Source organism: Mustela erminea, chromosome 11 (genome assembly GCF_009829155.1).
Source record: "Mustela erminea isolate mMusErm1 chromosome 11, mMusErm1.Pri, whole genome shotgun sequence".
NCBI lineage: Eukaryota > Metazoa > Chordata > Mammalia > Carnivora > Mustelidae > Mustela > Mustela erminea.
Genome location: NC_045624.1, coordinates 32,363,684 through 32,435,237, shown reverse-complemented (window position 1 = coordinate 32,435,237; position 71,554 = coordinate 32,363,684). Strand labels below are relative to the sequence as shown.

The 71,554-nt window shown below is 43.6% G+C and overlaps 2 protein-coding genes and 1 non-coding gene across 3 annotated transcripts; all 3 read right to left on the bottom strand.

The window, feature by feature from the left end:
* Window positions 1–2,303: 2,303 nt before the first annotated feature.
* Window positions 2,304–2,410, bottom strand: LOC116569730. Its single transcript, XR_004277161.1, has one exon. It is a non-coding gene; the product is annotated as a U6 spliceosomal RNA (small nuclear RNA).
* Window positions 2,411–14,635: 12,225 nt separating this feature from the next.
* On the bottom strand, window positions 14,636–61,668 carry WNT2 (Wnt family member 2). Its single transcript, XM_032305252.1, has 5 exons — window positions 61,276–61,668; window positions 58,874–59,100; window positions 53,173–53,450; window positions 35,063–35,327; window positions 14,636–19,083 (listed from the first exon to the last, which is right to left on the bottom strand). The coding sequence occupies exons 1-5, from the start codon at window positions 61,356–61,358 to the stop codon at window positions 18,854–18,856; spliced, it is 1,083 nt and encodes a 360-aa protein (XP_032161143.1). The 5' UTR covers window positions 61,359–61,668; the 3' UTR covers window positions 14,636–18,853.
* LOC116569194 (CLK4-associating serine/arginine rich protein-like) lies at window positions 61,359–62,199 on the bottom strand. Its single transcript, XM_032305254.1, has 2 exons — window positions 61,830–62,199; window positions 61,359–61,793 (listed from the first exon to the last, which is right to left on the bottom strand). Exons 1-2 carry the CDS (start codon window positions 61,983–61,985, stop codon window positions 61,380–61,382), a joined length of 570 nt encoding a protein of 189 aa, XP_032161145.1. The 5' UTR covers window positions 61,986–62,199; the 3' UTR covers window positions 61,359–61,379.
* Window positions 62,200–71,554: the final 9,355 nt, after the last annotated feature.

Here is a 71,554-nt window from a genome sequence, read left to right as displayed (position 1 = left end):
TGTACTTTAAAATGCTTTGTCCTATCCAAGACTTATTTATAACTTTTAGGATTAGATTCCGTCAGTGAGGAAACATCACCTGATTAAACTGTGAACTTCTATCTAATTAGTAGGCTGTGCCTTCTCATCAAATCCCATTAGAGCGTCTGTTCTGCTGCAGAAAAGAAGCAAACCTTCCAGCGCCCGTGAAGGCTGCAAGGCTCTTCAGTGTTTGCTGGACTCAGGTGGTGATCGTTGCTAGCAATAATCTAGAACACATGAGAGTTATAGCCATCACTTACGTGCAAAGGTTGGCATTAAACAGTTCATTCACTGACCTTTTTGGAATCCTCCCTCCGCGCCCACGTGTCCATACAGTGTCTGACACAGCTAAGTACTCTGTGGAGCCCGGTGACTCACACAGGAGGGCTCCTTCTACAGCGGCCTAAAGCCAAGTTACAGCGTCTCAGTTAAATGATACGCCAGGGCGGTAGTTCGGAAGAGGCTGCGGGGTCTCCCGTGATGGAAGGCCCAGCGAATGGCACTTGCGGGCTCTTTGTCCTGGAGAGCAGGCGAGAGAACCAGGTGGAGGGCCAGCCTTTAGCCTTTGGACCTCAGCTTCTCGGTGGCCAGACAAGAAAGTCAGATCGGAAATTTACTTCCAAGGGCTTCCCATCTCTTCTCCGTGGTGAGTCTGGGGATCTTGGGAGTTCATGGCCTGGGGTGGCCCTGGAGGCCTTCTGGCAATGCGGTGTAGAGGCAGCTTGGAGCGGGGAAGTGTTGGGGAGGTACCAGCCAGGGGCCCAGCGGGAAACGCTCGCCATCCCAGTTACGTTAATAGAGACGATTTAATAGGAAGATTTAGTCACCAGGTTCGGGAGGTCATAAGGACACTCTGAGGGATTTCGGGGCAGGAGGAACAGGAATCAGCAACTGCCCATAGGGGTAGAGGAACAAAGAGAACAGGTTAGAGCCCAGAGTCCGTCCAGGGGGTCCTGTCCAGGTGACGCTCGTGCCTCTTCGAGCCACAGTGAGGCTGGTTCGGGGGTGCGGGGAGAACAGCAAACTGCCAAGCTGTGGCCGCTGAAGAATGGTCGCGGGAATTACCTCCCACAGGAACGTCCCGCGGGAGGAAAGGCCTTGCGGTCTCCCCGTAGCGCCTCCTGCTGGACGAGCTGCGGAGGAGCAGCGGGCCGAGCAGAATCGGTCTGCAGCCTCAGCCGCGGGCCCCCAGACAGACCCAGAGGGGTGGGTCTGCGACCCCGAGACCACAGTCTGGTAACCGGTCCCGGAAGGAGTGGGAACAGGGTCGACTACAAGGCGGGACATAGTTTAAGCAAAGCGGTAACAATAGCTACCAGGTCCACCGTCCTCTTTGCATCGTTTTACTCATTCCCTCGTTAGTCCTCACAGTGACCTGAGGAAAGCAGTGTTGTCACTCGCCTGTGGGGAAGGTGAAGCCGAGTAGCGTGGGGTGAACAACCTCCCCACACTTACCCGGCACGTGAGGGCGGAACAGGGATCTGCCGGCTCGACCGCCCGATTGCAGAACGCGGCCCTTCTCAGGAGGCGCGGTGGTTGCTGAAAACGGGCTGCGCGCAGCCAAGCAGCCCTGAGTAGTTTGACTAGAAAGGTGGAGATAGATTTGGAAAAGTAATTTTTGGCTAACTTGTGGAGGGGCAAGGGATTTGGGCCTTTTAGGCAACAGGAACCAGGAAAAATTTGGGCATACAGCAGTGAAATGGTGGAAACTTATTTTAGAGAGATTTATTTGGAGTGAGCAAGATGATTGGAAGAGAGAGGAATCTGGGCCAGCGAGGCTCGTTATGAATTCTAGTAATTTAGAAAGGAGGTGATAAGGGCCTTGGTTTAGGTGGTGGCACTGAGAAAGACAAGGGATAGGTGTGTGAAAGAACGAGTGAACAAGAATGGAGAGACACAGATATTGCATGAAAATTAGAACTTTTCGTCAGAAAAGAAAAAGGTTTCTTTTTATCAGAAAGATAATTCTAAAGTTTTTGGGTGTAGATAATAGCAGAATAATGACACTGCCTTTTGAAACAAAATCTGGGGATTCGGAATGCCTTTCCTTTAAGAATGCGGCCTCTGCCTCGGAGCACCGCCCCATCCCCCAACAACCGTGATAGCAGAGGGGCCCCCAGTGCTCTGCTGTCTCCTCCCGGATTATCATCAGCAAAGTTGATAATTTAGAATTGAGAGGTAACTACTTATTGCATAGTCAGGGAAAATATTTGACTGGAGATGAGGAACTGGATTTTGTCAACCTGTTATTGCTGTGTATTTTACTTTTTTTTTTTTTTTTTTGTAATATGGAACGCTTCACGAATTTGCATGTGATCCTTGTGCAGGGACTATGCTAATCTTCTCTGTATGGTTCCAGTTTTAGTATATGTGCTGCCAAAGCGAGCATGATATGTATTTTACATTGTCCAAATTAGTTAACAGTGTGGCTAAGAGGGTTTATTGGGGTAATGGATATCAGTGGTTCTCTAACTTGTTTTCATCATAATCGCTGGTGGAAATTTTAAATAATACATCTAGACCCATCTTCAAAGTATCTGATTTCAATTCATCCAGGTAGGACAGCACCGAATTTTATTTTTTTGCCACGGTTGGGCCCTGTGGCGTGGACCCAGCAGGGGGGTGTGGTCCTGAAGGCGCGGTGGGGAGTGGTGGAGGGTGTGGTTAGGACCTCTTTTTGTTTGTTTGTTTGTTTGTTTTTTTGTTTTGGTTTTTGTTTGTTTGTTTTAGCATCTCTGGTTATCTGTTTGAATGCCCCCTGACACATTCTCTACTGACCTCACAGTTTCACTAATGCAAGTCCTAGGCCCAAGGGTTTTCAGTGCAAGAGAACTCACCCCAAAGGTTTTCCCCATTAAGGTGAGGATCTTATAAAGTGGCTGGAGAAGAAAAGATCTTTGTTTACAAGTAAAGGCACAGCCTGGCAGGCATTTTAGATTTGCATAGCCTCAACCGGTAACACACTGAATATTTCACTTGGACTTATATAAGAAGAGTAAGAATCTGCTGCTCTCTTTTTAATTTCATGGGGGGTACTATCGGGCTCTCTGAGAGCGAGAGACTCTGCAAATGACTGCAGTTCTTACAAGAGCGGGGCGTTATATTCCAGAGGTTCCCAATTCTCCCTGAGGGTAGGTACTAAAGTCAGCACTTAAGGCAAAGGATAACCAAAACTACCCTTGCAATTCCCTTATAAAGATAACAAAGGTAGTGGAGCTCTGCTCCCAGTTCAACACAGTTTTTCTTCTAATGCTAAAACAGATTGCTTCTTCTCTGGGCCCTTAAGGGATAGTTTGTGTTTAAAAAGGACCATTTGTACCAATGGTCCTTTTTAGAAGACCATTAGAGAAACCAATATCTCTAATACAAATTTCTCACACAGAGAGCTGAGAAGCTCAAGTTGAGAGAGGCTCTGGCTAAGGAGCAAGGAGGACATGGGAAAGAAATGTTGAGTTGTCACAGTAGGAGGGTTTGGCCTGCTCCAGGCTACTGTATCTTACCTGCGAGCAGCGGGTGCAGGAGCTGGTCAGGTTGCTGTATCTGGGGACCATGACTATGAGGTACAAGAATGAAGACCAAAGTTCGTCTGGAGCAAACTCCCTCCATTACGAGAGCAATCATTTTTGTGGTTAGTCTTACTCTCCTTGCCTAGGAAATAGATGTAACAGAACTTTTTAAAACTTAAAACTTAAAAAGGCTTCCGTAAATGAATTCAAGACCTTCTGCTCTTCCTCCTGACTGAAATGAGAGAAACCTGCTTTTATGAGTGTGGCACTAACAAATGATCTGCTGGCATGAGAGGACCCCGAAAGCCCCGGGGGAGGGGTGGTTCTCATGAGAGAATCTGCTGGTGATGGACAAAAGCAAGAGTTCTTGAAAAACACATAAGTGAGACTGAAGCCCCTCTGGACCTAGCTGCTAAGATGTGCTGTCATTCTTCGAGAGCAATAGCTGAGTATGTGAGAGAAAACGAAGAGCTCTAAACTTGGAGCCCAAGCACGAGCCTTGGGTTGGGCAGGGATCTGGCCTGGCAAGGGTATCCACCTGATACTTGATCCCGGCTTGATCGGTGATGACATGATGCTTGTAAAAGTCACAGAAGCAGGACTGCCTATAGACCAAGGGGACTCTCCCATTACCCCATTTGGAAGTACTGACACACCCTGACTCAGTGAATCCCTGGGATTCTTGTATAGTTTGAAGTAGGAATCCCAAGAGAGCCCCTGGATTTGTGCTAATTAGGAATGACTAAGCAATAAACAGGGAAAATGTATAAAGCTGATAAAGATGTGGGGAAATATAATTCTTAGTAACATGTTAATATTTATGTGTTTCAAGACAACCAGCTGTCAGGGACCTTTAGACATTTGAGATCTTTTTGGTCATTTATAGGAAATTGATCAGAATGTTAATTTCTGGGGCGCCTGGGTGGCTCAGTGAGCTAAAGCCTCTGCCTTCGGCTCAGGTCATGATCTCGGGGTCCTGGGATTGAACCCCGCATCGGGCTCTCTGCTCAGCAGGGAGACTACTTCCTCCTCTCTCTCTCTACCTGCCTCTCTGCCTACTTGTGATCTCTGTCAAATAAATAAATAAAATCTTTAAAAAAAAAAAAGAATGTGAATTTCAGATGCTTTCATGAGTGAGTCATTTTATGTATATATATAAATTGAATGTATTGTATATATAAATTGAAGATACTTCTTGAGCCACATGATATTTAAGGAACTATAGAAATTATTATAGAAAGTCAGAGTTTTGTTAACTTTAAGAAGTATTTAGAAAGTAATGAGTAACAGTCTTCTATTCTTACATTTTAATTAATGTGAGTTATTTTCATTAGATTAACACTAAGAGTCAATATTGTCATCTATTTGTGTCTCTCAGGAACACTTCTACAGTAATTTTCCAATTGTAATCAACTCACAAAGAGTCCTTGGCAAAGGATTAGCTTGCATACTTATAAAGAGATTCAAAGTTAGTTATTATCTTGATATGTATTGTGTTTCATCCTTGATGGGACTTTTTTTTTGAGAATGTAAATCAGAAATTGCTTGCAGAACAGTTGAATAATTCACTTATTTTATTTTAAAAGAATACTAATTTATTGAATATTTGCAAATGCCTGGTGCTCTATAGTTGAATTAAGAAGTGAGAAGTAAAAGGGTAATTGGTGCAGGGAAAAGGAGAAAAGGAGGGAAAGGAAAACCATCATAATCGTCCTTGGCTGGTCTTGTATTAGAATTGTAAATTTATAGATTAATTTTAGTAAAAATTGACAAATTACAATATTAGGTCTATCATAATCTATCCATTCAAATTTGTATTACTAAAGTTTTTTAGATATTTTTTCTTATAATTCTGAACAAGCATTATTGTTTATATCTAGATATTTATATTGCTAGTATGAGCAATAGAATCCTATCCAGTTTCCCTACTTTTAGCCTAAGTTGTTCTGCATCCACACCTACAAATCTATCCTCCTTTTAGATTGGTTGACGAATTTTTTAAAAAAGTTCATGTCCTTACTAAATAATAAATTGTACATTTTTTCCTTAATAGTTATCCTTAAAATTGTGGCATGCTTACCTAACAATGCCTAAAGTTTATAATATTTCTTCCCACCTTCCTAACAATATCGGCAAATTTAAAATGCTTAGTTTTGGTCCATTCCTTTCCATCTTGATGTTGTTACCAACACTTTGTTTAACCTTGTTCTGTTACCAGAAATGAGTAATTCCTAATTATTTTTATATGTCCATTATTGTAAATTTCACTGCATGTATACAAATTTATTTACTCAACTTTTCCTCTTGCATTTCTTTTGGAAAGCATGTGTTCTGAAGTTCCTATAGATAAGATCTGTTCTTGGTAGATTGTGTCTGAAATGTCTTTATTTTACTCTTGTTCTTTAATGGTTCAGCCAGCTATAAAGTTATAGATTGATTTTTTTCCCCAGGGTTTTGAAAATATGATTCCAGTGCCACCTTGTTTTCCATCACTGCTCTGGAAAAGTCTACTTGTGGTCTGATTTTCTTTTCTAGGTAGCTTGTCTTTCTCTTTGGTAGCTTTTGAAATTTCTTTTTCTTCTACTCTCTGCACTTTTGCAGCAATATATTTTTGTGTAGATGTATTTTGTTTTAGAACTACTTGGAGCTTTGCTTCTTCACACTAAAGATTTATATCTTTCACCCATTCTGGAAATTGCTCATCTTTCTCACTTTCTGTCGTCGTCATCTTCTTCTTCTTCATCGTCATCTTCTTCTTCCTCCTCTTTTTTTTTTTTTTAAGATTTTATCTATTTATTAAAGAGAGAGAGAATGCACAAGCAGGTTGAGGGACAGAGGGAGAGGGAAAATCAGACTTCCAGCTGAGCAAGGACCCCACCTTGGGGCTTGATCCCAAGACCCTGAGATCACAAGCTGAAACAAAAGCAGATGCTTAACTGACTAAACTACACCACTGGCCTATCTCTCTTCTTTCTTTCTGGAATTCCTGTCTTAAAACATATGATGCACCTATAAATTCTACTTTCTCTGTCCCTCAAATCCTTTCATATCCCACCCCCCTGCTTTTTTTAATATCTTGGGCAGAATTCTAGGTAATATCCTTAGACATATCTTCCACTTCACTAATTCTCTCTTTAGCTGTATCTACTTTTCTGTTTACCACATCCAATGAATTTTTTAATAGACACATTTAATCAGCATTATGATTAGACTATTATAGTTATCAATTAACAACATATGAACAAAAACAAAAAACTACATTAAAACCTTTCATTGGAATGCTTTTATTTTTCAGAAAACAGAAACTAAAATACCTATTATATGATTAGTCACAAATACCATCCTTATTTTTTTTTTTTCTTGAAGCAGTTAGGCTCTGCCACTGTGATTGGCTGAGTTCACAAACCTATCATAACCCATAGCTCTTCTGTCACTTCTCTGGCTCTCCTCGTCTGTTAACTTTTTTTCTTGGCAGTAATTAAAATCTCTCCTGCTGCCATAACTACTGGTTTTGCTTAGACATCCGTAACCACCTTGGTTTTGTGGTTTAGCAAAGTACCGGCCTTTACCACCACAAGAGCCAGAGAAGTTTCCTGTCTTCATGGATCCAGACTCTGAAGATTGATTGTTATAATTCCCAAAGTTATTGCAATTTCTACCACCACCAAAACTGCTTTCATTCCCCTACAATAACCTCCACAACCACTGCCAACATTTTAAGAACTACTTTGACCTAGATGAGACACTGGCTATTTCTTGCTTAAGCAGGGCTCATACTGCTTCACAGTTCTAGCTGGCATAGTATGGTATATCTGAATGACAGTCTTATCCATGGGGTTATGGTCAGCAAAGTTTACAAAAGCAAATCCTTCCTTCTTGTCACTATCCTATTTGGCAATGATTTCAGTCACCTCAGTCTTCCCATATTGCTCAAAATAATCTCTTAAATGATGTTCTTCAGTGTCTTCTTTAATGCCACTAACAGAAGGTCTTTTTCATAGGTAACTGTGTACCTAGTCTTGAAAAACCTTCTCTTGGGACACCTTCTATAGTTCTATGACACTTCCATCCATCTTGTGTAACCTTGCATTCATGACTGCATACGCTTGCACCACAATGGCTTAAGTCACAAGCCCAAAGCTTCTAGAGTGCTTGGCATTTATATTTTTCATTGTCATAAAAATCTGTGAGCATTACTCATATTTTTCAGTCTACCACTGGTTATTTTGAAGTTCAAACCTTTAATGAAGAGCTTCTATAGTTCTTTGGTCTCTTTGAGAGATTCTGAATTATATATGGTTGTGGCCAGAGGAAAGAGTTTAACAATGCTTCCTCAGCAGAGGTCTTAGGCAGAAAATCTCTGTTTTCATATCAGTGGTTATATTTTTAATTACTGGATGTTCTTTTTAGTTATTTTTCAAATATCTTTTAGGTTACTCTTTTTTCCTTTAAGTATTATATATTTGTATTTATTGTTCATTATCCTTTTTAAAATCATTTCCAAACAGATATGTTTTTATTGTCTGTGTATAGTAATTTTATTATCTGATATTCTTGGAAGTCTAAGTGTATTTTTTTTCTTCTGTGATTCTCAGTCATGGTGGCTGATTTTGTAGTATGATTTGTAATTTTAATTTATTAATTCAGATTTGGTGAAGTATTATATGTGAGAATCTTCTGCAGCCTGGCTGAAAATGTGACCCCCGTAGAGGTTTTGTTCTTGTATCTACTAGGCATCTCAATCTAGAATTATTTTGTTTTTGGGGGGGCACCTGGGTGGCTCAGGTCATGATCTCAGGTCAGAAGGCTCACCTCTGCCTTCTGCTCAGGTCATGATCTCAGGATCCTGGGTTTGAGCCCTGCCTCGGGCTCTCTGCTCACCAGGGAGCCTGCTTCCCCCTCTGTCTCTGCCTGCTGCTGTGCCTACATGTGATCTCTCTCTGTCAAATAAATAAATTTTTTTTTAAATTTATTTGACAGGGAGAGAAATCACAAGTAGGCGGAGAGTCAGGCAGAGAGAGAGAGAGAGAGAAGCAGGCTCCCGCTGAGCAAAGAGCCCGATGCGGGGCTCGATCCCAGGACACTGAGATCATGACCTGAGCCGAAGGCAGCGGCTTAATCCACTGAGCCACCCAGGCGCCCCAAATAAATAAATTTTTTTAAAAAACTTAGAACTATTTGTTTTGTTTTGTTTTAGGCTAATTCATTGGCTAGGCAATTTTTGAAGTGTACAGGTTACATTCATTCTAACATCAAACTTAACAAAGAGAGGCTGTAAATGGTCAGGACTATATATTTATATTAATTTTTTCCTCCCCTAATGCCATTTCAGAAAAAAACTTGTTCCTGGTTGATTCCCTGTGCTGGTGGTCAGATTTTTCTTTAATTGACTGTATTGCCCTCTGACGATTCTGACTTCATGTGGGAAGAGATGGAATGCTGTATCTTAATATCAACTCCTCACCTCAAGAAGACCCAAGACCCTGTTTCCTGTCCTGCCTTGGCCTTTAATTTAAAACCCAATCTTCTAGGGGCACCTGGGTGGCTCAGTCAGTTATTAAGTGTCTGACTCTTCATTTTGGCTCAGGTCATGATCTCCAGGTCATGAGATCAAGCCCCTTATAGGACTCTGTGCTCACTGTAGAGTTTGCTTGAGATTCTTCTCTTCCTCTGTCCCTTCCCCACTGCTCACAGGCTCTTGTACTCTCTCTCCTTTCTCTCATAAATAAATACCCAATCTTCTAGAGAAGCAGGTTAATAAACCTCCATGGGGGGCACTAAGTCTTGAGTTTTTAGCATCCTCTTCATTTTTAATATTTGGAGATTTCCTGTATTTGAAGGTGGGAATGGGAGAATTTACTTATATATTTTAAAGGATATTTATTTTACCTATGTTAAATTTCTAAGCATTTTTCTTCAGAAGGCTTCTTTTGGGAATAGTCTTCCATATTACCAGAAAGAGAAGTTGCATTTATTTCATTTACTTTATTCAGTGCTGTTTCCCCAACACTGGGGGTATTTGGTAGATGGTTAATTGTGCCAGGTATTTGTTGAATAAATAATTGTTAAATTAGGGAAGGGAGCTGAATAACATTTATACATTTTAAAAGAAGAGTTTTGAAAGATAAGTTCTTAACTCCCAGGCAGCATTGGTAAGGGTGAGAATTTTAGGCCCAATTTTTGGTCGATGAAAGGAAAATGGCATTTGGGGATGAGTTGTTTCTTCTCATGATTGTCAATATAATCTACATAGGGAACTGTTTCTGCTATAGTTGTTATAACGAAAAATGCTTACATGTCCAAGAAATAGGGAAATTGCTTTTGGACATCATCTCACTCTATTTATTGGTCCAAAAGAATGAATCACATTCTAGGCGGGATTACACTCCCTGGATTTTATTTATTTATTTATTTTAAGGACCACCTTCTCCATGATCTCACATTTCTTAGCAGCCTTCTCACAAATTAAAATGCATATCTGGGGACTTTTTTTTTTTTGCCATGAATAAACATGCGTATAAATCTATTCCATACACTTCTAGAATAATTGTGATAAATGCTCCACCCTCTCCCCTGACCCATCATTTAAGATTCCATTTAGATAAAGATTCTTTCTTGATCTCCTACATACCTCAGATATTCATATAAGATCTTGTCCTTGGTTCCCTTATACTCTGAAGAGAACTTTCTTCTGCTAATTTAGCCACCACCAGAAAAAAATCCCAACTGCGAGGTTGGATAATTCAAGATCAATTAGAGGTCAGTGCCAGCAACATGTTTTACTCCAGCCCTACTGGATTGTTTCCACATTAGAAGGCAGAGGAAAGATCACCTGTTGTTTCTAGAGACATTATCTAATAATCTAGGATTATACAAACCTCCACAACTTGTTTTATAGAAAGACCACCTATACTTTACGTTAAACAAAGTGAAAATACTATTAATCCTAATAGATGCTTATATCATATTTATATGCACTTTGTACCTTTAAAACTATTTTAAAATACATTATTATGTTTAATAAAATTCTGAATGTTTGTTCTTGGGCATTGTTGCTAAGGAACTTTTGACTTTCTTCCTCAGTGTAAGAGGCCAAGACTATTATGAAAACTATCTTTAAAAATTATTGACATGTTAATTCAACCTGAGTAATCAAGCATTAGGTAGGGGTTTGAGGAAAACTTAAATAAATCATGATTTATACCAGGTTTGGGTTGGTCCTTGGTATTTTTAACCATCTTCAACTGTGGGTTGAATCTCCATATAACCAGGAAAAGTAGATTTCTTCTGACCAGAAATTCCAGATTTGCTAGGAGGATTTAGAAGCCATTTTATTTTAAATAAAAGTGTTTTGTTAATTGTATAACTATAAGTCACTTATATTCTGATAGAGTTTTTTAGATATATATCTGCATATGATTTGTTCTCTGGATTGTGTATAAATTTATTCAGAAATCATAGACAGATTTTGACAGTCTACTCATCCTAATTTTTGTTTGGAAAATGTGGTCATTGAACCAAATGAATCATTTTCAATAGCTCGTTGGGCAGAATACTTGTGACTGAGTTTTAATCAGAGGGTGCTCTGATATACTGGAAAGGACATGGAATCAGAGTTAAAGTACAAATATTTGAGTCCAGACCCTGCCTCTTCTGTGTCTTTTTATGATCTTGGGCCAATTACCAAATCCCTCTGAAATTCTTCTCATCTTAAAAAAGAGGAAAACCATATCTATATCTAAGGGTAGTTGTGAGGCCTAAATCCAAGCATGTACGTAAAAGTGTTTATAAGGTAAGAAGGGAAGAACACGTGTTCTGTGTTAGCCCTTCCCAAAGGCTCCGAGCAAGGGCACGTCTTTCTTAGTCACTGCTCTGTTTCCAGGACTGTATGTAGCAGAGCAGTTGACTCAGTAGATGCTCAGTACAGACTGATTGAATGAATAATAATTGTTCTTCCCTGAAGATGATTCAGTGTCTTGCTTATATCACAGTCTGAACCATGAAATCTCTTTTGTTTTCCCATGAATAAGATGTGGAGGTTAGAATAAATTATGTGCATTGTTCCTTCCAAATGTGACATTCCAGGATTCCATGAATCCTTATTCTCAGACTCTTGGAAGTGTCATGTAACCTCACTGCTCTGTTGAAGTCTCGTATCCATATGACAGAACAACATAATTCTCAAACACCCTTTAATTGTATGTCTACAATATACAAACCAGAGGGATCATCCTGACCCGTTCAGTCAGTTCAGAAAAAAAATGAAAGAAAATCATCAGTGAATGAATGGTTACTAGCCAGAAGCATTCAAATTCATTTGTCTGTACAGTGTACTGAGTAATTCTTACTCCAGTTACTAAGCCCTGTAGAAGAGGGAAATTTCTCATCTGTGAATCATGATTCAAATAAAATCTCCAAGGGCTGGTGTAAATACCCACAAAACACTGGTGCTTATTATTTCCTGAGAATTGCTGAGAAGATAAGGCATTGTTTATAGTTACAGCAATATATAAGAAAATTAAACCCATACTCCCTTCTTCTCGTTGTACTCTTGGGCTGGGAATATTTGTCTTGATTAAGCATGATTCCACAATGACGACTCAGAGTTCAAGGCCTTTCATGAAGTCTTGATTACTATTGGAGAATAATAATTGAGGGGCAGATGCCAAAGTTCCGTTTGGGCAGGTAGACTTTGGAGACTCCAATTCGGATTTTGTTTTCTGTATTTCCTGCTATTTGTTCAGTGTGTCACCTCCACCTGTAACATGAGGCCCCAAAGCATTCACAGATGGGTTACCAAGCTCCCCAGCCTCTGCTGAAGTAACCAGTGTGAGCAATCTGGCTGCCTGGACACTGGAGGGATCTTCGTCATTTAATTATTCAAATTGGGTTTGTGGGCAGTAATATGATTCCTCTCATCCATGGAACTTAGGAAGGCCTGCAGGGCTTAAAATAGGATTGGGTGGACTGTCTGGGGAAATCCAGAACCTATGATTCAATTACAGGGGCTTTCACAGGGTCAGTCGCTACTTGGAAATTACAAAATCAAGTTAAGAGTCCAAAAATAGTCTAAATGGTAAGCTGATCATGTTGATCAGATTTTAATTATGCTCTATTATCTAGAACTAGATTATAGCATGAGGGAACAGATGAAAAGATATTTGTTCATCCAAGTGGTTTTGTCTGGTCTTTATTTTCATGGGCAACCTAAAATATAAATTCAGTTGGGCCCATGAAAAATTGTCAAGTAGAAGAAGTCTGGCTTTCCACTTCCTTCTCTCAGCCAGTTGTCATTGGTCCCAAGTCCTCTGTCCAGCTGAGGTTATCCTTTATCTGCCATCCAGGCTTGTTTTTTTCTCTACTCTACCCCATGTTGTATCTGGCATGTGTTCTCCCCTTCCCGTGCTTCGCTGACACACACTGGAGAACACTTGGATTGCTTCAGTCTCCTAAAACTCTGCCCGTACAAGGCTAGCGTTACCTGCAGTAGCGACAACTGGCAGTGTGTATGTGTGTGTGGAGGGGGTCGGTGTTCAATGATTAACCTGCAAATGATATCCGTCCTAGCCTTAAACTGGAGATTCTATTTTTATTTTATTTTATTTATTTATTTTTTGCCTGGAACTCAGTCTTTCTCCATGTTTTGGTGCCTCCTCTCTGTTCTGAGAAGCTCAGAATTACCCAACTATTTTATGCAGAGCTGTAACAGTTTCACTCTTTTCACCTTCCAGGCCATATCTGGGGGCTTTTCTTTCCCACTGAGTGTTGTAAAAATGGAGTTTGTAAGAAGAATTTTGTCTCCAGCTTCTGAAACCACGCTGTTGTTTTTCCTTGCTAAGCTTCCATCCTTCCTTTGATTCCCTACAGTTAATGGCCATCTGGAGAAACCCAGGAGCCTGGTGCTTCCCACCCTCCCAGGACATACAGTGACCTTCGAGTTTCAGCCTGTCTTGTTCTGCCCCATGCTCCTGAGGGGTTCTCTGATACACCCATTCCAAAAGATTCCTTCCCAGCTAGTCTGATGCATTAATACAGAGATTTAATCCCATTAAACTATCACTCCCAGTGAAGTGTTCCTAACTGAAAATGGCAGAAATGTGTACGGATTGCGTTTCGATGGAGGACTGGATGCAAAGTATTTTATCAGTGGTTCTCAACTGGGAACGGTTTTGTCTTACACCTTGCTTCCTCCTGCCCTCACCAGGAACATCTGGCAATGTCTGGGGACACTTTTGGTTGTCACATCTCAGAAACAGCAGAGTACCTCTGGCATCTAGTGTGTAGACAGAGGATTGCTTTTGAAGATCGTACAATGTCTAAGATAGTCTTCTCACCCAAAGGGCTAGTGAATAGGGAAGTTTCATTGATAATGTTTGGGCAAAAATATTTGGGTAAAATGGTCTTCAAAGAATCCATGTAGACACAAGTATCATTACCTCATTACCTCTTCTGCAGCTCATCCTAGAGGGACCACAAGCAGCCTCACAATCAGGCCACCTTGGGGTACCTGATGGGCATAGTCAGCACCTTGCTTGGTCACGTCACCCCAAAATAGTTCATCAGGGAAAAGCAAATGTTGGGTGGATTTCCTTTGCTGGAGGAGAGCTTATTTCCATTTTCCAAGCTTTCCCTACTTGCATGTGAGTAGCACCCACAGTCAGGATACACAGATTTCAATTCAGGGGCAAGGGACCTTGTATGTTTCTAATCAAGGTGAAAAAAATACCATTTTAACCAAAAGCAAGCACTCTACATGGAAAGCAATAATTTGGAGAGGTCAGCAGCGTGGGTCTAGCTGCTGTGGAGAGACACTGAATTTATGAACACAGCCAAAGCATGCTGGCACCTAGAGGGGGTAAGCACTTAAATGGCAACACCAGGTGAAAATGTGGAATAATCCCTCAGTCAGGAATATAAGCCTTACCCATGAGTTCACACGAGTATTTATCAGTAAGGTAAGCCAACAGTCCTCCCCAAAATCTTTACAAACTTGAAAGCCACCTCTTAATAATGTTGTATAGGAAGTGTATTCCTGAGAGAAGACAAGGGAATAACTCCCATAACCCTCAGGGATTTCTTTCCACCAGGGGGTTTAGCAAGACTATCACAAGTTTAAAATAACAAAGTCAACACTGAAAATTCTCTTTATTATGTTTTGATTTCACAGAAAATGTAGACTTGTAAATAACAATAGTTCTTTGTAACAATCTGCGTGACACTTTTATTAGCTCATGGAAGTGGGAGGTTTGGTTAAACAGGAATCATGTGAATATCAGGGAAAAAAAAAAAACTAGAGTTGGAACAACTATGATTTAGAAAAATAATAATCATGTTGGGCTTTGCAGACCACCTGTCACCTTGCTGATCCCCTGAAAAATGTAAAGAACATTCTCATGCATGAGTGAGAATTTTCTCTGCCTAGCTAAGGAGAACGGCAAAATAAGCATGCCTTTGTGAGCTTATACCAGCGGGCTGCTTTGCAGAAAGTCAGCGTAGACCTGACAAAAGCAATTCACCAGCTTTAGAACTGGCGAGGTTTATTTGTTAAGAGTATGTTTCTTGCTCTTAAGAGAAGGAAACCCAGGTTGAAGTACAGTAAACAGACACAAAAGGATGGTTCTGGTCGATTGGACGCCTCTCTGAGCCTTTATTTGAAGAGCAGGCAAGAGGGGAGATGAATGTTCTTCAGCTGAGCGAGACAACACCAGCCCCAGGCTAACCTTTAATAAATGAGATGTAATAACAATATCTTGGCCTGAAACTGCCATCGAGGACAAGTGCATGCTCAGTCATGTTGGCTGCTTCAGAGGGAGCCCTGCTTGAGGTTTTGTAGAGCTGATGGAAGATTCCTTAATAAATTAATCGGGCTGAGAAATGTCAATGTGAAGTTCGATTTTCTGACTCAAAAGCTACTTTCTTTGAAAAAGAAATGTGATACCTGATGTTATTGAGCTCCGTGGTAACTCCAACAGAAAGGAATATGGTTCTGACGATCGAGAACGTCTCTTGAAATGAACCTGTGCAGCCTCGCACGGAACTACACCATGGGCAGGGAGAATGCGGGTAGTGGCCCGAGGCTCTGCACCTCTGGGCCTCCCGATGCCCCCTCGGGGAGTAGATGCTGGGAGGGGACAGGGAATTGACCACAGGAGGAAGGGCGGCGGTTACCCACGGGAGCTGAGAAAGCCACTCTGCTCTGTCACCAAGTTCAGCCAGTCACTTGGCGACAGCCACCTGGCTCTTTCCCTCTCAAGTCTTTTCCCCACCATCCAGCCCCATACAGAATATGTTGCCATTTGATAGATCCTTCGGGAATGTTCCTTTCAGTCCGGTGATATCCGTATTGTGCCGGGGCCTCCTTCCTGGAGGGGCACAGAGCCACGGCTGAGTGTGGTCCTGGCCCTTGGGGCTCTTGTGCTAGAGCTTGAATGTGAGAGGCTATCCTAAGTTAACCAGGATGCACCCTGACAAGGCGTGCTCACAGAATACACGGATCAGTCCTGTCCAGTCTTGCAAAGTGCAGACCAACGTAGGAAGGCACAATGACCGAAGAAGACAACTCATTTGCTAAGATCAGAGACCTGTGCGGATGATATCTTTATTGTAGAAGACCCCACCGAGTTAGTTGAGATCTCCTCTCGTGTTAGAACTTTTCTGGGTACTGCAGAACATTAGTGAGCATCCTCTTGGGTCTAGAAATCTTTGTATTATAGTAAGATTTTCATTGAGAGGGAATTTGTAAGGGATCTGAACTGAGCAGATTTTTTCATTTTGTTTTGGGTAATTTGTGCCACACATTCCCTTAAAAGCCTCGGGTAATCAAGAGCTCAGTATGACTTAGAATCATGCTGTCTCCATCCTCCACCAAACCCTAAAGAAAATGAGTTTGAATTTATCTTCAACGGTTTTTAAATGTTTTCCCTTAGTAGTGGAGATTTCCTCTTTCAGAAGTAAAAGCAGATAAAAATACTTCACTCTCTTATTGTGCCCTCAGTGATGGCCACACCCACCGCCACTTGCGATGGCTGCCATAGCCTCCCTTACAGATTAGGAAAATTTGTGCCCCTGCTCATTACCAAGAAGGCTGCATCTCAGCATGAAATCAAAGTCAGATCAAAACATCCCAGCAATGAAAAGAAATCATGACCATCCCCTTTGGATACTAAATGACTTAGAATCCACTTGGGTTAATTCTGAGACAAATCAGATAAAGTGCTTGACTTTCCTACTCCTCTGTTTGCCATGGAGATGGGGGGCAATGGCAGATAAGTGCACAGAGGCCTTCACCTCTCTTGGTCTCAGCTTCCCCAGATACAGAGTGGAGGGAGCTGAGATGTCCTCTTAGATCCTCTCCATTTCTATATGCACCCATGGAGTTATGATTTCATAGTTCACCCAGCAGGCAGAAGGGCTGACAGCTGTGGGATCATTGTGCAAGTCCCCTCACCACCCCCAGAAAGGCGTCCACAGGCAGCTGCAGTGTAACTAAGACCGTCCACCTGCCTGGACTTCCCACGCACCCCTGAAGGCCCACGCTGAGCTCAGAGCAGCTCTGTCCTGCTCCAGTCTTCCCACCCTCTGACTCCACAGAATAAGAAGAGGATAGAGCTACTCTGGAAAAATCAGATGATAAATTTTGGGGTTTGGAAGTGAAGGAAAGGAGATGAATTCTGTTCGTTTTGACAAGGGCTAGGAGGCAAGCCTGAATTCTGGCCAAGGATCCCAGCAGGTTTTTGTCCGTGAGCCTCCATCTAGACATCCTGCAAGGACTGAGAAACTGAAGACAAGGCTTCCAATGAACGAGTGAGCCTCAGTCACCGGGCACGGGGTACAGAGATCGGAACATCTTCTTAGTAAATGCGAAAAAGACCACACTGAGAACCAGAACCTCACTGTACCAAGGGAATGAGAACTATCTTCAGATATTTCACCTTTCTTTCACTTACTTTGCAAAATGGGGTGGCAGCTTCTCTATTTTCCCTGAATGTCATCTTTTGTCTCACGGCCGAAGCCAGCCACAATTTGCACATTGATGTTGCCATAATTATAGCTGGTCCCTTAAATATAGTCTCCAAATGACGATTTGTTTGCAATATAATATACTAGGGTTGCCAACTATATAAGCAAAGCTGTGTGTCATTTGCTCTGGGCTCTGGTGTCTTGTCATCTTGTCAGCCTCAGATGAACACAATTCAACGTGACAGCTCTTTTGAACATGCTTCAAGGGGGATGGGTAGAAGCTGGTGCTCCTCGGCGCATGTGACCAACTTGTTCTGGGCATCTGTTTATGGTGCAGGCGTGACTTAGCTCTGGAAACCTCTGTGTCAGTGTGCTGGTTCCCTGGTCTTGTCATCCCTGAAGTTTTCTTTCTCAAAGCCATTTTGTCTACAAAATTCCACAGGTCACATGCACCATACCAGACAGAAATATCATTCCCCCTTTTTTCCTTATCTGTACAGACACATTTTCTGATATTCCACTTACTAATTTATTTTCCTCCATCTTCCCTCAATAGGTAGAGAACACTGCCAGATCATCAATCTTCTTTTAAATTCCTTTCAGATCCTAAGGAAGAAGTCTCATTCCTTAAAGCTTCTTTATATCAAGGGGACAGTAATGCAGAGCAATTCCTTTCTGAGGCTCTTGCAATTGTAAAGATTCCAAACTGTACCAAAGGACAATGGTCCCACCTTGTCACATCAGACTTTAATAAGGCAATAAACGCCTTGAAAAATAAGCATTTGAAACCTAAAGTTCATTGAAAGCCATTCTTCTCCAAGCAATTACCAATTAACCCTGGAGGGGTTGGCTGTGAAAATCAATTGATCGGGCAGAAGCCTTACTTGTTCTTTTCAAGATTTAAAGTTAATTCAGTGGCAATTGGTCCTGCTGTCTTTATCCTCCAGAGCGAAGTACAGAATTTCTCAAACTATGAGCATTTATTGTGAGACACAGAAAAAGCTCCTTTGGGACATTCTTTCCCTCTGGCCAAGTGCTCCAGAAAGAGGAAAGGTCTAGGTGGGTGGAGACTGGGATCAGCTAGACAACCCCCATCCCACCGCCGCCCCCTTCCCCTCTTAGCTGTCAGTCCCGACCAGGAAGAGATGTGCCCCCAGAATGCTGGAAGTCAGGGAGGATAAGGCATGCTTTATGTGCAGCATGTGGCCCCTGTCCTGGGGCCCTCAGGGAGGGAGAAGGGGCTTCTGTTGAGACAAAGGTCACATGCCTTAGGAAGTATCTCCCCGAGAAAGCCCAGAGGCCCAGGGTCCTTGCAGATCCCACGGAGTCTTTGCAGGAGGGCAGGTGGGCGGGGCCTTCCGCCGGCATCATGTGGGAGCCGCCCAGTCAGCGCTCTTGGGGGCCTTGCACGTGTGCACGTCCAGGGCCTCCAGACAGTCCTGACAGCGCACGGCACAGCACCAGTGGAACTTACACTCGCACTTGGTCATCCGGGTGACCCGGGAGGTGTCGTAGCCTCTCCCGCAGCACATGACCTCGCAGCTGTCCATGCCGCGGGAAGTCAGGTTGCACACTCGGCCTGCTGTCCCTGGGGAGCCTGGAAGACAAGCCGGGGAGGGGTCACTGAGAAGGTGTGGGCCGAATACAACAGGCCTCAGGAGTGGGAGAATCCCTCCTCTGGGATGGTGCCCGGCCCCTCGTCACCACAGCCTGGGGCTGAGCCCCTGTGCTGAGGCCCGGACAGGGTCTGTCATGCCCAGGCACCAGGCTGCTGTGAGTGAAGCCCTGCCCACAGGGCCAAGTCCAAGAAAGACTGATGCGAGACTTTGGAGCTGCCTGGGGCAACTTACCTCTAGGGCTCCCACTTCTGAGCTGGATAAACTTTTTGAGTTTAGCCCTACCCAGCCTTGCACAGGTGGATCACTGAGTGTGCAAGGCCAGCTCAGAATGAAAGAAGGATCTATCCTAGCTCCCTCCCACCTGCCCTCAAACCACGTCAAGGAAGCCATGACCCAGGTTCAGAAGTTGTCAGAACTCCCTCAAAGGGAGGGGATTCTCTCTCCCCAGACCTGACTACCCTGCCTTATGTGAAAGAGGAGAGAACTCTGGCTGCTGAGGGGGAGGCGTGGGCATCGTTGGTGTAAGACCTTGAGGAGGGAGCAACGCCCGTCTGCTTTACCACAAGCGCTATGGGCCAGTGGACCATCTACAGGTGTGTGAGGCTCCTGGGCGAAGCCAGGATGCTAAGCCTGCAATGAACAGAAGTGGCTTAAAAACCTACTGGCAACTACCACTGGAACATTGTCTTAGTTATTTAAGGTGAGGTTTCCTAAATGGCAATTCATTTTTATGTATTTGTGTCTGAAAAAGACTCTCAAAGACAGGGTGCCTCTTCTATTCCTGGGGAAGCACCGGAATTCTTCCATAAGAGTTTTATTAGACAACAGAACAAAATGTAGTGGGCCTTTGTGGGGAGTTTGCTCAGCTCAGAAGGATCCTTTCTGCTTCTTCTCTGGAACAGAAATGGACACTTGGCAGCCATGTTGAACACCATCACTGGCTCTGCTGGTGGCAGGTGACTGGACAGGGCATGGGGACCTGGCTTGTGCTAGCCAATCAGGTAGACTTCTCTGGGGACTGGCAGTTTTGTGGGAGCTAGGCGGTCGTGCCAAATACATATTCAATAGCCCCTCGCAGCCATCCACCATGATGAAGTGTGTGGGCAAGTAGAAGTCTACAGAGAAGTAAGAATGAGACGGATGTACATAGACAGTGAAGACAAGACATGGAAAGAGGTTGCCGCCCAGATTCTGGACTATCTTCCTGGAGCTGCTTCCATATATCCCTGAGGCCTGGCTGCATTCCAACCTTTGGGTTCCTAGAGATTCTGTATCCTTATGATAAATTTCCCCTCAGCTTAAACCACTCCGGTTTCTATTACTTGCAATCAACAATCCTAAATAATTGACAAACTGAGAGAAGCTAAGCTCCTTATTTAAAAAAAAAAAAAAGTGTGTCAGGATGAAAAAGACAGGGTCTTCATTCACTTCCAGTTCCTCTATCATTTAACAAGGAATTTCTCCTGCTTCATAACTCCTGCCCTGCCTCGTGACTCTCTTTGTTTACCGCAATCCAAAGTGTGTTCCAATTATCTACATAAATGTCATGCTGCCCTGCCTGTCAAGAATGACCCAGGAAGCAGCCAGGTTCCAGCAGGCCATGAGGTCAAGAAGAGGAGAGGCTGGGCAGAACTTGTTCTGCGTGATCAGGCCACTGACAGCAGGAAGACAGGCAGGGGATTTCATGATGACCGGAAGGATGGCAAAGGGCTGGGGTCAGGGGGGAGAAGGGGGTCAGCCAGGGATGGCCAGGAGCCTCTATCGTGCTGAAGAAGCACACAGAAGAGGCAGCACGCGGTTGGGGGCAATCATCAGGACAGTGCTCAGAATTACTGACTGGACAAGAAGGACTGCTTCCTAACAGCACGCCTGTTATTTCATTCAACAAACATCTAATGAACACAAACATGTAAGACACTGTGCCGACTCTTTAGAGTTTTGGGTAGTGGTGGTGGAGAGGTAAAATAATTAGAATTCACTTCCTGTTCTCTGAGCACTCATACTATAATGAAGAGATTACTCCGTAAAGAGGTACCCGCACTACTTTAAGATAACTCTTCTGTTTGCTGAAGACCTTCTGTAACCTCCAGGAGAGTTTTGGGCAAAGCAGCACTGGAGACAAACTCACGATGGTAGAATCAGGTTATTTAGAGCTAGGACACATCAGGATCCAAGTCCTAGCTTTTGCCATCCATCAGCTGGGTGACCTTGGGCAAGCTGTTTCATTGCAGTAGATGTCAGTTTCTTCCCTTGTGAATCTGGGATAAAAATGGAGTTCCTTCCTCACAGGACTGTGGTGAGGAGGGAATGAGATCCTGCAGGAAAAACACCTGGCAAATAAGGGCTCAGTGAATGTTACCCTTCTACTCATTAGCCAGTTTATTGAGTGCCTACTATGTGCTAGGCACAGTTATGGGAGCTTGGGATATATCAGAACAAAACAGAGATCCTGTTCCAAGGAGCTTATGTTCCAGAGAGAGTGAGTCAAATATATAGTAATGATAATGAGTGTTATTAATACCAATAGCAGCAAACAGGGTCAGAAAAGGAGCTGTTACCAGCACAGTTTTACAGAGGTGGCTTTGGAGGTAGGATGGAAAGGATAAGTAGGTCTGGAGGGAGAAGGGAGCAAAGGGCATCTTGGGTAAGACAGAACCTCCCAGCAGATGCCCCGGGGTGCGTTCGTGGGACGCAGAGCCAGTGTGGCTGCGGCACAGGCGTGGGGAGGCAGGGGTTCAGGGCCTTCCTGCCTTGCTACAGTTTGGGTTTCATCCCATGGTGAGCAGCAAGCCTGTCCAGATTTGTCATCAGCGGAAAGCCCGTCGGCATGGGGCATCCTTGAGGCAGCTGGTTAGTCCAGGCAGGAGACGATGAGCGTAGGACAAATACGTGATGGGTGAAAGGGGGGACAATCACTAGGACTTGGGGACTCACGGAATTGAGGGCAGAGGGTTAGGAGGAAAAGACTGAAAACGGAGCACTTGGCTCAACACGAAGGAGGTAACAGGCACCCTCTGAGGAGAGCTGCTGTAGCAGAACCAGAGGACACAGCAGCGATCTTGTGGGGTGAATGGGGTGAGGGCAGATGGGTATGGAGTGTGGCCAATTTTCACTTGGTGGCAAAGCGGACAAAAGAGCACGGCAGCAAGGACTGATGAGTCTGAGATGGGACTTTAAGGTTGTTTTAGACTGTGAAATTTATGGGTGGTTTTTTTATGCAGCAGTAGACATCAGACACAATTCGGTAGGTTCTAATTACATAAAGTACGAAAGTGGGAACAATCCGTCTATGCTATTAGAACTCAGGGTAGTGATTTCCCTTGGGAAATGGTGAAAAGGGGCATGAGGGAGGTTTCTGGAATATCAGTCCTCTTCAGGTCTTGGTCTGGGCATGGATTATATGGGTGTGTTCGTTGGAGACCATTCCCTGAGCTATACAGGTGGTGTGCACTTTTCTGTATGTGTTCCATGTTCTAGTAATGAAAAGAAGAGGGAGGAGGCCACAGAGGCAAAACCAGGAAACCAGCAAAACTCTGATATGTGAGGAGCGGAAAGGTGTTTAACCTGGCTAGAGGGCAGCATTCAAAGGAGAGTGTGGCGAGAGCAGAGGCAGGAAAGGTGGGCAGAAGCCAGGATGTGGAAGGCCTTGTGGGACAGGTGAGGGCGTAGAAACTTTAACCCAAGGACAAAAGAGGGCTACCGAGAGCTTTTACCCAAAGGGGGACATGGTGGATTTACATTCAGAAGGCTCACGGTGGGTGCTGGGGTCAGATGGATTGCAGAGGGCCAGGGTAAAGGCAAGGAACCAAGTTAGCAGTGAAGTGCCTTGGGGAGGACACAGGGTGACCGGACAAGGACAGTGCTAGTGGGGGTGGGAGAGGTTAAAGGGTTCAGGGGACTGTGGGGGAGGCAGGATGGGCAGGACACAGAGGGTGAGGGTCAGGAAATACTCCCAGCCTTCTGGCCTGAGTGACTGGGTTTATGCTGGTGACCTTCCTTGGGGTGGGACACCTGGAGAGGGGCAGGCTTTGAGCCGAGATACTGAGTTTTGTTTTCAACGCATTGACTTTGTTGTTGACGGTGGGTCCTCCAGGCAGGAACATTCACTGAAAATACTCTTTGGGACTCAGGAGAGAGATCAGCGTGGAGATGCAGAGTGGGAAATCTTTACCTCAGAGGTAACTGCTGAGCCATGGTGCAAGGGAGACCCCCCCCAATGGGTCCTTCACCTGCCTCCCCAGAGGCTGCTGAATTTTCACCTTTTTGTGTTTTTTTCCCATAAACCTGCACACCCATAAGCATTCTTCACTTCCACCAATATGCATTCATTAAAATGAGAATGCACGCAATTGGAATTTTCTCTCCCCCTTGGTTCTGTGAGGTGTGTATGTGTGTGTTGGGGTGCGGGGTTGCGGCTCGAAGAGGGAGATGAGGAGTCTTATTCCCGAATCAGGCTATGGGCTTTTTACTGATAGCAAACTTGGTGACCTTTCCCCGGTGGCCTGAAGCCTAAGAAGGTCCTGAGCCAGTGGTCTGACCAGTCGTAGCGATAGTTGGGGTGTTTTTGTCCTTCAGATGCAAAAAGTTGAACCAGACTCTGAACAGGGGGGCTCAGGGAAGTGACCTCAGTGCCATCAAATCTCTGAGGTGGTCAAAGTGATGGCCACTGACAAGAGCTTAACTTAGAAGTGGTTTCAGTCAAGGAAACAAAGCCTCTGGCACTGAGATCTCAGTAGCTCAGCGTTCGGTTACAGAACGCCAGAGAACACCATTCATCTGGACACACCACTCTCCACTGGCCGCCCAAACCAGGCACAAGGAGAGCCCAGAAGGAGGAAGAGGAGAAGGGTTTTTGAAGGTTGAGAGCCACTGATGTGAGAACAGGGGTCACAGCCTGGAGGAGGAATGGCCTCCTTTGCGAGGACCCCAGGCTCCCAGGAATGTGCCAGCCAAGAGGTGCAGGGTGGCTCTGTTGTCTGGGGAGACCACGAGGCTACAGGACAATGGACTACAAATTAGCTCTTCTTTTGGGGTTTGCATCTAAGTAGATTTAATGACAGACTGTAGGGAAGGAAAGCAGTTTTGACACTTGCTATCATTCAAGCAGAATATAGAGCAGTTTCACGAAAACCCTGAAAAGAACATTTCTAGGGTGCAGAATTTATACAAAATTTGCTGGCACTGCTTTCCTTTACCGGACTGAAAATAAAGCCCCATTATCAATGATAGAGAAAGGCTCCACGGTCTTAGGGACCTCCCACTGTCCTTTCCAAAACAGAAGACATCACCATTATTCTTAAAATAGGAGGTAAGAATAAAGACTATAAATTGTGTGTGTGTGTGTGTGTTGTGTGTGTGTGTGTGTGTGTGTGTGTGTACCTTGTGAAAGGGACCCTCCGAGTTCTATGATCTTCCTGCTTGTTTTAGTTCTAAATATTGAGACATACACTTCTAGATCTCCCCCGCCCAATGCTATACCATTCATTAATGAGTCAATCCTCATTAGTTAATTGGTGGTCCTGCCTGGACCCCAGCAGGAACCCCCAGATTAATAAAACCAGCTCCAACGTCAGCCTGAAGTCCAAAGCCCGTGCCTCCTTGCCTTTTTCCTCTCTTCCCCTCATTCCTCTTGCCCTTGCTTCCTTGCCCTCTGCCTTCTTTTCCATCCTCTTTCTCTTCTTTTTGTTCATAACTGGAGCCAACAATTATGGGGCACCAACACGGGCTAGGGCCTATGAGAAGCATTTTGCCTGTATTATCTAATTTAATTCCTGTAAGCTTAGAAAGTAGGGTCTGTGATTACCAGTTTGGAAATGGGGGAGTGGAGGAGGGGGAGGATCACACAGCGGGCAGCAGGCAGGTCAGGAAGGGAAACCAGGAGGCTTGTGTAAGTCCAGAGCTCAAGTTCTTGACCGTGGCAGCATCTGGCAGAGAGCACCAGCCCACAGCCCTGCCAGATCCCAGGAGGATGAACTTTAAAACCCTTCCTGCTCTCTCCCCTCACCCTTTTAGCAAACAAAGAACTTGCAAAGGTCCTGATGCGTAATCTTTCTGGAAGGGACTTTTTCGCCAGCATATGCCATGCCACAGACAGTGAAGACACCTACAGTTACATGAGAATGAGAAAGGCTAGTTAGCCTGCAGTTAGTGGCCTCCATGCATTGTCCCTGTACTCGGAGCCCCGCTGAACTCCTGTCACCTTTTTGAGGGACAAGACCATTTTCTCTGTTATACCAACATGCACGCCTCCCAAAACCTCAAGGTGGTTTTAACTTCCGTCACTGATGGGGCCATGGTTGAAAACATTGGGAAGAACTCTCGCTAAGCACAACTTTCTGATTCAGGAAAGCCAATAGCACCAATTTTCCTCTCACCCAAAATAGCATGTCTTAGCCTGTTCCCTCACCTAACTCTCCCCTGGACTTGACTTTAAGATTTGTTGAGACATGTCCTAACCCCAAATGGACCTTTATAGGTAACATATCTGCATCTTACAGCATCCGCAAAAGCTCATGTGGTGGGCTTTACAAATACTTCAACGGAAGTTTTAAAAATATTTTGAGTAATGGCCCTATCATTAGTTTCCCAAAGTGGTATATGGTAAGAAGATAAACACATAAGAGATGTGTTTCTTTAAAAATCATTCTTAAAATCATTCAAAAATCACATATCTTTAAAAATCATTCATAGTGATTTATAATGTTATTTCCTACTGCCCATTGATTTACTCCGTTTACCTAAGATAAGTTGCCAGTCCGAGATCTTTTCCCTGACTTCCCTTAGGTTTAGGTTTGTGAAATGTGACCTGATGTGTGGCCTGCCTGGGTTCGGATCCCAGTTTCCAGACGGAGTGTGGCAGACTTGGCCTCGGGAACCCACCCTTCCTCTGTCGCCTTCACACCACACTGCTAGGAGATTATCTGCCCAGACGCAGTGTCCATAAGATCCAGGCAGTCAGGAATGTCTATGCCCTGGGAAGGTGCGAGTTCCGGCCAGATCTTCCTTTCTCCTCCCCGCAAGTGTGGTCTTTACCCTTCACAGAGTTCCCATGTGCATGGGGGGAAAAGGAGGGTGAAGAACCAGAGTTTCTAAATCCCGCAAGCTGGGACCATCGGACTCACTTTTGGTGGGGCAGTGCTGCGGGAACTTTACAGAATCAAGCATCCCTTCCCTAGAGCTATAAAATTAATAATGGAGTCAGGGCTCCCAGTGCAAAAACATTTCTGTCTCCACCGACATGCATCTTCCTGACAGCAGAGGAGGACGGAGAGCTTTTGCTAATAGTTCCCAGATCCACACCTCTGGGACCTTGGAGGAAGGGCGCTCTCTCGAACGGTCTTTCTCTGTGGATGGGCCTGCGTCTTTGGAAATTCCTGCCACTCCAGGCTGACAGAAGCCCATATGTTGACCATTAGGACATAAAGCAAGATTCACTTAAGCCCGTCATCCAATCGGCTGTTTCTCCTCTGGTTGACTTACATGTTGTCATTAACGACACAGATTTATCGAGGGAAGAAAAGAATGTTAGAGCAAATGTTAGAGACCGCACATTCATCTACGCACATGGCTTCCCTCTCACGTAGTAAGAATTGTAAACCTAAAACTAGGACAGACAGTATCTCCCCTTCTCTCAGAGGATTTTATTCAACATTTTTCTAATAACCAGGAAAAGCTTGACTGGCACAAGAAAGCATGTCCCATTAAATTAACAAATCCTATCATGGAATTAGAGTTAAGTTCAGACTCTTCAAGGCTTTCCATGTCTGGCACACCTAGTCTATCCAAGTTTATTTCCCATTGCTCCCCCACCTATTCCTTTTAAAATTGGGCCAAATCCTCACTGTCCCATTGACTTGACTAGCTATGTAGGCTGTTTCCTCATGAGAGCTACTCTCATCTGCTGTCCTGGACCTTCCTCCCTTCCCTGGATCAGAAGTCTTCGCATTCTTCTAGATTCGGGCCTATTTGAGCACCTTCCATAGAGCAATCTCTCTTTTTGCTCCTGGCCCACCTGACCCCCCTCCCAAGTCCTATAATGTGTGTCATGCAATAGAGCTCATATACTGTTACGAAATGTTTGATGATTTCTCATGCATCTTGTCTCCCCAAGGACAGAGGTTGGATCTTATATTTCTTCTATACACTGCATAGTGCTCAGCTGTCAACATATAAAGTCCCAATTCATTAAATATTAAATTAAAAACAATTTCTTAAAAATGAAGATCAGCTTTTCCTTGACAAAGGAGGGCATGCTTCCCCAGGGAGCGGCCACTGAGTCCTCAGACACTAAGGTCAGAGTGAGCTAGCTAACAGCCTGGTTTCTACTCAGATGATCTCACTGGTTATACAGAGAACACATGCAAAAAAATGCAGCACATTTTTTAAAAGATAGAAATTGAAAATAGCAACCTAAGGGAGTCTGTGACATCAAGTTCAGGTTCTGTGATGGCAAACTTAGAGTGAAATTTATTAACAATTCACTCAGTCATTTATGTGAATTTCTGAATAAAACACATATGTGAAGAGACCCAGAGAAGTTAAGTTGTCCATGGCTACCCAGTCAGTAATCACTAAAAACAGTAATAGGTAGTGATGGGTTGCACCAAAGTCTACTAAGCCATAATGCCAGGAATGGTTAGGATTTGCAGAGATTTAAAGAAGAGATCAACCACACCAGCACAAAATCGGTTCCATGAGGAAAGCTCACATGAAGTAAGCAAATACATTGTTTTAAAATATGTTAAGTTCATTCTTTTGTTTGTGACATATTGGTTTTTTTCTGTTACAAAAAAGAAGGATCTCAATTTGGTAAATTTTTGTTGGTGCCAATTATGTCAAAGACTTCAAAAACAGGAAAATGAGAATTTTGTTTCCTTTTTTCTGAAATTTTCTTTTTTTCTTTTTCTTTTTATTTTTTTTCCCAATTTACACAATTCAATCTGATTGCCACTGTCAGTTCAAATTAGGGCCCTTTTCAGTGTATCCTAAAATTTTAATAAATTTAGTACACCTACATTCTGAAAGGAAAGGCAGACTTACAGATCACGCCTATAACATAAAGTAGTATTAGAAGTATTTTGCTTGCATTAACAACAAAATCAGATGAACTAAGAAGAAGTCCCACACAGAGTAAAAGAACTGAGTATTTGGTGGAAACTAAAAGCCATCAATATAGTCTACTGTTGGCTATGAGAGTTTTATCTCTTCCAGGGAAATGGGCAGCCACCAACAGCTTCAGCTCTTTCCATGGTCCACTAATGCACTTGAACATGAGGGAAAATTCCCTTTAACATTTCAGTTTAAATGGGAATTTTCACAGGCCGTGTATTATCATCAGCAATGAGTGAAGACATGCTTAATAATCACCTGTCAAAGAAACCAAGTTATCTTTAAGTTATGACACTGCACCAACATAACTAAGAATTCAGCTCCTACGATGAGCATATTTTATGTTGTTTATAACTTGCCATTCCACTCGGTTCAGCATGTCTACATGCTAGGTGCTGGCGACCCGGTGGTGATCAGACATACCACGCCATCATGGAATCAGAATCCAGTGGGACAAACAGAGACCAAACAAATACATAAATAAACTTACTAAAGCTCGTGGTATGTGCTGTGAGTCAAGGAACAAGGAAGGCTTTCTGAACTAGATCCCTGATGCATTTTAGGAGGACCTGGTGATGGGCCAAGATGTAAGAAAGAATGTAGCAAAGGACCTGCAGGTTTATGTGCCCGATGGAGCAGATGGCTTTGCTGTTTTCTGCAAAGAGAACGCTTGGGGAAAGCAGGTTTCGGGAGTGGGACGAATCAAGAGCTCAGTTTTAACAGGATCAGACTGATCATGATGTGAGCAATTGAGAGGAGCCGTTGAGCATGGGTAGGACCCAGAAGAGACCCCAGAAGCAGTTAGCCATCGAGAAAGAGGAGGCCACCCAGGGAGAAGGTGCCGATGCAGAAGGGGTGTACATCTTCAAGACGGACAAGGAGAATCTAGCAACTGGAACTGTGGAAGACCAGCTAGCAGGGCAGGAGGAAAATCAGAACACTATGTTGCAGGAAGGAGGAACAGGTTAATTAATTGTATTACCTGCCACTGATAGTTTGAAAAGAGGGTCCTCTGGTTAGTAATTTATGTTAATTATACAACATAATCAACAATTGCCTGCGAAAATGGTGACTTACAGGACACACCAATACATCTTTCATTTCATTCTCTCCTGGTCTAGCTGTCGGGGCACTTCTCAGATATCAATTCATGAATTTCTAAAATAAATTTCAACATAGAAAGGGATGAGTAACCTAGTCTTTAGTTTTTCAAATGACACACGTGCAGTGAGACCCTGGAATAGAGCGGCAGAGGGAGGCCAGAGACCCAGAAAGCGCCCCCTTCCTGTCCAGGCCTGAGGACCCCGAGCACCTGGCCTACCTGCCTTTGCCTGCCCCCCCCCCCCCCAGCTCAGCTACAGAGACTGGCGGCCTCGTGAAGGCTGAGGGCAAGGACCGAGTCTGGCTTCCACATCTTTGCATTCCAGAGGCTTATCAAATGGTCCGACATAGAGAAGGGGCTCAAAAAAATATTTGACCCACGAAGCCATGAGGAAACTTGGGATATTGTGGGAATTGTGCATTTAATATCAAAATAAGGTCCATCCATTCCATTCCTATTGGCTGTTCCCTTGCTCTCAATTGGGTCACAATGACAGAGCCGCCGCAGACCCGGCCACGCCGTGGGCATGTCTAGATTGGTGAATCGCTGTAAACAGTGGTTGGAATTGCGTTCCCAGGGTTTCCAAGCTGTTTGCAAGTGTGATTTGTGTAGAGAAAAGAGGCCTTCGCGCTTCCCCCACTCACAGCCTGCAAACAACAGGTTAAACAATTGCAGAACTCTCTTTTTTGAACTTGACTAGAGAGGAGGTGGAGGGTCGCCTGTTTCCTCCAGTTGGAGAGGAGACCTCAGGGTGACCCCCGGCCCAGGTCAGGGTTTTACCTCATAACAGGGGAAAGTGGCCTGTGATGAGGGGCATCCGCGTCTCTGGACAGGACAGCGGCATTCCTCGGAGATGGACTATCTCTAACTTGAGGGCTTCTTTGATTTACAGACGCCTGGGGCAATAACCAGAGTAGATAACCTCACAGTCACTAGAGTATGTGCCTCAGAAAGCCCGGCTGCCCAGATGGAGCCTCCAGTGTGGCCTGCTTCATGTCACACGCGCGGCGTGACACCGCCCTACGGACTTCTGAGATCTGAGGGGAGTCTTTATCGTTGAACATCAGAGCGCTCACTTTGCTCAGCTAAAGGCTGGTGGAGAAAGTCTCTTGTGGTTGTTGCTGTAAGATTATCTTCCTTAATCGTTTTTGAGTTTGTGATATTTTTTAGGAACTGTGAAGGACATGACCACTCTTGCAGACTTGAAGGGCTTGTGGTTAGAGGGGCTCCGAGGTGGCCGGAGCCAAACAGGAGGAAGCTGGGGTCTGACCACTTTCCACCTCCCCACTCTGCAGGCCCCTCCGCCTGCTCTGCTCCCGTGTCCTCACCCTGCCTCTTTAGGACACAGGTCTCCCTTCCCCGGATTTCCAGAAGTTATATAGCCAGGAAAGTAGGGACTTTTGATTTGACTTGTGTTTATTTTGTTTCATTTACCACTTATGGGCCACACAGTCTCAGGCAAGTTAAGAAGCTTTTCTGAGCCTCCATTCCCTTCTCTATAAATGGAGGTGACTGATGTGCAGATTCAGAGAATATGTCCAGAATGTGTGTAGTAGGGCCAGACTCTCAGAGGAACTCACCCCATGTTCCCACCCTCCTCCTGTCCCTGGCGTCTGGGTCTGTCCTCACCCATGAGCAGTCCAGGGTCTTGACTCAGCCTTCTGCCTTTCTCATCGAAATTTGCCTGCTAATGCTTTCTGTCATTCTCTCAGGACTTCACTCAAGGGCTGGCTTGGTCTTCTCTGTCAAGCTTGGATGTGAATGCTTGGATGGCTGAGATCACTTTCATGCACTCACAGTGCAAGAAAGTTCCTGAAAGTGCAGGGCTTCCATGTGGAAGAACATCCCTCTCATACTGGGCAAGCCAGGGTGGGGAATATATTTGGGTGTCATTTGTCTAGAACTCCTTAAATAAAGATTTTTTTTTTCCTTCATAAGAGATCAGGTATTCCAAAGAATATAATGTCCTCAGGATTTCTTCTTACTCAATACTTATAAAAAATACTTACGAAAAACAGCGTTGTAGGCCGGGGATTGCCTAAAACATTGATTTTCCATTTTAATGTACTCAAGTTTGAAATGCAGATGGAATCCCAGCAACAATCCCCTGAGACTATGATCTAACCGTTTCCCCAAGAGGCCCTCGCTTTGGGAAATAGCAGACTAGACCCATAGCCTTCATCCGTCCTACACACCAGACTGACAAAATGCACAGGCTTGCTTCAGTCACGTGATGAGTTCGTCCGAGCAGGGAGCAGGCACCAGCCAGCAAGACTGAAGTCAGTCCACTACAGGAGCCTATGACTTGGCAAGATTCAATCTGCTCACCACCATTGCTTTTCCAGTGTTGCACAAGCAGAAGGTTCCCAATCAGTTCAACAGGAAATGGTATGAAATTTTTAAAAAAGAGAAATAGAACGATATAGGGAACAGTGCCAAACTTAATAGAGAAAAGGAAAGACACATTATTTGCTTTAAATTTTACTGCTACCTTTGGACCTGTTTTAGAGCCCTGGATACTGTTGAAGGTAACCCATGTCAAACATGTGGGAGTTCCAGTTAGCAGAAAACAGACCTTTCCTAAGGTTCGACACAATGCTCGTGAAGGGAAGAGCGTACCCTCGTGACGTGCTTTCTCAGCGATGCACACATGTTGGGGGCTGCTTTAGTACAGACGGACAGGACGCTAGCCCTGCAACATCCAGCACCTTCCTTCCAGGACAAGGGGGCAGAGCTCAGAGGAGGAATGCCACTGTGAATTACAGGCAGGAGTCTCCCCACTTGTCGATCGTCTCAGATTCTGTCACCTCCCCCTGCCTCTGCAAATAGAGGTTAGAGGCACCTCCAGAAGGATTCAGACGCACCCACTTCTACAACTGTTTTGACCAACTTTCTAGAGTGCATGCTTCAGGAGTTTCTAGTAGAAAATGGCCAGGATACACCTTCAACTTTAGAAGGCCATAGGTTACACAGGCAGGCACAAGGCTCTCGGTCGCTGTGTGAGTTGAAGCAGGCTTTCTCAGGGAAAATCTGCATCTCATATATGTGGTTAGGTACATGTGAATTCAAGTACGAACAATGAAAACTCTACTCTTTCAGTAACGGGAACTTTCGCCTACATGATAGCAAACACCCTGAATCATATTTTCACTGAAATAGTCACCCAATAGTCAATAGAATTAAAAAGAAAAGTTTGTATGGATGATTTTGGTATTTCCTCAGGCTCAGCTGTAAAAGGACATGAAGGCTAGCTCAAACAAGGTATGAATACTCTAGGAATCTTAATGGAAATCTGATCTAATACTTTGGAACCAGCTACTTTAAAAAAAAAAAAAAGGGTAGCTCCTGGTTAATCAACAGCAAAAGAACTAAGTTCACATCCTTTTTAAGCTAAAAATGAGATAAGTTAAAATGAACCTAAAATAGAACAGAAATAAATGGAGAGTGAAGAAATTCTAAAACTTCCCTCAGAACATCAGCCTCTGCCACAGGGTGCCTTGTAGCTGGCATGTCTGGAGACAAGAGTAGAATGCTTAAAACAATGGACGGCTCGAATCCCTGCTCTGCCTCTAAACCGACTGGGGTTTTTTTAGCAAATTCCATACCCTGTTTGTCAGAGCCGCATTCTTCCCTCCCATAAAATGGAAAATACCATACCCATTTATATTCTTGGTGCGAGTCATTGGCAGAATGCAGACCAAGTGCTAACGAATGGCAGGTACTGTGGACGTGTTTGCTATTTTAGGATCAGGAAACAGAATCCTGGTCTAATAACGGGAGGAGCCAAAGCAAAGTGTGGAAAGATAACTTAGTATCCTGAAGAGGCGTCAGGGGGTAGATTCAGAATCTCCTCTTTCGAGAACACAGTCAGGGCTTTATTTCATCGGATGCCCATGAGGAGGCTCAGTGGCCATCGAGCATCGCACCTGTTTTTTTCACTGTGTAAACTGCTTTAATCCAAGAGCCTAGGACAGATGTCCTGGGGAAGCAGGCCCTCTTACATCTGGAATGAGGGGTTGGCTTCACCGTGCCTTTTCAGAGCTAGCTCGTGACAAGTTGCGGTGTCAGGTGTGCAGGCCACCCGGTCTGATAGCCAGACACCCATCCCCTCCAAGACCAGGGAGATCTTGAGCTAGTCATTCACTTTCCTCATCCAGGCAGTTGGGATGATGTTATCCAGGGCTGTTTATCTGATCTCAACAGCTAAGATGGGAATTTGGTTCATGTTGGTGTTGATCAACAAGGAGCCACCCTCTCCCACCCCTCCCCCCACCCCCGCCCCGCCCAGGAACTGGTTCCATTGCGCTGATGTCATTGGGTGGTTCTAAGGATTAAATAAAACCATGTGTGCAGTGATCTGAGCCCAGTACCTGACACACAGGAGTCAATCCATTGTAATTCCTAAAGTGATCATGATATCATCATCCCCATGTCCTGGAGGAGCCTGAGGTTAGATGGCTAGTTAATGGCAGAGGGGAGCCAGACCTCTGGGACAATCTTTTATCAAAGTATAGGTTTCATGGTGATCTGGCTGAAACTGTGGGCTGACAGGTAGGATGACTTGTTAGAGGTCCCAAAGCATGTCAGGAATGCAACAGCATTCTGGTCCCTGTGCTCGGTCCTAGCTAATCCGTAGGTTGCAGGTATAGACCCGTCCGATACTGTAACGAACGTGCTTATCGAACCAGGAGGGAAATTCAGCCGCTCAGGGACAAAGGAGAGGCTCTGGACTTCTTGTGACGTTCCCTGGTAAGGATCCCTCGTGGTTAATCTAGTGTTAGGAGCCAGCTGTTTTACTGGTTTCTTTGCAATTACTTTAGAACCTAAAACTATTTAGAATTTAAATTCAAGGATGTTTTTCCTGATTAACAAATTCCCTTGCTTTCTACTAAGTCTGGGAAGTTGGCTTGAGCCAGAGTTGGCTGAGGGCTCTCCATCTCCTCCTATCCACTGAGACTTATTTTGTATGAGTCTTTGCAAAGACGCCTGGAGCTCAGGGCTGCCTGGGAGGGGTCAGAGGTAAAGAGCAGGTGCCTAAAATCACGCTGGTGGAAACAGCTATGTTGAGGCTGATGGAGCTGCCCTTCGAGTGAGTCCAAGACAGACAAAGCACTGCCTGCAAGGCAGTGGTGTGGCTCTAACAAACAAAATGCCCCTTACACAGCTCTCATCCACTGCCCACCAACGGCCACACCAGTGGGGATGCATTTTTGCCTTCTAGTATTTAACAACTTCTCAGAATATTGGAAAGAACGAGGGACTGAGAAGCATGGCAGATCTCAAAACTGGCAAGGCCTGGGTTCCCCTTCATAGTCACATAGATGGATTTGTAACAGAGAAGGTCCATTGCATAGATCTCTCTACTCCTCTTGGCTTCAGGATCACAGGGAAGATGCCAGGTTGCTGTACAGAGTGTATATGAGCTCACCAGAGTTTCATCCGAGCTGAAGAATTTGGTTAATCTGCATATTGTGACCCTGCCATGTACTTTCTTGGGGTCACCTTTCTCTAGAACCTGCACATTCTCAATCCATTTCTCTAGTTGCCTAGGAAAGCTCTCTGAAATATGAATTATAAATATTAATTCATACTTCACACTTGAAATATGAATTACAAGACCATGAACGTTGAACCTGAAGGCATCTGGCTGCACTTACAGAATTGTCAGGCTGAGAACAGGACCAGACTGAGACTGGGGAGGACCGATCGGTGAATGAGGTACTGTGAGTAAAGGGTTTTGAACTTACCTGCATCTCGGTCCCTGATGCAATAGTCTGGAGAATTCTCAAAGTACACGAGGTCATTTTTTGTTGGCTTCTTAAACCTCTTGTTAGCCACAGTGAAACCAGTGCCATCCTGGTTCATGACGACCTGAATGGCCCCATTGTACTTCCTCCAGAGGTAATCGCCTGTCCTTCTGAAGTCGGCCATGGCCAGCCAGCATGTCCGCAGAGTACACGAGCCACTCACGCCGTGACACTTGCATTCCTGCTTCAAGAACCGCTTTACCGCCTGCCGGGAGAGACGGGCAAGGTCAAGGGCAGACGGACGCAAGACCCCGACAAGTGCTACAACTCCCCTTCCCAGTGAGCAAGCGACAAGTGAGTCTGATGACAAAGAATCCCAGGACTTAGGACTGACTGGGAGATATTGAGGGTCACTTCCGCCATGCCACACTGACCGCTGTAGGTGGGGTCCCCGGGAGAATCAGTGTGGGGGCGGGGCCTGGCCATGGGCACTACTTGGCTATTGGAGTAACAAAAACCTCACCAATTTGAATGGAACAGGGCACAGGGCTATTTGGAAGAGTGAGAGAATGAGTTAGAGGTCTTTTCCTAAATAAATGTGTCTTTATTATCTTAAAACTGTACAGCACTACTCAGGAATTCCTAAGCCTGCTTCTTTTGATAAGCCAATCATAGTGACCGTGACTATTTTCATGTTCTAGGTATTGCGCTCACGTTTCCTATGCTCTATCTCAAAGACCTTAATCTTTACAACAGTCCTGTGCTACCATATTTATTTTGCAAATGATGAGGAAGCCAGTCTGAGGGAAATTAAAGCACTTGCCGCGAGGGACATGGCTGGTATAGGACAGAGCCAGGGTACACTGGAAATCAGTTGATGACCCTGAGAATACCATTGGATTTGGGAGATTATCACTCTACTCTGGCCAAATTATTCAGCTTGGATGACAGGGCTTAGCTTGCTCTTTCTGCAGAGGGGAAACCAAGGCACATGGGACCAACCCATCTCAGCTGGCTCCCTGCACTAGCACTCCCTTTGCAGTAGGCTGTGAGGCTAGGGACAAGGAAGGACTCCGGTGGGCCCTGGAACTAGAACTGCTCTGGTCTTGGGATTAGCCAGAATCCCAAGGCTACTGTTCTTCCCGTTAGATGAGCGAGGGAGCTAGGGATCAGGGAACTGAACTCCTAGGCCAGGATGTGGAATGCCAGATGCAAACCCAGACTCTAGAGTCTTTCCAACTCATAGGACAGACATATAAATGGATTTCCTCAAAATATTTTCTAAGAGCATCTTTTTTTTTTTTTTTTTAAAGATTTTATTTATTTATTTGACAGAGAGAAATCACAAGTAGTAGGAGAGGCAGGCAGAGAGAGAGAGAGGGAAGCAGGCTCCCCACTGAACAGAGAGCCCAATGCGGGACTCGATCCCAGGACCCCGAGATCATGACCCGAGCCGAAGGCAGTGGCTTAACCCACTGAGCCACCCAGGCGCCCCTAAGAGCATCTTTTTTGATTACAGACCTTCCTGGGTTCCCTTTCTTATGTGATTTACTACTTTAACAATTGTCATTCCCTATCCCAACAGTTAGAACTAAGGTCTTATTTAATCAATCAGTTTTCCAAATTATTATAATATTGAAAGAACTTTTTTGTTGCTCATGGGAGATCCTGACTGATGATTAGGGGCTTTCTCCATTTGTGACACCCAAAGTGACACACAGAAGGGCCGTGGGGGTGACCATGGCCTCACCAAAACCATGCCTTTGGAACCTTGGCTCAGTCGTGGAGCAGAAGAGGAGAAACCTGCCTGCCGAGGGCTCCCACCCTCACTGCTTCTATCCCCAAGACAGCACCTGTCTGGGGCGGAAGGCATAGGCAGAGGGGACAACAAACCTCCTTGATGACATTATCCAAGGTGGGACTACACATGGTGAGAACTCTTTCTAAGAACTTAGATGGTGGATTCAACCCTGCACTTCCCACTTTCTGAGGTTCTGGTATAATTGGTCTAGCTGAGGGAGGTGGGTGGGTGGCTCCAGGATGCATCCCAGGAGGAGCTCCCTGCCATACACTTGCTTCACCCTCCCCCATGCACCCCCAAACACGCATGCACGCAGATACCAGTCTTCCAGGCCACCTCGCCAGGGTCCCACCAAGGTAACTTCGCCCAAACCTGGTTTTGCCTCTTCTACAGATTATTTCTTCTCTTTCTTTCTTTCTTTTTTTCTTTTTAAAGATTTTATTTATTTGTCCGAGAGAGAGAGGGAGAGAGAGAGAAAGCACAAACAGGTAGAGTAGCAGGCACAGGCAGAGAAAGAAGCAGACTCCCCGCCAAGCAAGGAGCTCAATGCAGGACTCCATCCCAGGACTCTGGGATTATGACCTGAGCCGAAGGCAGCTGCTTAACTGACTGAGCCACCCAGGCGTCCCCCTTCCTTCCTTCCTCCCTCCCCTCCCCCCTCCCCTCCCTTTCTTTCTCTCTTTCTCTTTCTTTCTTTTCCTTTTTTCGATTCTATCTATCCACTTGATAAAGAAAAGAGAGAGAGCACACAAGCAGGGGGAGCAGCAGGCAGAGGGAGAAGCAGGCTCCCCATCAAACAGGGAGTCCGACGCGGGCCTGAGCTGAAGGCAGACACCCAACTGACTGAGCCACCCAGGTGCCCTGATTGTTTCTTTTCTAACCAAGTGTGCAGAAAGGTTCTTCATTTCAGAAAGTTAGTCCCAAACAAGTATTCTAGAGCCGAAGGATCCAAGACATCGTGGTGGCTCTCCAGTCATGAATTCACTCACAGCCTTCCCAGGTTGGACCTCGGCACCCTGTTTCCCATTTTACCCCCCATGGTGGATTACGCCCTGTTAGCATGTGAAACCTGCCCTCTTCAGCATGAGCCAGCCTTGAAGGGCAAGGACAGAGACATGCTGAGCAGGAGGAATGTCATGAATTTGCTCCTCCAGGTCAAAGGGATCTGGTGATATTTAAGGGCTATCTTAGAATAAAACTGTTTGAAAATACACTCCCCCCACCTTTATATTTCAGGTGTTTGGGATGAGGTCCCTGGGTGACCTGGACAGCAGGCCTCCGCCACAGACACAGTCCTAGAAGGGCCACCTTGGCCCCCTGACTGCCCCATTTGGGTCCCACCTGTCCAGGAGTTTTCTATCCTAAGATTTCAGTAGAGCCACATCGAACTCATTCCATGCCAAGTGCTTGGGAAGTGAATGCTCATTCTTCAAGGCTTATTCCCTTTAAAGCTGGGTTATTTACTCATAAACAACACTCTCAGCTTTACAAATGACAGGAAAAATTACTGCTCTCTCTTTGTAAGGCTAAGTTTCCAGGTTGCAAACTTCAAATGGATCAATATTTAAGATGACTAACTGAAGCATTTGCATATTAAAATTGGATCTTGAACATATCTCTTATGAATCCTTATAAATACACGTGGCAGTGGGCCACACTGCTAACCATCACCATCACTGCCAACAGCCATTCCCCTCTCCCTTCCTAAGTTCTGTCCCAGTGCTGGGCAGCCACGTACTTCAGAACTGGCCTGTCCTCTCTCTGACCCAGAGCAGCCCAAATCAGTAATAGTAATTTCACTGCCCTGCTCCTGATTCAGCCGAGGACAATACGATGTTAGGAGCAATCTGCAGGGGGACTTGTGAGAAAGATTTCCTCACGCTTTAAAAGAGACACGAGGACAGCTTCTTTTCTCTGTCTCTGGATGCGGGTTTCTGCAGCAGCTCCCCTAGGATACGAGGCAGCCAACTCAAGACCAGCAGCAAGCTGCTGATGGCGGGACGGAGAGATGGGAAGGGCTGGGTTCTGGAGGATGCTGCTGAACTGCTTGAAGGAATCCACCTTGGCCTGGCCCTGCCTCTGTACTTCTTGTGATCCAAGATATTAAGTTTATGCCCCCAGGGTCTATTACTTATAACTGCAACTATTTCAACTGGAATCATGGTCGATTCTTGACTGTGGATTAATCACAGGCTCCATCTGACAGTTCACCTTGGGGCACAGGGAGACCTTGTCTGATGCTGGGTTTGCTCACAGCTCCAGACCCTTCTCCTAACACACAGCCTGTTCAGGGTTCCATCACAGCTTGGGGCCTCCTCTGCCTCTGGATTTGCAGACTTGGAATTCAAACTCTTAACCTTGAACGGGACAACACCCTGCTCAATCAGAGAGGTGGAGGGAAGGGGTCCTAAGCCAAAGTGGTGTGATTGGGAGAGTAGCTAACGTTAATGTAACAATAAGGAAGGGAGAAACTCCAGGGGAGTTTAGGAACTTCCTAGCTGAGAAGAATTCCCATGATCAAATGTTATAATAACAATGTAACAATAACAACCACTTATCCAGTACCCTGCTGCCTGACAGGCTGCATGACAGGTGGTTTACACACATTCTCTTGTCTAATTACTACAATTAGGCAAAAATAGATTATTATTCTTATTCTGTAATTAAGAAAACCAGGACTCAGTGAGGAAAGTAAAATCCCCAGAGTTACCCAGATACACTGGGGCTGAACTAGGGTGTGAATCCACCTCTCACTCCCAGATCTGTGCTCTTTCTAAAAATATTTAAAATCCTATATAAATTACAGAAATTTTGAATAATGCATACTGTTTCCCTCCCTTCTTTTGAATGAGTCAAAAATTGACTAAATACAATTGCCTGCATCATGGAGAAAAAAAGAGGCAGAGAGATTAATCAGGGGGTACTATATTCCATCTTCCATACCAATAGCCATAAAAAATCTGCTCAACAGGCAATTTACAGAAAAAAATATAAAGTCCTAACAAAAGTACAGAAAGATGTTCAACTTCACTAGTATCAGGAAATGCAAACTAAAAGAATGCAACACTTGTTTTTTGTCATTAGCAGATTAACAAATAGTAGAAAGTCTGATAATATTTGGTATTGGTAAGAGTATGGAGGAAGGAATCCTTTAAGAAACTGTTGATGGAAGAGTAAATTGATACACCATTTAAACATGGAGAGCATTTCTGCAACACCTGTCAAAATTTTAAATATATGTATCCTTTGACCTCAGCTATTCCACTCTGGAAATATTTGCACAAGCTTTGAGGGATACACACCCACAGGGTTGTTCACTGCAGCATATTCAGCAATAGCAAAATATTAGGAAAAAAGCCCAAATGACATCAACAGAAAAATGGTTAAGCAAATTATGGTATATGCTTAATAATGGAATATCATGTGAGCTTTGAATAATGAGGTAGATCAGGAGGACAGAATGAAAGGAAGCCAAGAGACGAAAATGAATTGCAGAACAATGTATGTGTTATGGTCCACCTTTTAAAGGCCTGCATATGGGTGTAGACACAGAGAAAGAAGGGAAAATATGCTCTTCTACAATCTGGCTGCAGTCTGAGGGGTTGCATGGTTTGGAAAGAGAGGGAAAAAAAGAGTCAAACCCTTTGACAGGTAAAGGGGATTAAGAGGAACACACTTCCAGTTAGAAGTCAGAAGCAGGAGACAAAAGCCAGGTGTAGGGAATATAGTCGGTAGCCCCGTAATAACGTTGTAGGCGGACTACACGTCCTGTTGTGAGCACTGAGTAATATATACCATTGTCTCGGCATATGTGACACACCTGAAGCTAATAGAACGTTGCATGTTAATTCCGCTTCCACTCGGGGGCGGAAGAAAAAGGGTGAGGCTCTGCGTGGAACCGAGTAAAAGGACAGGAATCCGGGGTTTGTTCCCTGGCATCTGGAGAGAGGAGAGCAGTGATTCTCATTCGAGCTACACAGTAAAATCACCTGGGGAGGCTTCCAGCACCTGGAGGGGCCTCTTCCTCGGCAGAGGAAATCAGAACCTAGGCAGGGGTGGGGGGCAAGGGTGATGGCCTTGAGACTCCTGCCGGTCTCAGGTGCCTCTAACAGGCAGCGGGAGCTGAGGATCCCAAGTCCAGCACAGCGGCCACCGCCGGAATGCCCCGGAGGAAGAGGGGAAGCGGCTGCACCCCCGGGGGTCCCAGCCCACCCAGGGCCCAGCAGGTGAGACGCTCTCGTGGCAGGGAGCGGCATTCCATTTCTAGGAATGGGGATAGCTGATTGTTGTCTGCAGCTTGCGTCCTACCCCATGTCTCCGAAACATACTCCAGATCCCGTTCCTGATGTTCTGGAGGGAATCAGAGAGGCGGGGGGAGTAAAGCCAAGTGCTTTTAGAGGACCCGGCTGCACTGGAGGGGCCTGTCCAGGGAGATGCACCCCGGGGGTCCTGGGAGGTGAGAAGAAAGGGGCTGCTGGTCTTCCCGAGCCAGCAGCAGGAGGGGAGCCCGGCAGGCTCACCCTGTGGGCAGAGGAAAGGGTAAGGGAAGGCGGGGACCTGGGGACATCCCAGGGGCTGCCACACAGTCTGGGCTTTTCATGCACACTTTCAGAGTTTTTAACTAAAGAAATATGTGCCCATGGTTTAAAAATATCGGATAGTCCAGGCAGGATCGTGGTGAAAAGCTGATACCTTCCGCTGTACCCTCCTCCTCCTCTCTCCCCACTTCTTCCCAGGCACCGCACACCCCAGAGGTGGTCTCGCAAAATGAATTCTGCTTGTAGCCTTCCTAGTGGTTACCTAAATGCCCCCAGGAACGGTTCTATGCTAGAGGATCCCTGACTTTGGGAGGAACAGGGAAAGCCATCCTAAGACTCCTCTGCCAGAAAATTGCCATAATAACTACACAAATCTGCAGTGACCACGAGGTGAGTGGAGCCCTCTGGAGGGGGCTGTGCCAGGCTGACACAACAGAAGGTGACAGCCCTGTGTGTCACTGTTGACCCCCTGATCTACAGAGGGCATTTCCTAGGAGACTTCTTACAGCAGTGGAGAATTTATCCCAGCCCTTACTTGCCTCACCCGGCCTCTCAGCAATTCTGGCGATCTGGGCAACTTCAAGGCCCAAAGTGGAACAGTTCCACCTATTCTTGTTCCAAAAGTCCAGGTGCAGTTCATGTTCCCTCCTCCCCTTCTGCTTCCCAGTCTCCATCAGTGTCACCTGTCCTTTCACAGGGGCAAAGGTGAGGGCATTCAAGCCCTATTCTGTGACTATAGGTGTCTCCCACAGTGTGTCTAGATGTTGACTCTAAAAATTGAAAACAATCAACAGAGAGGTGGTTGTGTTAACTGCACGAGAAGGACCATGCCAGGACTGCAGGTCATAATCTCTGATCCAGCATCACAGCCTCTGTGCCAAAGAAGAGTGTTATTGGAGTGAAGTTTGCGGTTTTCCCGTTTTCCTTGCTACCAACTGCATTTACTAGAACCTGATGTTTTGCCCCCTCACCATCCTTCTCTCTATCTTTGGGTCTTCCACAATCCTCCACTTTTTTCCAACCTGGACTGGCTACACAGCTGAGAGCCAAAATTTTGCTCTCCTAGTTTGGACAAACTACACTCTGCTCTATGCCATATTTTCTTTTCTTCCTTCCTTTCTTTCTTTCTTTCTTTCTTTTTTTTTGGTTTATTGCTTCTCTTTGCAGCAACTTCTTAACTCCTTTGAGGTGCATGGGGATACATTGTCTGAATTCTTGTGCATCTAAAATGTCTTTATTCAGCCTTCATCCTTGACTAATAGTTTGGCTAGGTATAGAATTCCAGATTGAAAATAATTTTTCCTCAAAACTGTGAAGATGTCTCTCCACAGGGTTTGGTTTCTAGTGGTATGGATGGGAAGTCTGATGTCTGGCTGATTCTTTGGCAAGTGACTTTTGTTTTCATTTCACTTTGTATTTTTTTCTACATGGAAGTCTCCAGAAACTTTCCTTTATCCCGGATGTTCTGAAATATCAACATGATATTTAGGATTTTAAGAAAAAAATTAACCCTGCTTGGTTCTCAGTCAGTCCCTTCGATCTGGAAACTCCTTCAGCACAGAGATATTCTCTCCTCTCAATTTTTTAATTTCTTTATGGCATTCTAATTAGTCAGTTGCTGAACCTTCTCAATTGATCCTTTATGTCTTTTATATTTTCTCTCTTATATTTCTAATACCTTCTTTCTGGCTTCTTGAGGAAGAATTTCCATCAAAGTAACACTCTTGGCTCTCACCATTCCCTTAGTCATTTCTCTCCAGGGGAGGAGAAGTGACTTGTCCAACTGGTGAGCTTAGAGGAAGGACAGGGCTTGTGTGCCTGGGTTCCTTCTTGTTGGGCATCTGCCAACCTGTGGAGAAGATGAGTTATGATCAGTTCCTTCTCTCCAGCAAGAGGCTCCTTGCAGGGGCTCCAATGTGCAGTCTGTGACAGGGTGAATAAGGCTGTCCAGTTTGGGGGTGGAGTGCTAGGAAGTGCTTCAAAGCTTTGAAGCTACCTTCTCGAGTGCGGCTTTTTTTCAGTAGAGCAAAAGACATTTTTATTCTTTATCCAGCTCCTTTATCCACTTTTTAGTTGGTTTCAAATTCAAGTGGGAAAGATGGGTATTGTTTATGGATTTCCTTAAACTCCACTTGTCTTTTGGGCTCCTTCTTTTTTCTTTTCTTCATTTTTTGAAGCAAAATTGATATATAACATTATGCAAATTCCATATTTACAACATTATAATCTGACATCTGTATACGTTACAAAGTGATCATTACCAAAATTCTAGTTACCGTCCATTCTATAAATGACCCCATTTATCCATTTCACTCACGGTTCCACCCCCCCTCCCCCAGGGAACCATCAACCTCTTCTCTATCTATGAGTTTGTTTTTGTATTGCTTTGCTTGTTCATTTTGTTTCCTTAGATGCCACATATGAATGAAATCATATGGTATTTGCTTTTCTCAGTCTGACTTATTTCACTTTGCATAATACTCCTAAGATCTGTGTTGTCACAAATGGCAAGATTTCATTCTTCATGGCTGAGTAGTAGTCCGTCGTGTATATCTACCACATACTATTTATCCATTCATCCACTGATGGTCACTTCAGCTGCTTCTGTATCTTGGCTATTTTAAATAACACTACAGTGAATATAGGGTGCAGAAGCTTTCCAAATTAGTCTTTTAGTATTCTTCCGAGAAGTACTCAGACACGAAATAGCTGGATCATATGGTAGATAGATCTATTCTCAGTTTCCTGAGGAATCTCCATACTGTTTCCTGGGCTTCTCTTTAAGCTTTCTGGAAGGCTTCTTTGGCTTTCTCTTCAAGTTCTTCCCTACTTTCTAGCTGTCACTTTTTCAAAGCATCCATTCTTGTAGTTTATGGATGTGAACATCTTCTGAAATATCTGTGAGGAGACTAATTAGGCTTTTAAGAAAAATTCTCTTCTCATTCTGGAGTTACTGGTTCCCCACTCCTCTCTCCCGAGGTCATTTATCCTACAATTCTTGGTCTTTTTCTTTCTTGCTGCTGAGTTTAATCAAATACATGGTAATCTTTGGACAGTCTCTTCATATTTAAGAATGATGTTATAACAAGGTATTTAGGAATGCAGGTTATGTGGGTGGGGTTTGTGGGCCAGTGAGTTTTGTTTTCTGGTGAGTAGGTAGGACATTGGCTGTTATGCTGGAGACTCTAATTCCAGAAAGCCTGAGAGGTTACACCAGACTTCTAGGAGTTCCACTCATGGGGGGAGAGGGTGTGGATGGAGTTCCTTATTCCATCTATGGGATTTTCAGTTAGTCCCAGTTTTCAGGCCTATGCTTCTCTCCTGTGCTCATTAGTAACTGAGCATCATGGTGCCCACTTTAGCTATTGTCCCATCTGCTTTTTCCTTTCCCCCATCTGCTTTTAATCCCTTAGACTGTGGCTTCTTCATCCTTCTTTATAAGTAACAATTTCTTCATTTACTTCCCACTTCCCAGAAATTTGTTGAGTTTTCTCATTTCTTTGACCATTCTCCTTATGGTTGATTTAAACCATTTCTTATCCCATTGGTATAATTTAGTGAGGTTTTGGAAGGAAGATGTGAAAACCCTACGTCCTGTCCACGGCCTTGAATCTGTTGCACTCAAATGTCTGGAAGGGGAAAAGGACCGTGCGGTGGGGATGCGGCAGGTGGGCTGTAACTTCCCCATCTTCCATAGACACTTCTGTACGGTACAATTTACTTTTGTTTGGGCAATTCTTCTCTTACAGCAGGAAGAGAGGACACTAGAAAGAATTGATAGCAGTGGCTTGTTGTCTCTCTTCAGTGTGTGAGGCTAAAATCTTCTTCGAAAAACAGGCCCATGACATAGGTCCTGTTTTCTCTTTTGTCTTAGAGCTTTCCTAAAAGATCTCTTCTGCTTCTTGTTTGGTTCTGAGTAGCTGTGTCTTCAAGGTTGCCATCAGTACCCCATTCCCAGCCTTCCCTACCTCCTCTCTCACATTCTCCCGGCCCCCATGGCTTTTCATATCACCAAACTGGCCAGCACAGTCAGCATCAATGCTTCACTTAAGCTTTTATTCTGGGGCATCCAGTGAATAAATACTTGTTCATTTGACATGACTACATGAGAAAAAAATAAATATGGCTCCTAAGGACAGCAATACTCTTTTGGTATTCAGCCTCATGGAAACCATTTTTAGCTGGCCAGATAACTTGTCTCAAAAAACCTTTGATAGGCTCATAATTGCTTCAGTGCTAAAATCATAGTTAGCAGTTTCCTTATGTGGCCCTTAAATCTCTAATTTTGAGCATTTTAAGACTTTGGTCTGCAGAGGCTAATTTCTAGACTTAGGATTTAAGAAACTTCTGTATATTAGCATTCTCTCCCAAAGAAACAAAAGTCTGAATGTTTAAAATAAATAAATAAATGAAAGCTATAGAAGAAGGTAATACATGCATTGAGCAGGCTAGAACAACTGTATTGATTTTATATTTATCTGCCCAGCTTATTGTCAGAACATAATAAGGAAGCTTAACTTTCATTAGGGTCTCACATATGTCAAACCACACTAAACACTTTATACTCAGTACTTACTTAACCCACCCAAACACTTCATATTCACTCTGTTATAGAAGCCACACAAACATATAAAATATGTCCTATTTTTATCCCCATTTTCTGGACTAGAACATTAGATACTAGATCTTGCCCTTGGTCTCACAGGTAGCGTGGCTGAGGCAGGATGTAACCCAATCGTGACTGGCAGCAAGTCTATACCGTCTATACCTCAAATCACTCTACCAGCATTTGTCATCCTGGGGTTTGCCCCTCCCCTAACTCCCAGGGGTTCATGATCTCTGGGTTCAGTGAGCTTTAGGAAAGTTGTTGGTTTGTTTGTTTGTTTTTTAAGATTTTTTATTCTATTTTATTTTTTTTTTAATTTGAGAGAGAGACAATGAGAGAGAGCATGAGAGGCGAAAAGGTCAGAGGGAGAAGTAGACTCCCCGTGGAGCTGGGAGCCCGATGTGGGACTCGATCCTGGGACTCTGGGACCGTGACCTGAGCTGAAGACAGTTGCCCAACCAACTGAGTCACCCAGGAGCCCTGTTTGTTTTTTAAGACTTTATTTATTTTGAAAGAGAGCACAAGCCACGGGGAGAGACAGAAGGAGATGCAGGCTTTCCACTGAGCAGGGAGTCCGATAAGGGGCTCAGTCCTAGGACCCCAGGATCATGACCTGAGTTGAAGGCAAACGTTTAAGGACTGAGCCACTCAGGCTTCCCAGGAAAAGTTTTTACATATAGTGTTTGCATATCTAATTACAGTCTACAAAGAATTATTTGCCAGTTAGAAAGACTTCTCCCAAAGAGAATGAAATCTTGGTTTCTTAAGTCAGCTTTGCTGAAAATGGAGCCCAAGCAACCCCAGGGTGTCTTTGTAAGATTTCTTTACAGGACATCTCTTCCTACCAGAATGAGGGCAATTGACCTTATACTGTGTGAAATGTATGCCAGCTTAACTATTAACCTTGCCTTAGAAGTTCAGTTTAGAATTTACTTTAGGTGCTTCTATGCTATGTTTTAACTAAATTACTTAATTAAATGTGGGCATTCAAAGAAGTGTTAGTACTTTACTTTTTTAGTTGAGTGCATGCAACAAGGCCACTCATGTATTTCTGGACTTCTATCAGTTTTCTTGAGGGAAACATATTTAATTTTCTGAGGGAAAACATATTTAATTTTCAGATGCTGGCTTACAGCCAAGTACATTTATTAACAAATCCTTTTGACAGGTTCATATCTCTAAGATAAGAGTTATTGAAAATCAGACCAACTTCTATAAATACAAGTTCTGGAACTAGGAAACAAGGGACATTTATTAGCAACCTATCCAGCTGATTTGCATATAACTTAAATGAGAAATTGTGATTTCTTGAGCACTGTCATTCTTCAAAAACAGTGACTTCAGGTGGGTTTTGTTAGGAAATATAAGGTGTGGAATTCAGGAACATTAAGGTTGGCTAACCATATATATAATAATTCTTATTGACTAACGAAGCCAGTCTAAAAACATTTTCTATGAATAATAGGACTTTACATGGAACCATAACAATTTTGTTAAAAGTTATTCTCTGCTTTGGGACTTTGATTCTGGTTAGTTTTTGATTCCTATGCTCTATAAAGATTTATAGTATAAAGCACATACTATGTACAGGTACAAGACAGGGGTGAGGTTGGCACAACTGATCTACCTTTTCAAAATGCATTTAATTCTCTGAACTAAGGAGACCAGTCAGAAAACAAATACAAAGTGAGATTGTGCCTCATAAGGATGCTCAACATTATTTAAAGGAGGGTTTATAGGAAGAGGAGGTTAAAGAAATCTGGCTCTGTAGTTCAGTTTGATTTTGTCATTTTCGGTTAATAGTCCTTACTTTTGGAGAATGTGATTTTCATGCCTCGTTCTCTTGGTTCAAAACCATTATTAATTATTTATCTTAAGGGGCATCATGGGAGTGATATCTTGGAAGTTTTTATTAGGTCCAAGATTACTTGCCTGTAGTAAGTCTATGCTTGTGTCTTGGACAATATCCATTTCTGTTGGACTTTGGACATATTTCCTATAGACAGAAATACCTGTTCTGTCCCAGTTTCCCAGTGGGCCAAGTTCAGGGACAGGCCCCAGTGCTCTACCGCTTTGACTTTGAGTGGCCCTGATTTGCTCAGGGCTTGGAACTAGAAGCTCTGAATCCCTTGACCCTCCAAATTTCTCCCATATAAAATACAGGATGCCAACTTAAGTCTGAATTTCAGATGATTTTAGCTAGCAATAAATTCATTTTGTTTGCTATTTCTAGCCTTCCTATTAGACCTTAGTCTCTTCATATGCAATATATGGATAGTAATGTTACTTGCCTTTTAGGCCTGCTTAAAACCTGGTGTATACATTTTAGCTGATGTGGAAATTCTCTTCAGGTAACCTGTCTAACGTCATGCTCAAGTATTAGAGCCAAAGTTCTGATTCCAGAACCCCAGCTTCCATATGCCTCGGAAGATGCTGTCAATAGCTAGGATCCGCTAATGAATAAAGTAGCCAATAGCAATGTTAAACATCATGTTAAAAATATAAATTTCAACACAGTTGCCACCTGCTAATTTTTTGTTAGTACTCATCAGAAAGCCTAATATCTACATCAGCCCTTATATGTGTATTTAAGGCTGAAAATAAAATTCAGGGAAGTAAACATTTCTCACAATTTTCCTACTCTATTTAATAAGGCACTAATTCAAACACATCACAGAACATCTGAACTTTGAAATCTATCAGCCCTTCAAAGGGGACTCCAGAGGAGTTAAGAATGCATAAGAATGGAACTTAAATGTTTAACATCTCCACTGTTCAGTGCCTTCCTGTTGCTTCCCAGCGACGTCCAAATCTCTCCGCACGGCGTTTGAGGCTGAGATCTGGCAGACGCCAGTGTGCAGCCTCAGCCCCTATTAAGTCTCAGTTAGGAACCCCACCCTAGAGCCCTCGTCATTCCTCAACTTTGATGTTCTTTCTGCTCCACTATCTTTCTTGGCCTTGCAATTTCTTCATCCTGGAAAGAATTTTTCCTATCTCAATCATGGGAAATCTTTATCTCCAGCTCCAACATCCAGTTCTGTTGTGACCCAACCTTTCTCTCCTCAGCTTTCTGGCCCTGTGGCTGTTTTTTCTGTTAATACCCACAGCCTAGAGCTTGCCTGGCGCTGTGTCTCCCTCCTCCCCCCGATGAACCGGTCGTTCCTCCTGATCAGGAGGCTCTTTGTCCCATGCTTTTCCACCTACGACTTAGTGCCCCAGAGTAACGCGTTAATTATCTGTCGACCTAAACTGAGTCGTCCCACAGCGCGTAGGCCTCTCAGAGCGGCGGCAGCGCCATTAGGTGGAACATTCTGAAGCCACCCAGCAAGGCTCCATTACTTCAAATACACTCCCAGGAACCAGCAGTCGTGTTTCTGGCATTTAAAACAATATCCTCCCTGTTGTTAAAGAAGAATATAAATTCACTGTAGCGTACTTGTGAAAGAAAGACCTACACAAAATATCATCATTAAACTACCTTCCAAGGGCAGCTGCTCCTCTTTTCAAGATACAGAAACTCTGTGTTTTTCTCAGAATTGCTCAGCAGAGCCCCCATGGAAGGTCCACGAGGAGAGAAGGGCGAGCCCCACTGGGTTTGAGCCCCAAGCCCAGCGTGCCTCGGCCATCTGACTCCTTAGTCACCATGTCCAGCCCAGTCTGCAGCTCGCTGTCTGAAAAGTGGGAATACTCATGCTGGTTTTTATCCTACAGGGTTTCCTGGAAGATCAAATGACAAATTTTGGATAGTGTTTTATAAACTAGAGAATACTGCATGCCTGTATGTTAGCGCGCTTAACTGTACCAGAGATGGCTCTATGGCTACCTGGGGCCTGTCAGACCGAGTCCTCAGTAATAGTTCCTCCTGGGTTTGTGTCTAGCTCTATTCCTGAAGTCACAGATGACCTTCGCTTCACTAAAGAGAAAGGAATGGACTTTTATGGAGTGCAGCTGCCTCTCCGGTTCTGTGCTATCTACCTTATTCTTGTCTTCCCACAGCACCACGGAATACCCTTTACAGAGGAGAAAAGCGGAATTTCAGTGAGCAACGCCATAGATACTGCAAGATTAAAACTAAGGTAGATCTGATTTTAAATTCCATATTCTCTGTGTTTTCACAGTAAGAGAATTTCAGGGGAAAAAGTTTTCCTGGAATTCTTATCATGCACATTTCCAGTGATCCTAGGGCCTCGCTTGACTGGATACAGATTCTTTTGATTCTCTTAGAAAAGGTCAAAGAAGCTGTGATTGCTTCAACTGGTTGTGATTACTTGTGACTATTTCTAAAGAGTAGACTAATGTAAAAGCCATTTTCAAGCTTATGAAAGGGAACAAATGGTGTTACCTACCACGTAACTTTGTCTCGTAATTTGCATATTTTAACATATAATTTAGAGGATTCTGTGGCATGACATCTTTAGATTTAAAAAGAACTGTTGAGAGACACTGAAATTTCCTTCTTGATAGACTGTAGGTTTTGAAGAAGGTAGACTTAATAATCTGATTTAGCAGTGGTAAATTGGACTCAGTCAAGGATGAATTTTCAAGTACACATCAAGGGAAAAAACCATTACTACAAATTCTGAGACTGTGATTAAAAAGATATGACAGCACAGAGGATCTGAAATGACATTACAGTACAGGGACACATGAGGGTGCTCTAACCAGCTGCTGTAATAAATGAATTAAACTGTTCAAATATTAGGGGAAAATTAAGGCCCACTGTGAATGGCAGTGTTGAATTCACTTTATAGTATTGGCTAAGTATAATCTTGGAATCGGTGTTTTTTTCTTTTAAATAAAGCGTATTGGTCCCCGACCCGCATTTTAAAAAGTAGATGTTCATCATATTGGGCAATATGGGAAACACTGAAAAGCACAAAGCAGAAACTAAGAAGGAACGGACAGTGCTCTCCGATCGGGGATACTGGGTCTTTCTAGAGCCAGGCCAGTTGGAGGCTTAGCTCAGGAGGCCTGCCTTCAAACACAAGCCCAGCCTGTTCTCATTTTGATTCCACAGACCTTCTGCTCGTAGGAAGGGGGAGCAGAGACTGGGGGTCTAATGACCGCAAGAAGAGAATTAAAGACGCATGTTTATCTCAATACATTCACTCTCATTAAAGTTCATATTCACTGACATCATGCATCTCCTTGAAAAAGTCTGCCCACCCACCATTAATTAAAGCCACATTTTAAAAAGTCAGCGTGTGCACTTTTATTCCAATCAAAAGTAGCCTCCTAGGTTTTGCAGACTAGGCAGGAGAATATCTGAGGCCTGACAGCTGTTCACCTCTACACAGTGAAGAATCATGTGATTTATATTAGAAGTCACATTAAATCAGGGCCTACGATATAATAGCTAAGATCTGTTGTCTTGAAGAAGTGAAACATTCAAAACCTAATGGCCTATTAAGCAAAATTAACATTTCTTTTGACAAATCAACATTCTTTTGGTTACGGCATAGGACCATATGCCTTTACCTTTAGGAATGGTCTTCTAGATCTAACTACACACCCTGTTTGAATAATTAAGCAGCACGCTCCCATCAAAGACACCACACTTTATAACTTATACATGTGGTATCAATGTCAAAACAAAGGTCAATGTAAATTTTTAAAAATCTAAACCATTGCACAAACAGTAATTACCAATAGTTGTAGGATTACACAACCATAGCCTATATTCTTGGCAGTAGTCACTGTAGGTTCGTAAATTCATGAAAATAAGGAATGTTGATTTTTAAAGTTCAAGAAAGGTACTATTTGTAAACAGCTCAGGTCACACTCATTTTATTCCATGTGTTAAGCAAGACTTTCCTTCCAACTTCCTTTAAATGAGATTTGTTCTTTCCATGAGCCTAGTAAAAGGGTTTTTATCCAAACAGATCTGCATTCTTTTCGATTCTTTTTTCTATTAAAGCCCTCTTGGGGACCTTTCAATTTTATGCTGATCTTTCTTTACATATTAATGTCAAGCACATTTTTGTTTTGTGTTGATAAAAGACAAATTACAATTATCTCTTCCCATTGGCAATTCGATTATTCTAGAATGGTTCTGACCAAATATTTCATTAGTTTATGTTTTTTTTCCACAAAGAGATAGATAGAGTGTGGCATTCAGACTCTCTAGTTATTCTGGTCCTGTCACCATGCGGAAAGAAATGGCACATCAACAGATCTGAATACCAGCTCTGAAATGGTTTAATCCTGGGCAAAAGCACCCCTAGGCTAGGAGTTGAACTTGAATGCTAGTACTGACTTTTCTACTGACTTTCCTGTGACCTTGAGCACCTTAGGTCCTGTTGCCTCATGCAACAAATGGGGGCCAGGAGGCAAATAAAGACAGGGAACCCACAGCCCAGGAAGTTAGTCAGGACTAGTAGATCAGGGACCAGAGCACCTCTTTGGGGCATGTCTTTCCCTGGTCTACTTATTCATCCAGTCCCAGAAACTACAAGGTGGTGCTTTAATGTGTGAGAGTTGGGTCTGGTTCTAAAAAAAGCATCTCTAAATCTAGAGGTCAATAAGCCATGCCTGGTAGGTTGCTTTCCTGATGAGTTTGAGAGAAGATGCTCTGGGTCTTGATCCCCTCAGATACAAGCAATCAGTGTCCCACTCTATCTCCTGTATAGATAATACAGTATCCAGAGGGACCATAAAACACTTGATTTTAGGGGCACCTGGATGGCTCAGTGTGTTAAGCCACTGCCTTCAGCTCAGGTCATGATCTTAGGGTCCTGGGATCGAGCCCCGCATCAGGGTTTCTGCTCAGTGGAGAGCCTGCTTCCCCCTCCCTCTCTGCCTGCTTCTCTGCCTACTTGTGATCTTTCTCTGTCAAATAAGTACATAAAATCTTTAAAAAAATTTTTAAAAGATTAAAAAAGAAAAAAAAACCCAACAAAAAACAAACCCTTGATTCTACACAATGCCAAAAGGAATGGATGGCCTCCTGTTCTGCTGTGGGAAGGAAGGTGGAGTGCCGGTGGAGACATTTCAATCTAGTCCATGATATTCTTTAGAATCTGGGGCAGGGGGCAGGGGGCAGGGCAGTGGGAAGTTGGACAGTATAGCATTTTATCAACTCTAGGAAAGCTTTAGATAAATTTGGCTGAAGGGATTTATAAAGCCATGCAGTCTAGAAAACCACGAGCACCGCAGCCATCCATACCTTCCTGCCGGCTCTGTTGTTGTGAAGGTTCATCAGGGCTCTGGCATCCTTTCCCTTCCTCTCCTTGGCGTCCACAAAGGCTCGGGCAAATTTGATCCCATAGTCAATGTTATCACTGCAGCCACCCCAGTCGAAATTGCCCTTGCTGTCCTTGGCGGTTCCTTTCTTCTTTGGATCACAGGAACAGGATTTTAGTTCTCCTTGGCTACAGGCCCTGGTGATGGCAAACACAACTCCAGCTGAGGAGACGGCGTAAACAAAGGCAGATTCCCGACTACCTGCAACAGAAATGCTTATCTTAAATGTGGTCTGGAATTGCTAGTTCGGAATAGTTTTCACGCTGGGGCTGTTGAGCGCTGGTTCTACCTCTGGCGTCCTTCGCCATGGAACAAGAAGGTTCTGGTGTTCTCGAAGGTTTCTCTTCTAGAGCCAGGGCTCACTTTTTTATTTTTATTTTTTTTTTATTTTATAAAGATTTTATTTATTTATTTGTCAGAGAGAGAGCGAGCGAGAGCGAGCACAGGCAGACAGAGTGGAAGGCAGAGTCAGAGGGAGAAGCAGGCTCAAGGAGCCCGATGTGGGACTCGATCCCAGGACGCTGGGATCATGACCTGAGCCGAAGGCAGCTGCTTAACCAACTGAGCCACCCAGGCGTCCCAGGGCTCACTTTTTTAATAGGAATTGTTTCTGTATCATAAAAGCTTTTGTCAGATTAGGCATCTGTGTGACAACCATCCTTCAAGTCAGTTAAGCGTATAAAAGAAAATGCAACAAAAGGCTGTCTTGCCCGTTCCTGGCTTTGCATTCGCCTCCTGTCCTAGAGGAGAGGAATGCCTCCTCGGAGGCCTTCCTTTCATTTGTAGTTGTAACAGAGCCTGCGTTCTAGGATTCTGTCATTCCACTAAATAGTTTAGTATTCGTGCTATGGGCATCTCTCCTTGAAAAATCCTTTCAAGCTTGCAGGCCTCAGTGAGGACACTTCTGTCACATAAACAGCGGAGGCTGAAAACTGAATTCAAAGACACCCAGGGGCTGAGGCCGGGAAAAGAACTCAGGCAGTGACCAGCTTTGCGCGTTCCAACCTTGGGGCGGGGGGGCTCTGGTTCAGCATCAGCTTTCATGAGTAATTCAGAGATGGTTGAAGGCAATATGCAATATCCTTCAGTTACATACTACGTCTGACTGTTAGGGTGAATTTACTTTCTTCTGGAACACCTGCACTAATCACTGGTATTGGGTAAAAGACAGCGAAACACTTTTCTTTCGTTTTCTAGAAGGAAACAAATTTACCGCCTATAATTAGACTTGGGCAAGAACACTTTGGGTGCTTTCTTAGAATTGTTCTTTATTAGGGCACAGGCTACTTTCCCTTACAGGCTGAAAGGTACATATTTCAGTGCAATAACTACATTAAATTATTTTAATAATCTGTAGTAACTCATAACACGGTGTTGTGGTACAGTGACAGATATAAGGCTCTTTGGGGTCCGTGGACACCTCATTTTTCAAGTGGAGCAGTATTTCATTGTTATTAGCATGCCTTTTTATTAATGGGTGCTGCAGCAAATATATTGACAATCAAAATAAAAGCTCAACAACCTGATGCCAACTCAAGGCAGAAAATGGAGGGCCATTCAGCGATGCAGTATGTCAAGACGAGTGTGACTTTTTGAACCACACAGCTGGAAGAACAAACCACCTTCTCGCCTTGAAGCCCTGCTTGTTTCCGTTTGTCATTCACTGCAAAAATTTATTATACGTCCCTTGTAATATTTGCTCTGCTAGTCTCATTATTAAAAATCAGGAAAACATATCTACACCATATTACATGGCACTTACCTCAGCCTTCAAAAAAATATCTCCCCTGAAACCTCTAACCATCAGAAAAGGAATCCATCATGCCCTGTGTTTAGGTAAAATCAATTATATGAATATTTGCCATAGGTAGCAGGTAGCACTCTCCAGGGAGAAATGGGATGGTCAAAGAGCGATTTTAAAGAGTTGTAGATTCTATTACAAGGATCACAGGTTTTCTAAGTGAACTGAGATGTTTTGTAAAAGAAGGCGATTAACAGATACTAATGTGGCTTAATCTCAGGTAGGGCTTTCCGATAAGTAAGATTTTTATCACACCCATTTTATAGTTTAGGAAAATGGCTTGTCCATAGTTAACCCCTTGATCTGCTAAGGCCCGGTTTTGTACTTGGCATATAGTGCCAGCATGGAGAGATGACACAGAGTGGGGAGATTCCAAATGCTTAATGTATTTAGCTCTAGTTTTATTCCTTAAGGAGAAAGAAGAACAATTTTATGAGGTGGTCTTTTAGGGGAAAGGCATGGGAGATGTGGATCATAGGATGTCAGTGACCAGACAGTATTTTGAAAGGCATAGAGGAATCAGTGGCCTAGGTGCAGAATTTATCCTGGCATAACTTGCAAACGATGACATTGACTTGTTGGCTGAAAGAAGGAAGAAAAATCACTGAAAATCTGCTGTGTTCCTGAAGGAATTTCCAAAGCAAAAATATCACCTTTGTAAATATTTGTCATTTATTTTTAAGACACATTACTAAAGAACTAGATGTCTATCTACTTAAACACAAAAGTTAACACACTGACTGACTTTTCATTTTCACCTCCAGATGTTTTGGTGTCATGTAGATATGGCCTTAAGATGTTTTCAGTTAAGTGTCTTAGATGAATCACTAAAATGCTATGTGTGAAATAGTAGCACATTTCAAGAGTTGGCTTTGTAACAGAACAAATTTTGATCTGGGGCCTCTTAGAAAAACTGATTCTCTTTAAAGCCATCACAGTGTGAAACAAAATCCAAATCTCAAAGGTGGTACTTCCTGATGTGGTTGAAGTTTCGTTAATTTAGGGGTTGAGAGGGATACCTGGGTGGCTCAGTCCATTATGCCTCTGCTTTCGGCTCAGGTCATGATCCCAGGACCCTGGGCTGGAGCCCCACATCCAGCTCCTTGGTCAGCGGGAAGCCTACTTCTCCCTCTGCCTGTCACTCCCCATACTTGTGCTTGCTTGGTCTCTCTCTGACAAATAAATCTTAAAAACATAATTTGGGGGTTGAGATAAGTCAACAAAGGTTTTTAAATGCATAGGCATATATATATATATTTTTTCTTTCTGGGGCAGGGGATAGTTACTGGGAGGGTAAAATACTAGAAGCTCCACATTCTGGAATGTTATGGGTAGTTCAGCTCTCTCTTTCAATGCTTGCATTTCTTTTTCTTTTTCTTTAATACATTACAAGGATGAGACCTGCTCACTGTTTTGTTTTTTACGGCTTATTTTAGAATTCTGGAGGTGTGTTCTTGCAGGAGTATTTCTGGGTTTACTAGTTTGGTCTTTTAAGTTTCTCTGCCTATGGTTGGTGACAGTCTGTGGAATGAATGAATTGCAAATGTTTCCAGAAATTGTTCTGTCTTCCTCTAGCTCTCTGAAGTAAAAGAGGCTAGTAAATGTTCTCCTTTTCTCTAGGACCATGGGATATGTTAGTAACTGTTATGTTCTCCGCATCAATGGTGTTGTCCTTTGCCTGTCCTATTCATCTATAAGGACATTTAGGTTTCCAAAAGAGAGAGTTCTTCACAATTTAAGATGTGAATTTCCCTCCAAGCAATTAATTGTAAAAATCTTTGGATAGCTTCATTGGAATTTCTTGATTATTTCCAGGATAAACTACTTTAGGCCAAATTCAGCCCTCCCATAACCAACACAAAATCATCACCGACAGTCACAGGAGTTTATATAAATGTCCAGGAAGAAAGCTGGCCTTCTGTGAAGAATGGAAAGAAATTGTGTAGCATGAGTGTTTTAAGTTTCGAGTACTTTGGCAAAGCATTCAGCTTCATCTGAAAGAACTCTGAAGAAATACAGCTTAGACTCTCTTTTTTACCTGAGTCCTGACGCTCAAACTAGCACCACATCCCCAAGTTCTAACTTCTTCCCTCTCAGCAACCCTACAGCCAAGATTAAAGGATTTTACAAATGAATCCCCAGCTTTGCTAGGCATGTTATCTTTAGGTTCCTTCCATGGTCAAAACTGCTTCCTTTGATTGCTGATCTAAAGGTTTTTATTCAATATGGAGACCTCTAAATGGATTTTTGCAGACAGAATTAGGAGGTGAACATTTTGTGCAGGAGAAGGATATTTAATTTGTAATGACTGAAAAATGATTGTGAGTACTTTGGAAAGAAAGTCCTCACACAGCCTTAAACACTGAGAGCCTGTCCACAACATACCCAAAGATCACTTGTGTTAGATATTTGTAAACTGTCTCTGACAAGGTCCAGCACTTTAATTGATTCACTGGTGAGCTAATCTAGGTGAAGTCTTAAAATTCCATGTAGCTGAAATTTACTATTAACCTTTCAAAAATCTGCGATGTCATATTGAAACTCCAAAAGGAATGCACGAGAATATAGTTCTTAAACTAGAGAATAAAATTGCAGAATATCGCAGTAAATTAACTTTAGGGATACACTGAGCGAGAGTACTACGCCCTTGGGGGATTTTAGAGACATTCAGTTATGCATTTGGCCTCATAAAACCCTAGGGCTGTGATGATTACATGATAGAAACACCCTCTGTTAAGCATTACCAAGTGTACAGCCTGGACAATTTTCTTAGGAATGGAGGGGTGGTGGGCAAAAACAAGTGTAGTTTCCTGTTTCTGGGGTTCACACATAAACTGTTGTGCTTTCAGTCGGATTTCCCAATAGCAAATGGGCCGTTCTACTTCTTGAAGAATGCTAATAATGCCAGGTTAAGGGATGGGTATTTTTGACAATGAAATCTGATTTTCAGTTAATTTGCTACTTCCCATATTCAGGAATTTAGAAATTTATTATGTAATTAAATGTGTTTAATGCTCCTTCTAAGTAAAACAGAAACAAAACAAACATGTGTTTGAAAACAATGTATTCATGGTTCTCACCCAAATCCTCCATAAATATTATTCTTCCTAAAATGTGCCTTAAAAAAACAAACAAGAAAACAAAAACAAACAACAACAACAAAAAACAGGTGCTCACTATGAGTTCATCCATTCATTCAACCCATCAATGAGTGAATAGTACCAAGCAAGTGCAGGGAAAGAGAGGCTAGTCCCTGCCTTGCAGAATTTATAATCTACTGGAGGGAAAAAATGTTGAATTTAGACACACAGTGACCCACAGCTGAGTAGATGAATGAGTTATAAAAGGTTTAAGACAGAGATTTGTCTCTTCTTTTTAATATACATACAGGGTTTTTGTTTTGTTTTGTTTTTTGAAATACATACTTCTTAGTCAGTAAAAGATTTGAGTATTCCATCCTGATCTGCTCAGATCCTCTGGAAGTTTCAAGTCCCAGAAAGAATAAACAAGTCAAGAGAGCCCTGTGACCGCTTCCTTTCTCCTGAAGACAAAATCTGATCTTGGAGGAACAGGCAAGGTAGTGACAGGATAGAGACAGACAGAGCAAAGAGCCAAGAGACAGTTCATCCTAAGCTACACCTGGCCTCCTTCAAAAGTTGAGGCGAGTTCCTTGGTTTCTCTAGTCATCATCTGCAAAACAGGGACAGGGCCAACCCAAAAGAAGTAGCTTCTGACTAATAAAATGCAAGACAAGATGAGCAGGGTCTCTGAAGCCCCAGTCAGGGGACAGCCCCGTGGAACTCCATGAAGGCAGGGGACTTACTTCGGAGCAGGACCCTGCCAAAGAGACTGTGATCCCGGTCCAGCGTGTTGCAGTTCCAGCGGTGCTGGCGGAACTGGTGCTGGCACTCTGCCGTCCACTCGGCCACTCCGAGGCCAATGGCCCGCATCACGTCCGGGTGCCGGTGGCACAGCTGTCGCTGGCGGCTCACCAGGCCTGGAACATTGTCACACATTACCCTGGAGGAGCCACCTGTAGCTCTCATGTACCTGCAAAGGACCGACACAGAGGTGAAAACACCACAAAGGGCCAGGGCTGGTGTTGTGTTGCCCAGGAAACGAAAGAGCTCAGAGCTTGGTTCAAATAGGAATTCCTGATCCTCTGGAGGATATTGGAAAGCAAGAAGCGGCACAGCAGGCATGGGAATGATCTGGTAGAAGCCACCCCAGATTGTTGGAGTGGAGCAGTGGCTCCACTGCAGTGGCTCCACTCCACTCCAAAATGGAGCAGTGGCTATGTGTTCTGGACAGGAAACCAGGGCCACCTGATGATTCTCTGCTCATGGTGGAAGAGTCAAGGTCAAGAGTGAGGGTGAGGGACAATGAATGGGTTTGGGGAAGAAGGCTTCAGAGACTTCTCCAGAGATCGCCAGGGAAGGCTCTGATCTCCACAACACGGTGTGTCTGGGCTTCACTTTGGGGGACGTCAACCTTTAGAAGCAGCTTGCTCCCATTTATTTGACCTAACGTTGACATGTCTTTAGAAACTATCTGTCTAATCAACGCCTGCTCGTGGTATCTGATGTTACCCTCTCCTCACAGACAGGCCCTTCTTTCCTTACCAAAACATCCTTTAAATATTTCCATTTTTCCAGCTCTCTTTAGCTTTTATAGAGAACCTTTGGAAAAAAAAAAAATTCTTTCTATTGTTATTAAGGACACTAAATGTTTGGAAGAATCAAACAGTGTTACAGCTCCATAAAGTACTTTTGAAAAGAAACTTTAACAAAAAATTACATCATCATCTCTACCCAGATGTTCTCTATTAGTTGTGAAATGTTTAGAAAGGTACCTTTTATATAACCCAAGCTGCCATAGGTGTCTTTTGAAGCGATCAAACAAGGAGAATGTCTTTTTCTTGTATTTTCATTATTTTATATGATCATAAAATCGTTACAGCTGTGACTTCCAAAAAATATATTTAAGTGACAGCTGAGAGACAATGCGACAAAAGCCTAGGCAATAAATAATGTTTATACACCCATGGAAACAGAAATAGTCATTTTATTGAAAAATGGTCACTCTGATAAATCAATCTTTGATCCTGTGTCAGCAATGTCAAGTCTAAACGCCTTCCTGTTCAAAGCTGCTTAGTAAGGAATTGAACCCTTCTTCCCATCAACGCTTTGGCTTGCTCCTTTGAAGAGCTCCAGGGTCTTCCTAAAGCTCCTTGCTCTAGTCTTTAATTTGGCTGAGACTCCTTACTTATGCCAGATTCTGTTATAAACAAAACAAAACAAAAACAGCCCACGATAACTGGTCTTTCTGAATCAGTATTTTAGTATCTGTTCTGAAACTTGCACGTTCAAGGACATTTACAGAGCTAACAACTCCACCTCTTTTCAAGAGCAGAATGAAGGGAGATGGAGTGAGGAGAGAATCTGCCTTTGGAACTTTCAGCTATGCTAAAACCTGTTACATTTCAACATTCTGCCATTCCTTTACTATGCAAAATAAATCGCAGACCAGCATACAAAGGGCAGCAAAGTTACTCTTTGGAGTGACTGTGATTTTCAACAGGGTAGCATCTTAGAGCCCCCTGGGGCTCGATCTTCGTGTTAAGGTGGTAATCTCTACCTGGAGGCAACAAGAGGTCCTTCCGCCCCACGGGGTGAAGCATTAGGAATGTGGAAGGACGAGAAATAATGCAAAATCATACGCTTTGCGTTGTGCAGCTCTCCACTGCCAGAACTGGCCCGTCGGTTTATCTTGAGGCAGTTTTACTGGGGGGGGGGGGTGCTGGAGGGGGAGACTCTTGTAGTTTTCAAGGTGAATTTTCACACGCACACACACGCGCGCGCGCGCACACACCAGATACAGACGCCTGTGCTACAGAGCTGGAGACCCGGCTAGCGTGTCTCTCAACGGGATAAGAAATTGGCTGATTTGGCTGTCGCTCATCTGGATCCAAATCAACCAAACATCCGAGCTCTCATTTGAGGGAGGCTGTGGGGTTTTTTTGGAGTTGTCAAAGCTGGAATGGTCTTCTGTGGAAAAGCAAAGGGGCTGGGGCTGAGGTGGTACGAGAGGACAGCAGCTGGGGGTTCCGACTGGAATTTCGATGGCCGTGGCCGCGGAGAAGCGCCACCGGGAAAGGTCTATGTGGCTAGTGCGTTCCCCACTCCCATCTCCAAAATCCCCCTGCACCCGTGCGCGTGGACTTACCACCATGAAGAGCTGACCTCAGGGGTGAGCCAGGTCAAGAGCAGAGGGAGCCAGAGCCAGATTCCACCGAGAGGGGCGTTCATATTAACCCCCTTGCGTCCGCATCAGGTCAGACTCCGTGTGCGGGCGCCATGCGTGCCCCGAGCAGAAGCGCTCAGCGCCGGGAGCGCCTCGTCACGGCTGCCGGCGCCTCGCCGCGCCCCCGCCCCCCGCTCGCGTCTGCGGCGAGTGGCGAGACTCGCTGATAAAGTTTCAAACCACCAACAGGGCGAGCGATAAAGGCCAGCCCTGGCCGCCTCGCCCACAGCCCAATTCCCCAGGCGCGGCGAGCGAGGGCAGCCCGAGAGCTCTGCGCGCCTCCTGCGCGCCCCTGGCCGTTCAGCTCCCCGCCTGCCGGGAGCAGCCGAGGGAGGGGGTGCGGCGCCGGGTGGGGCGGGGGGCGCGGGTTTTATACAAGGGTGGATGAAATGATGGCAAGAGATGTCTGGAGATGAGGTGAGGCGGGGACAGAGGAACACCTCCGCGTGGCCTCGAGCACCCGCGGAGGCAGGCACCTTTCGGGAAGCTCCTGGGCAGAGAGCATCAGTGGGGCTCCTGCCACAGGACCCATGCGGCGGAAAGATGAGGCTACCCTCCGGCAAACAGAAGTCTCCGAGGGTACTAGTGTGGGAAAATGAAGGACAGGATGAGGAGATTACTGTGTACAGCATGCAAGAATCCAGAGACGATTTTCAACTCATTGCTCCGCGTCTCTCCCAACGCCAAGAGGAAGAACGAGTGGAGATTTGGAGCTGCCGAGGCGAAGCCGGGCAAGGTTGGGGAGGGAGGCGCCAGGCCTCGGGGAAATGAAGACCTGTGGCCTTGATTCCTCGGAGCTGGGCTTATATACAGAGCTCGCAGGGCGGGGAGCCGGGAGTCCATGACCCTCCGGACCTCACCCAGGCACCCTCAGCCAAAGTGTCTGGGGAAGATGCGGATTTTACGCACACTCAGCTCCTCCCCGGCGCTGGGGAGCGCAAAAGATCACATAGGGAGGAACCGAGGCAGTGGGGAGCTGCCGGGGGTCTGTGCTCCAACACGAGTCACGCCTTTGCGCCTTGCGGGGGTAAAAGGACCCAGGGTCCTGGATCTGGGCCCCCGCACAGAGCCAAGAGAGGCTCAGGCTCACGGGTGGAGCATCTTAAGCAGCAACTGGCTTGTAGCCCCGCCGTTTATCACCGGAAAGGAAGGAAGACCAGGAACTCGTGGCGGCCGTGAACTGTTCCATTGCTCTTTTCCTGGGGTGGAGGGACCCGCCGCCCGCCAGGGGAGCGGGCCTTAGGGAATGGGGAATGTGTGTGCACGTTGAGGGTGGGGGTGGGCGCCGCATCGTTCGCAGGGTGAGGAGGGGTGACTGTCCAGATAGAAAGGATAGGCTCTCCCCCACCCACTCCCAGGGCCGGGACTAGCGGAGCATCAGCTCTTGCTGGGCGCGAGCTCGGTGAGAGCCTGGACGGGGCCAAGCTCAGAAACGCCAAAAACCTGAAAGATGCTGTCATCGCCACCCCCATCCCCCCCGCCGATCCCTGGCAGGTCCAGCCCCTCCCAGGCTGACCCAGATACATCCCTGTTTGGGTCCGGAAAGGGAGGGGAGGGAAACAAGCACCGCGCCACCCACGACTCGGGAAGAGCAGGGCTCCGCGCCAGGGCCGCTCCATATCGCTGGGCTGTGACCCAAGGGAAGTTCTGGTCGGTCTGTGCCGGTCGTGAGGGAGGGGTGAGGAGGGCTCTGGGCAGGAGTGGGTGGGGGTTGCGTTTCTGCTCACAGAGTGTGCACACGCTGGTGGCGGCGTGTGAGGCCCGGTGAGTGATGTGATAGGCACAGAGCAGCAAGAAGAAATCTCATTGACCTCTTTGCTTTTGCTCATAAACCTCCTTCGTGGATGAAAGATCGGAAGAACAAGTTACAGTTTACTCCCAGTCTCCTTTGTCCACTTCGTGCAGTAAATCCAGACAACTGGGACATGTGGAAGAAATGAGTGGCCCCAGAGGAACCCTAAGTTGCCAAAATTTCACTTCTACCAGCAAATAATGTAGGGGTGTGTATGTGTATGTTGGGAAAGGTAGGCAGCTGTATGCTTCTCTTATGGACTGTGAGACCTGAAACAACCTAAAAAACACTCCCCAACACCAAGCTCCACCCACCTCAACACCTCCTGTCCTCACAGCTAAGGGGAGTTAGACATATGAGTGTGACCATCATCTTAGAGGCCCTTCCTCTCCGCCCAGGGAATTATTGAGTGGCCAGGACATCTGCCCTTCAGTTGTTGGTGAGGCCAATGGAATGACCTAAACCTGAAACAGACCTTCTGGAAAAAGAACGGGCCATCCCCAAAGCTAATTAAATTCCACTCCAAAGGACTTCATGCTGGGGCAGAAATACCACATGACTTGCAGAGAAGAAATCAGCCTTGGTAAAAGGCAAAAAGCTGAAAAGTTCAAGAGAAGCTAAATCCAGATGTGAAAATAGGTCCACCCAAACACCCCTTCCTGACCTTGTCTAGAGGCAGTCTGGACCAGATGACTTGTCTCTTCCAGATCTGTGATTACATTTCCCTTGATTCTCCACCCCTATTCACTTAGGACCCTTTATGAGCCCGGTAACTCCTCTTGCCGCTGACAGGTCTGACTTTCCTCCCTTCTCATCTGTACTTCCTTCTTCATGCTCTTCAGTAGGACCCTTCAAGCTGAAGATAGTGGGGTCATTACTAGAAGGAGTTGGGAAATGCTCAAGAAAATCCAGAGAAAGAAAGTTACTACAACCCTCACTTCTCTTGCAATAAAAACTACCACCCTAAAGCAGAGTTGATAAATAATGAAGTAAATTACATATGACTTCAGCTATGTTATAGCAGATGATGAGGTAAGGAAAGGCAGGGTTCAGAGTGCCATTAGATCTATAGATGTTTGATTTTTTTTTTTATTCAGTGAAAAATCTCAAAATTGACTGTAAAACTCACAATATACAGAACCCTATTCTCTTTCTGGAGATTAATGTTGGTTTGCTTATAACTTCTGTATAGCACCGTAGCCAAATGAGTCAGTCTATTTTCTTAGTTAGATCCATTGTTTGTCTAATCTCCCAGGGCAGAGAGAGAACTAATTTACTACCAGACCATCTCCACCCTTTAAAAATGGAGAGTTACTTCTTCAACCAAATAGTCATTTGTGTTTCAGTCTGAACTGGCTTCTTCCTAAGGCAGTGACTCCTAATTTAGCTACTCACTAACCAATGATTCAAAGGTCTAGTATCTCCAACTTAGATTCAGTGACCTTAAGTGAGAACATTCTGTATTAATAGGATGGGTCAAAATAGGAAAGAAAAAAAAGTCTTTTTATTTTCTAAATCAATGAGTTTATCATGCATATTACAATATAGGTTGTATATCAAATAACAACATAGAATATATATGTCATTACAATTTTTTACTTGCTAAGTTTATCCAACTAAGAGTATCATTTACATAACATAGGTTCATTTTGAAATTTTAAGTTTGCTTTCGATACCCTTAAAAACATTGCTCCTTTCCCTCTTTAGTCACTACTAAAATTTTATTAAGTGTACGCTTACCTATTCGTCATCAAAAATTCCTCTTATGAATAGTTAAAAGCATCAGTGACTTAAATCTCAGTGTGCATTTAAATGCACACCGCAGACTTGCTTCTAGCCATGAGAGAGTAATAGGTACCTGACTTGTTCTACTGGGAAAACACCTCTAATGTGACAAATCTTTTCAGGCATTGGCTGATAGGTAGCACACAACTATGATCTCTGAGAGAAGGAAATACATGATGTATGCTCCATGACTATCCCATAATCGTCCTGGTTTTCTGTTGAAATGCACCTCCCACCCCCCACTCCCCACCCCCTGCTCCAGGGTGCAAGAAAGTGAAATCCATACAGAGTAGTCTCATTTATGGATCTTGGGCTATTAAAACAGCTGAAATTGGCAGGGTAGCATATCTGAAAGTAATTAGCTATGAAAAGGGGGGCCCTAAAAGTCTACATGGGGATTCACCGTGGTTCCTTGGCCAAGAGCTGAGATGAATATGGACATGATAAGACTCTGCACGGCCTAGTAGTTATTGCCTGCTGCATATCATGCAGTGTTAAGAGTCAGAATTTCATCTCAGTGGGGGCAGAGAGACCTCATGAAGCACTTCAAGAATTCACTTTAGATGTTAGAAAGACCATCCCTTTAAACTAAGGGGCACACCTTAATGTAAAAAGCATGTTTTAGGTCAAAAATTCAAAATTTTGTCTCTCCATATCACATACCCAAAGAATAAAAACAAATCAAATAGGCCAAGAGAAATTTACAATAAAACCAACACTCACTAAAGAAAGACATCATAATCCAACACCCATTTAAGGAAGACCGTATTGTATAATTTACAGTGTTGAACATACAATAATAAAAATTAATAGGCAAGTGAAAAACCGAAAAAATGTGACTTAGACTCAAGAAAAAGCAGTCAAAAGAAGCTGACTCTGAGATGGCCCAGATATAGGAACTGGTGGGAAATTTTTAAAATTTATTTTTTAGTATAAATAATAATAATAAATTATTAATAAAATAATTTATAAATAATAAATATTTTTATTATAATTTTGTTCAAGTGTTTAAGGGAAATATCACAATGAACAAATAGATGGAGAATCTCAGTAAAAAAAAATGAAAGCTATAAGAAACATGAAAATCTAGGACCAAAAATTGTGTCAAAAATGAAAAATTCACTGAATGGTTGTAACAATGAAAAGGGGTTGGAAGGAGAAGAAGATGATAAACTTAAAAACAGAACTTATATAATCTGAAGAACAGAGAGAAAAGATACTGAAAATTAAAGAAATGTAAACTCAAATATCTGTGGTACAATGCAAAGTAGTCTAATATATGTGTAAGTTGAATTCAAAAAGAAAGGAGAGAGAAAATGTGAGATTACATAGATGTATATGAAAAAATACTGCACCATATTTGTCCACTATGAGAGAACACATTCATTTATAGACCCAAGAGGGTCAAAAACCCGCAAGCAGAATAAATACAAAGCACATCATACCTCCATACATCACAATGAATGTGTTTAAACCAAATATGAGAAAAATCTCTAAAGCAGCCAAAGGGAAGAAATACATTAAATACAGATGAGGAAGAATAAGAATTACAGCTAACATTTCATTAATAATAATGGAAGTCAGTATAGCAGCAATGTCCACAATAGTCAAACTGTGGAAAGAACCTAGATGTCCATCAACAGATGAATGGATAAAGAAGATGTGATACACACACACACACACACACACACACACACACACACACTGAAATACTATGCAGCCATCAAAAAAAAATGAAATCTTGCCATTTGCGACAACGTGGATGGAACTAGAGGGTATTATGCTTAGCGAGATAAGTCAATCAGAGAAAGACAACTATCATATGATCTCCCTCATATGAGGAAGTGGAGAAACAACGTGGGGGGTTTTAGGGTAGGGAAAGAATAAATGAAACCAGATGGGATCCGGAGGGAGACAAAGCGTAAGAGACTCTTAATCTCACAAAACAAACTGAAGGTTGCTGGGGGGAGAGGGGGTCAGGAGAGGGTGGGAGGGACATGGGGAGGGTATGTGCTATGGTGAGTGCTGTGAAGTGTGTAAACCTGGCGATTCACAGACCTGTACCGCTGGGGCTAATAATACATTATATGTTTATTAAAAAATTAAAAAATTATTTAAAAAATAATGATGGAAGTCAGGAGACAATAAAGCAACTTTTAAAATATGCTTAAAAAAGGGTGCCTGGGTGGCTCAGTGGTTAAAGCCTCTGCCTTCGGCTCAGGTCATGATCTCAGGGTCTTGGGATTGAGCTCCACATCGGGCTCTCTGCTTAGCAGGGAGCCTGCTTCCTCCTCTCTCTCTCTCTGCCTTCCCTCTGCCTACTTGTGATCTCTGTCTGTCAAATAAATAAAGGAAATCTTTTTAAAAAAGAATAAAAAAATAAAGTATGCTTAAAGAAAAAAGTGGTCCCACAGAATTCTATAATAAGTGAAAATACCCTTCAAAATTAAAAGAGGAGCTGTTCTTTGTTTCTTCTTTTTCCTCTTACCTTGGGAATAAGGGCTATACTCCACGAGTACAGGCAAAATGGAAACAAAGCAACCCCAAAAAAGTCTAAAGTCAACTCTTGACAGGATCAAAGTGAGCCATAAAAAAACTCAGCTCTCCCTGAAAAGAGCATAATATCATTCAGGGTCTCTATAAATTTTCATCCATTATATGCCCCTTCTAAAAAGTAAAACAAAACAAAACCCAGCAAGCAAATCAACAGAAAAGAGAGCCAGAAGTAATTTAAAGTTTTGATTTACCAAAATAACTTTTAAAAGTTCAAAAAGCAACAGATAATTTTAACAGAGAACTGGAACTCACAGAGAAGACTTAAATAAGAATCCTAGAACGGAGGGAGGGAGAAGGACAGTAGTGACTGAAATTAAGAACTAGATAGATGCTTTGAGGGACTATCTAGAATCAGCAGAACAGTAGACTAATAAACAAGAAGAGAGCTTAATGAAAAGTACCCACATAATACACAGAGAGAATTAAAAGGATATAAAATATAGAAAGGAAAATAAGAGATTAAGTGAAAATGGCTAGAGAGAAAGAATGGGGCCAAAGAAATATTTCTAAGAATTTTCCAAAATTAAGAAAGATAGAAATCCACATATTCAAGAAATCTACAAACTTGAAGCAGAACAAATACAGAGAAAACCATTATTAGGCACATCACACTTAAATTGCTGATAAAGACAAGGAGAAAATATTAAAGCTGCGTGAAAAGACAGGCACAGTAGTTTTGTGGGATAGAACCCAAAAGGCTGGCTTTTCAGAGGAAACTGTTGAAATCAGAAGACAGTAGAATGATGTCTAAAAACAAACAAACAAACAAACAAACAAACAAAAAGAGGGGTGGTGGGTGAGACTGCTAAGCAGGAATTCTGTAATCATTGTAAATATCCTTCAAAAATGAAGACAAAACAAAGACACTTTCAAACAAAAGCTAAGAAAATAAACATTAAGACAGTTCATTAGACTGAGGGAAAATTATACCAGATGTACTATGGAATTGCAGGAACAAATGAGCACTGGGAAGGGTAAATTTTTGGGAAGAGATAAAATGGTATTAATGATAAGACAGTTATTAAGTGATAGTAATATCTTGTGAGATTTAAAACATATAGAAGGAAAATGTATGACATCACTAGCACAAAAAGCAGGAGGGTACTCTGATTCCAGATTAGGTAGAGTGAGTAATACCTTGTCTCTCCCACTGAATACAGAGCTACAACTTGGAAAGAATGCATAAAGAAATTATTTGAAGACTATGAAAAGGAAATGGTAGTAGATGAATTGAAGAAAATGGAAATTTTAAGTACTAATAAGTAATGAAGAGTTTCTTACTTTGTAATTCCTCTGGTATCCTGAAGCCTGGACCCAAGGTAGTCAAACCCTTTAGGTGGGTACCTTCTATGAATAGAGGGACCTACAGGAGAAGTCTCCAGAGAAGCCCTCTGGTTTTGATTCAAGGAGTCTAAAAGAGACTCCGAATATACCAGAGAGTGGGAGAAATCCCCTCAGTGCTATTCCTCTACCCTATATCTCTTAAATCTGGGTCTCCTGAAAAGTCCCATTTTGGTGTTGGCAGTAGTGACAGTAGCAACAGTGAGAGCCCACATGTGCCTAAAACTCTGACAGATGGGAAAATTCCTCTCCAAAAAGGGGTGTTGTGGTCTCAAGAAAGCAGGACAAAATTCCATTGCCATTTTTTCTTCTCTTCCTTTCTCTTCTGTTGTGTGGCTCCAGAAATGGGGATAGTCACAAAAGTAAATGGCAGAGTGAGATAACTAAAGGCAGTTTCTGGCCAATGAACCAAGAAGGTGAGTCCTTGAAAACCAGAAAATATCTGGGAAGTCAGAGAGAATGAGGAATTGGAAAAGAGACCCTTAACGTTGTATGTGAACTCTTGTGCCTATTTCCAAGCTGTACACATGGGATCTGACTCTAAATATCATACCAAAGACTTTGAGAACAGAACTATGAGACAGACCACCTCCTAGGTCCCAGACATACCCCTATGTTTTATATGTGTGAGACAGGCATGAATATCATTGCAAAGGCTTTGAAAATTGAAATAACTTCAGAACATGAAGCTACAGAAAGCTGGTCAGAGTTTTTAGCTTGAACCCAATTGGATTGATTGTATGCTAAAACAAGACTATCAGCAACCTCCATAGGACTTAATCTAGACCCAGAGTCTTCTAATGATCTATTCAAAATGTCCAGGATACAATAAAAATTACTTGGGATACAAAGAACCAAAAAAAATCCAAATCATGTAGGAGAAGATAATCTACAGACAAGAATTCCTAAATGACACAGGTGTTGAAATAATCAGAGACTTTTGAAGCAGTAATTATGAAAATGTGTCGAGAAGTAAGGATGAATACTTTTTTTTAAAAGAAGATTTTATTTATTTATTTGAGAGAGAGAGCATGAGCAGAGAGAGGGGCATAGGCAGACTCCCCACTGAACAGAGAGCCTGGACATGGGGCTCAGTTCCAGGACCCTGAGATCATTACCTGAGCTGAAGGCAGATACTTAACTGACTAAGCCACCCAGGCACCCCAGGATGAATACTTTTGAAACAAATGGATAATAGAAAATACCAGCAAAGAAACAGAAAACAGAAAGAGTAACAACATAGAAGTTTTAGAACCAAAATGTGCACAATTTTACAGTGATATATTGAAGTATTTATCTCACTATCCAAGACCAAGAGCAAAATGGAGATGAAAGTGTGAGTGAACATGAAGACAGATCAGTAGAAATTATCTAGCCCTAAAAACGAGATTGAAAGGAAATGAACAAAGCCTTCGTGATCTGTGGAACAATTCTACAAGGTGTAGTATGTCATGGAATCCTAGAAGGAGATGAGAAATATCCCATTGCAACAAAAAATATTTGCAAAAATAATGTCTAAAACCTTCCTAAATTTTGTCAAATCTGGAGATTCTAAAAGCTCAGCAAAACCCAAACAGGATAAACTCAAAGAGATCCATGTCAAGACACATCAGAATAAAACTGCTAAAAGCTAAGGGCAAAGATAAAATCTTATAAGCTTAGAAAGCAGAAGGAAATCAAACAATTATTTTTATTTTTACTTATTTTTTAAAGATTTTATTTATTTATTATTTATTTATTTACTTTTCAAGATTTATTTATTTCTTTCTTTGACCAAGAGAGATACGAGAGAGGGAACACAACCAGTGGGAGTAGGAGAGGGAGAAGCAGGCTTCCCACTGGGCAGGGAGGCCAATCCAGGACTTGACTCCAGGAACCTGGGATCATGACCTGAGCCGAAGGCAGATGTCTAATGACTGAGCCACCCAGGCACCCCAAGATTTTATTTATTTAGGAGAGAGCGAGAGCACAAGCCTGCATGCACAAGCCGGGGTGGAGGGCAGAGGGAGAGAGAGAATCCCAAGCTGAGTGGGAAGCCCCACTCAGGGCTGGATCTCAGGATTCTGAGATCGTGAGCAGAGGTGAAATCAAGAGTCTGACGCTTAATGGGCTAAGCCACCAAGATGCTCTAAACAATATTTTTTAAAGCTCTGAAGGAAAAGAACCCTCAGCCCAGAATTCTATATACAATGAAAATATCCTTCATTAATGAAAGTGAAATAAAGACTCTCAGATGAAGATGAAGAATTCACTGTCAGCAGACCTGTTTAAAATAAATGCTAAGAGAATTTCTTGAGACAAAAGGGAAATGATATAAGAAGAAAACTTGAAAAACCTGGAATGAAGGAAAGGCAAGAGAAATGATAAATAGCTGGGTGAATGTTATAAACTTCTTCTTCTCTCCAGGTATTTAAAACATGTTTGATGATTGAAGGCAAAAAAGGGAAAAATCTAATAGTGTTTTTCATTGTGTGTAGATATAATACATAAGAAACTACAGTATCAAGTGAGGAGAGTAAATGTACTTTATATGGTGATAACTTTCTACATTCCAACTGAAGTTGTTGTAAAATGCTTATTTTAGAATCAACTGTAAAAAGTTATACATATATAATATAATCCCCATAACAATGACTATACAGAGATATAGCAAAGAACAAAAAAAATTAAAATGTTCAAATAATTTAAGAGAGCAGACCAGAGCAATGAAAAACAAAACTAAGAGAC

Bases quoted from the DNA above. Each gene is read 5' to 3' on its own strand.
- WNT2 (XM_032305252.1), bottom strand. From the start codon at position 61,358: ATGAACGCCCCTCTCGGTGGAATCTGGCTCTGGCTCCCTCTGCTCTTG. The intron at 53,451-58,873 runs GTAAGTCCCCTG...TTTCTGTTGCAG, and splicing joins TGGCAGGGTCCTGCTCCGAA to GTAGTCGGGAATCTGCCTTT. The intron at 35,328-53,172 runs GTATGGATGGCT...CTCTCCCGGCAG, and splicing joins ACAACAGAGCCGGCAGGAAG to GCGGTAAAGCGGTTCTTGAA.
- LOC116569194 (XM_032305254.1), bottom strand. From the start codon at position 61,985: ATGCTGTACACAGTAATCTCCTCATCCTGTCCTTCATTTTCCCACACT. The intron at 61,794-61,829 runs GTGCCTGCCTCC...GGCCACGCGGAG, and splicing joins GCCCAGGAGCTTCCCGAAAG to GTGTTCCTCTGTCCCCGCCT.